The 59,957-nt window shown below is 33.6% G+C and overlaps 5 protein-coding genes and 1 pseudogene across 7 annotated transcripts; 3 read left to right on the top strand and 3 right to left on the bottom strand.

Moving 5' to 3' along the window:
• Positions 1 to 24,410: 24,410 nt before the first annotated feature.
• LOC127849776 (uncharacterized) lies at positions 24,411 to 26,330 on the bottom strand (annotated as a pseudogene).
• A 1,256-nt stretch (positions 26,331 to 27,586) lies between these two features.
• On the top strand, positions 27,587 to 32,435 carry LOC127849048 (putative nuclease HARBI1). 2 transcript variants are annotated; one of them, XM_052381782.1, is made up of 6 exons: positions 27,587 to 28,205; positions 28,454 to 28,555; positions 29,422 to 29,654; positions 30,151 to 30,238; positions 30,891 to 30,991; positions 31,767 to 32,435. In XM_052381782.1, the coding sequence occupies exons 1-6, from the start codon at positions 28,158 to 28,160 to the stop codon at positions 31,987 to 31,989; spliced, it is 795 nt and encodes a 264-aa protein (XP_052237742.1). In that variant the 5' UTR covers positions 27,587 to 28,157; the 3' UTR covers positions 31,990 to 32,435. The 2 variants fall into 2 exon arrangements, with proteins under 2 accessions (XP_052237742.1, XP_052237734.1); XM_052381774.1 differs by having other exon boundaries at positions 27,592 to 28,205; positions 30,085 to 30,238.
• Positions 32,436 to 32,585: 150 nt separating this feature from the next.
• LOC127849088 (uncharacterized) lies at positions 32,586 to 43,478 on the bottom strand. 2 transcript variants are annotated; one of them, XM_052381820.1, is made up of 6 exons: positions 43,138 to 43,478; positions 42,415 to 42,574; positions 41,654 to 41,720; positions 41,237 to 41,363; positions 40,299 to 40,342; positions 32,586 to 32,791 (listed from the first exon to the last, which is right to left on the bottom strand). In XM_052381820.1, exons 1-6 carry the CDS (start codon positions 43,314 to 43,316, stop codon positions 32,664 to 32,666), a joined length of 705 nt encoding a protein of 234 aa, XP_052237780.1. In that variant the 5' UTR covers positions 43,317 to 43,478; the 3' UTR covers positions 32,586 to 32,663. The 2 variants fall into 2 exon arrangements, with proteins under 2 accessions (XP_052237780.1, XP_052237774.1); XM_052381814.1 differs by lacking the exon at positions 32,586 to 32,791 and adding an exon at positions 39,868 to 40,077 and having other exon boundaries at positions 43,138 to 43,477.
• On the top strand, positions 34,876 to 41,227 carry LOC127849066 (putative nuclease HARBI1). Its single transcript, XM_052381793.1, has 6 exons — positions 34,876 to 35,491; positions 35,740 to 35,841; positions 36,708 to 36,940; positions 37,371 to 37,524; positions 38,177 to 38,277; positions 39,053 to 41,227. The coding sequence occupies exons 1-6, from the start codon at positions 35,444 to 35,446 to the stop codon at positions 39,273 to 39,275; spliced, it is 861 nt and encodes a 286-aa protein (XP_052237753.1). The 5' UTR covers positions 34,876 to 35,443; the 3' UTR covers positions 39,276 to 41,227.
• A 171-nt stretch (positions 43,479 to 43,649) lies between the features above and the next one.
• On the top strand, positions 43,650 to 46,748 carry LOC127849105 (uncharacterized). Its single transcript, XM_052381830.1, has 4 exons — positions 43,650 to 43,958; positions 44,526 to 44,685; positions 45,380 to 45,446; positions 45,737 to 46,748. The coding sequence occupies exons 1-4, from the start codon at positions 43,780 to 43,782 to the stop codon at positions 45,940 to 45,942; spliced, it is 612 nt and encodes a 203-aa protein (XP_052237790.1). The 5' UTR covers positions 43,650 to 43,779; the 3' UTR covers positions 45,943 to 46,748.
• A 249-nt stretch (positions 46,749 to 46,997) lies between these two features.
• On the bottom strand, positions 46,998 to 50,354 carry LOC127849116 (putative nuclease HARBI1). The gene is made up of 4 exons (XM_052381841.1): positions 50,148 to 50,354; positions 49,564 to 49,717; positions 48,811 to 48,911; positions 46,998 to 48,043 (listed from the first exon to the last, which is right to left on the bottom strand). The coding sequence occupies exons 1-4, from the start codon at positions 50,237 to 50,239 to the stop codon at positions 47,821 to 47,823; spliced, it is 570 nt and encodes a 189-aa protein (XP_052237801.1). The 5' UTR covers positions 50,240 to 50,354; the 3' UTR covers positions 46,998 to 47,820.
• Between the last annotated feature and the right edge of the window lie 9,603 nt (positions 50,355 to 59,957).

Raw genomic sequence — 59,957 nt, 5'->3', positions numbered from 1 at the left:
TTTTAAAGTTGCCACGTTTAAAAGACACTTGGATCGGCGACTTCTTATCGGATGACGTCGTGAAATACGTCCAAGCAGCGAAAGGCGTAGGTGGCATTTTGCTTGGACAGATATTTACTTTATGCGTGTAGCAATTATAATATTTTCAATTAAATGAGGGTGAAATACCAAAAACATTTCTTTAAGTATAATACCTGATTGAATATTGAGTAATTAATTAATGTTTGGACCATACGATACGCAAATACTCATTAGAGGTTGAGTAAATTATTTTCTAAAAGCTTTTTTGATTGGACAACGTGATTATAACCATACGATCTGTTTTGTTTTTCACACCAAGTCGGCTCTTTCTTTACTCAATTAATCTTTGATCATTTTAAATGTAATTCGAGTTATTTGATCAATACGGGTCGGTGTTTTAATTTCCATACGGTCTTATTTGTTTTTACACAAAGTTGGCTTTTCCTTTACTCATTTAATCTTTGATGATTTTAAATGTAATTCGAGTCATTGGATCAAGTGCAGGTCGATGTTTTGATTGCCGACGCGATTTGCACCTATCATAATTTTGACACAAAGTGTCTGGCTTTGTTAGCGGGATTTATGACCGGTATACTGTCATCACCATAGCGACGCATTAACGCGCCTACCGGAATAAACATTATGACACGAGGAACAACTTTTTTGACAATGTTTGAAGCAAATTTTACGAATACAAAGTCTTTGAAATTACTCGATTTTTTATTTTTTCTTCCGAATATTCGATTCGGAAAACAGTATCCGAATATTCGGTCCGGGACCGAATATTCGGATATTCGTTGACATCCCTAGATTTATCTGGGAAATAGAATGAAAACATGTCATTAACATAATTTACATTTGCATTTTGACTAAAAACTTATACAGTTAAAATAATGCTGCATATACTAACAATTAAAACTTTAAACAAAGCAGATCGCAATCTATTTTTTAGAATGTATGTTAATGTAAATGTATATGTATCAGTTATATTTAATCACAATTATTATTGAACCTTAGAACACTTTTCAGCTAGTCTCGTATTGGCTTAACATAAATGTTATACAAATATATACATTTATCACAAGTACACACTTTGTTTCCCATATCGTATACGCAAAACCATCGGATAAATGAAAAGGAAACCTTATGTCTAATACGTAGCGTCATGAAGACTTTTATGGCGTAATTTACTTTAATTAACGACATAGCCATCTACCTAGAACCACGTAAAAGCGACCATTAATTTATTTTACATTCGGTGCGATTACTTGTAGGGCTTTTGGCACACAGACTTTTTCAAACAAGTTAATAATGCAAGGACATTTCTACATTTGCCTTAATTAAGTGTATTAAAACAAACGTAACTCGTTTAAATGAGGGAAGCACGTAAAAAGCTAGAAATACAAAGTGTCAAATAAACTATTTGCATCTTGCTCTAAACTATGGAACGATATATTTTTCATTTGTATGGTGTATGTTGTTTGTTTAGAATCAATTGAATGCTATTAAAAATACAAACTAAAATAGAGATAAAAATAAAAAAATTCAAAACATTGCAAATGTTATTTTAAACTGATGTTTAACTTGTGAAACAAGTTAAAAGTATGACACTTATTATGATATTTAATCAATATATTTTTTGTTTAAGAAACATTAATTTGCCATTGGATGGTAATGCCGTTTGTAACTTCTACGACGATTTAAATTAAATAATGTTAGGAGCTACACTCGCGAATATTCAGTTCAAGTTACCGTCGAACAGTTTTTGTATTATCTGAATATCGTCTATTAATACGTATTGACATGTCTGCACTTTAAGTTAAAACCCATCAAATGTTTTTAATGCTGACTGTTTTCATGTATACGCAATATCCGCTTTTCTCAGTGACTTACTGATGCATGTCTTTACATCAACCTTAAACGACAAAACGGTGTATCAGGATATGATTTTATATATTATCCATTAATTAAAAAACACATGACCAAGAACACACACTATAAAAAAAAAGATTTTTTTAAGTATTTTAAGGCATTTATCGACATAATATGGAACTCCGAAATGAATGTTTTCTTGTTTTCTTAACGGTATGCATGGTTTACAATTTACACGAGAAATAAGCGCAATGAATAATAATACAAAATAAATAATCATGCAAGTTAATAACTAAATATCCACATTATGATGATTTGATTGTACTTTGTGGATACAAACAGTAGCATGTGAATAAAACATTTTAATGTGTTTACTCAAACTATCATGTGTATAAATGTGTTTACAAATATAAGCATGTGAATAGAAACATTATCTTTTGTATACGCACATTATGGTGTGTATACAAATTATATCATTTGTATAAAAATCATCTGTAAATTATCAGACAAACAGACAGACATTTATTCAAGACTTGTATATAGTACATCGTCTAAACACATACATTTACAAATTATATGTCAATGGGCTAAGACATTCTCATTTCCGCATTTCCGAGAAAAAATAACAACAACAAATCAACAGGAATGAAAAAGGTGTTAAGTAAACATAAATGACGATGCCATCTCTGTAGCGGAGATGAGCTAGTAATGAATATATATTTGAATTTGCAAAATATATTTATACAGACGCGGTTAACAATTTAAATAAATACAACTACTATTTGCTCTATGCGTATTTAAACACAGTTAATTGTTTTAATGTAAATACAATTACATTTGTTGCAATCAATCAATTCAATCAAGTGTTCCATATATATTCACACATAAATAGATCAACAAACATTAATTCGTATTGGATATATCACGAGCATTTAAAATTTCAGACCGCATGGTGAGTGATTCTTTTATAAAAAGTGAAAGCTTAATAAGTTGTGCTCTGTTACTTGATTTAAGTAATTCTAAATATTTATATACTGATGCCCTTATATAGTATTTACGTTTTATATAAAAAAATATTTATCATTTATACGTGAATAAAAACATTATGATAAATATTAAAAATATACTTACATTAAGGTGGGTCGAATGAAAAAATAATCCTTTCAGTCTCTCGCCAGACATCGTTGCAAACTATATTTTTAAAAATCCGAAAAAAATACATTTATCCCGACCGAGTGCTTGTAATTTTAAAGCTAATTATTGAACAAGGTCTTTTGTTATTCTTTTAAATAAATTGATAGTTTCTCAATCGCTATTTATTTACCAGTGTATACATTCTATATGTAACGCCCGGCATAAAGAGCTCTTAGACATAACAACGAATTATTTGTTCCATCTGTCTTTTAGATCGCAAGCCAGCGACTGACAAACAAAGTGTAGTGCCTCTCGCTTCAGAGAAAAATTTACTGTTATGCATATCGACATTGTTTTCTAATAATTCCAATTTGCCAATATAACAAACTCCGCAGGCGAAATGAAATGCCTCATTACAGCTTTCAACCAATCAAATCAATTCTTATTCAACCCATAAATGGCGTTCGGAAAAGCGATTGCCTCTGTCAACGAAATTCGGTACTGGGACATCCATCGTTATTCTCTAGATTAAGTATTTACAAAATAATATGGAGAACAAATCGCATATATATATTTCCCAGTGACGTATGCATTGTTATGAACTATTGAATTGTATATTGTAAATTGACATTTGCTAGAGATGCTATCGTTATCCCAACTGTTAATAGTCGGTTGTCAGTATATGTATGCGCTCAGATTGGAGATAAGAATATGATAAAGACTGGGTTTATGTAAAGGAAAACAAAAGTTCAATGAGCATGTATGCTAGTGTTTCATATGTATATTTGTTTAAGCTGTACTAGTGCTAGCAGATTTATTTTAACTTGATATCCATGATAAGCATAAGCCTCAGTTGGTCTTGCTTGAATATATTCTTTCGTTTTATGGAAGTGTATATTCATTCAGGGATTGCACAATTATGACCGCATTTGTTGGATTTCTGGTGCATATTCGATAAAATCGAGATCTTCCAATATTTATGTTCAAGTGCAAACTTTTTCATTGACTTTAATGATACACGTTACCATAGAAACTTTTTTGCAGTTGTTTAACATTTTAAGAAACAAACAAAATTATTTTTCTGCTTTATTAAACATTACAGATTGAACAAAAACAACACACATCAAAATGTCATTTCCTTATTGATGAAAATGGACATAATGTTTATTTTAAAGATGATGCTTTTAGTAAAAAAATGCATTGCGTTCAAAAACACTGGGTGAAAATGAAAAACATGTATCTATATACTTTCGACGCTACGTACGAACAAAGCAGTGGTATTCTATTTTTTACAAATGCTCAACATATTTGTAACGGATACTACAAGCTAAATCCTGTACAGAAACCATAGATCATTAACTACCAATTCACTTTATGTACTTGTTTCAGAATGTTTTCTTGTATTTTGGTTGGTAAGATGTGAATTATTGCTGAAGATTTGTATTTACAAACACTTCAAATTAAATACTGTTCATACGAACTACACAACGAATAATGTGTGTACACTTCCTGTAAATTTAAAGCTTATAGTTTTCACGATATTTCGTAAAACTTTGCACCAAACTTTGATTGCACATTCTTTTATACAACATTTGCGAGACATGTTTAATAAGACACATTACATTTATATAAGTCGTGAGTTTAGGCTTAACAAAATTTTATTTATTTGTAATTCAATTAAAAAAATGTTAGCACGACCTAGATATATAAGAAAGCTGATGATGAGTTTACCTATTTATTTCACAACTACATGAGAGATAACTAAAATAGTTGATTGTACTGCATTTTATCCGAGCTTTTTTGCAACTCTCTAAAAATCTATTTATAAATTAAGAATATGCATAGCACTTACATTGATAACGTAAGTGTTTACGAGTGTTGGTACAATATGTCTAGCATTGACAACTATGTCTAAATAATGACGACTGCTTTTTGTACGGTTATTTTATTGTGCCAAATAAACTGATTTCTGGGTTCAAAGTCTAGCATCAATGCCTGACATTCATACCATATTTGACGTGCTACTACCTTAGTATGTAAGACAAGTTTCAAACTAGTCTTGTGCTACACACAAACTTTGTTATCAATTAATACCTGTTGTTACCCATCAAGTTAAACTAAAATCTTTTTTTTGATTTGTTTCGAATAAATTATATATTACCTTTTTTGAAATAATGCCGCAATAAAATATATCCAGTCGAGTAAAAAGATGTATTGCTATGTCTAATAATTTACAAATTTGACACCGTTTTCATTGAAAACCATTGCCTGTAATGACTTTTATAAACAAGCTTCAGTTATGCTTCAAATTATAGCCGATAATAAGGGAAAGATATTTGTAGATACTTGCTTTTTACATACATAGAATAAATGGGGTAGATGCACGCGGGTGTTTACGAACTTGATAAAAAATGATCCTGAACACATGAGTGAAGTTTCAATTCCAAACTGTAATAGAAACCAAAGTACAAAAGAGGTCATTACTGTAATAAATTGCAGGTCGTTATTATGGAAATCAATCACTGATCTTAAGCAATAATCCAAAACACATGCATGACGTTTCAATTGAATACGTGAAGTAAAACATCATATGTGTATGTTGTACGTTTACCATTCATATAGCATTACGTGGACGTCAATTCTAACAATGAACTATAACTCAAATTGTTCGCTAAATGATCGCGAACTAAACACAAAATATTGTTGATTACATGGCTTATAATTTGCGCCTGTCAAGTATTGACATAAATATACATACACTAACGCATGTCATGTAATATAGTCTCCGTTGTAATTTTCATGTTGCGAATACCACTTTTCGACTAATGCAGTATATATATGTCTGACAAATTTGTAGAGTCTGATTTCTGATGGCACACATAAACAGGCGAGGGATGATTTTTATGTGTCTAGTTATGCTATAATAACGTATGGTCCTCGAGCCCCCTAAATCTGGGCAAACCCCACATATTTTGCAATAAACGTTCCAACACGGTGATACACGTTTAGTTCATAAATGGTTTGCAGGTGTGTTTGATATTGTGCTGCGTTTTGGTGAAGTTTAAAACTGTAATTTAATTTACATTTGAAAGCTTTTGAGGCTGAATGAACAACTCAGCTCGTAATTATTAATATGACAATATTTCCCATCCAATTGGAATATATTAAAAAGTCATACATAAACAGCAACAATTTTCCGCTGTATGAATTGTAAACATAAATGAACTATGGTTTTGGTTAAACCCAACATACTATGTTTTACATAGACGATCTCGGGGTGATTACCCAGTTTTTGATTTATAAGAAAGGTATTTTGTCTTTGCCAGTCTAATTGTTTGGAAATTGGTTATTTGCATTAAACTGTCTTTCAATTTATGGTGTTTCAATATTGGCAAATTATATTATTTACATCAGTGTTAAAAAAGTGAACTGTTTATATAACATACCTTGTAAGCATTAGTTGAGCAAATCAGGCGAACATAGCTATTTGTATCTTATGTCAAAGCCACATGCGTTAACATGCTTATTCAATTGACAAATTCAAAACATTACACACTCAGAAATTGTTATAGCAGCAAAACACCACAACTTTGTTGTGTTAAGTACACCTATTTGTGTCTGAGGGTTTGCCAACTGGTTAATTTACATAATGCTATATAAAGGTGTCTTTCCTACTGGTGCAACTTAAATTTCAGTTTTTTATAAATATATGTATACAATTCTTATTTTTGCAACAAAATTTCGTGAAAGATATATTAATGTAAGAGGAATACTGTAATTCTCAAGAGGACGTTGTTCTAGCTAATTATGATCACGTATTCATGAGCTGTATTTTTTCGATCATAATGCATGGGGAGAATAGATTGGAAATATTGGTTTCGAACATTGATCGGAATATTGCTTGAAAACATTTATTGAAAATGTTGTTTGCGAGTAGTGATTGAGAAAACTGACTTGGAACATTTATAGAGAACATTGACAGTATTCTTGCAGAACATATCAAATGTAAAATGAATTAGAGTTTCCATTATTTAAATAGACCATTACTTTTTTACAAGTACATACATCTGACAAGTCGAATGTTAAAAATGTTGCACATTATGGTAATTGTTTTATCTATATCACTGATAAATTTGTCAACAAAGATACAGTCTACATTTCGTCACGTATGCCACACATAAAGGACAAGCTGTTATAATACAGTGCCTCTCTTGCATGCATAGATGATTACCACTTTGTTATATTTGTAAGCAATTATTGTTGTACATAAGGTGATCCGATGAAACATTTGACAGAACTCTTTAACTCATACACACCAATGAGCAAATAAATTCATCATTTTTGATACTGTTGAGAAACAAATAAGATCGTGGTTAAATTAACAAAACTCGACAATAACAAATTTGATTTTACTTATGAAATTTCTCGGACTGCCATCTTACGGGTAAGTCAATAATATTTGTATTTTTATTTATTAAAACAAGTGAATAAACAATGATTGTCTTCCCCAATATGTGACAACCAATTAATGAAAAGTTTTGACGTTGCTATAGTTTGTTTATCATGTAAACTGGTTATAACACTTGTAACTAGGTATACACAAGGAACTATTTGGTGATTATGTGTTGTGATAAAAAATGTGTCAGAATTTTAACACACACGCATACGAATCCTCAAAGTAATTTATCATTACTGACACTTTCGAGAAATGTATCTGCTGCGATTTCCATAACATTTTACTGTGATCTTTTAAATAAGAACCGTGTGGGTTATCGAATTCCATTAACGTAGACATAATATTTCAGTGGATAGCTAACGATAATAATTAGCCGGGGATGAGTGCTGTTTTGACTCAATAATACTGTTCTACATTATAAACTATCGCATCGTACCCTATTTTAAAGATAATATGTTATGATTTTCTATTTGCGGTATTTAATAACTTTTCTTTGCATATTTGTGTAAGTCTATGTATGTCACTTTGGAAATGAGTCACTTTTCCTTACTTAAAGACCTCATGCTTTCGGTCCCAAATTTAGGACCTCGCTATATTGGACTCTTGTCTTAAATTAATGACCTTATAATTTAAATAACTTGTCATAAAATGAGGACCTATTGCTATTAAGTGTTGTCTTCTCATGGTGAAATTGAAATTTCGCCTTGTTCATACGCCAGTACACTGCGGTTAATACTATTTCAATAACATGACATGTCAAAGTAGCAAAGTGTTTCAAGGAATGTCATAAAGTTTGGAGTTCCATTAAAAAAGTTTGTATTACCCAGTGCGTTTATACTTACCATTCCTTAGCGGACACACTAGTGTATGTGCGTTGGTTAAAAACACGAGTGTTTTGTATAATGCATTTGTTTAGTGTATAATGGATTTGGCAAAACGAAAGGAGATCTTTCAAAAGAATGGAATTGTTATTAATGTCAATTTATCAAATTCTAACACATCCTTTGTATAAAACGTGTATGTGCCAATGGTGTCAGGTATGAGAAAATCGATTTCTGAGTGTTGCCTCAACCATTTTATCTTTAAACAGTCCTTATAAAATATTAAAGAATTTATCGACATTATACTTAATACTTTTAACATGTTTTAGAAATCACAAAACACTGCGAAATACCTGATTAACATTTGGAATGGTTTGAGAAGTCGCCAACACCAAGGAAGTGCGTATTGTTAATTCAATGCGCCTTTTCACACAGGCTACAATGCGTTTAGTGCATACGACAAATGAAATATTGATTGAAGAGATTATGCAAAGAATTATGTCCCGTAAATGATTTATGCTTTTATAATCGAATGGCGAGACACAAAACGATTAAATTCCAATGAACGAACTAAAACATTGATCTAAAACGATAATGTAATATATGTATATTCAATATGCAACAGCGAATGGATTTGATATTGAAATATTTGTTCACGTGTTGTTAAAGTTTAACTGAGCATAGCATGTTAATTGTGGTCTTCTGTAATTATTGGCTTGTGAATTATTATGTTTTATATAAGTAAGCGACGTAATTTTGTTTCTTACTTATACAACAGAAACAATGAAATTATTCAATTTATCGATCGTTGAATAGTCTTATCGATTTTAAACGATAATCATTCATAAAATAAAACAATATAAATATATACTCTATCTCCGAATCGTTGTAATATCTATTAGAAACGTCTAAATAGCTACTTCTAATCATGGGATATTCTGTAAATACAAATCATTTCATTTTCTTCAACATTCAAATTGTAAAGACAGACTATATAAATATTGAGTTTGTTATAAAACATGTAAATGTTAAAGATATTCTAACTTAACATATTTTACTACTCAAAATTCGGTATTGATTAAACTTCAGCTCCTAATGGTTATTCGGAACTAAGTTTACTCGATTTCTGCTTCTTCAAATCAGGTACTCTTACGCTTGTTCACAATATATAGGAGTTTTAAATGCCATTTAAATTATAGTGACCATAAATCTTTTGAACGGGAATATTCATAAGTTCATATAACAATAAACAGTTGCTTGGATCTAGCAGTTTGTTGATTTCCTATTCGTTTTGAAATCGAATCCAAAGAATGCTTATGAACATTATCAAACGATGTTCAACCCTGCTGCGATTATTCTGTTTTAGTCGAGATCGTCCGTAACATTTTTTTTCACTATCACATGGACGCAAATATCCTTGCGCTTTCCGTGGATGTTTACAACAATTGTTCAAACAACGTCTATTTCAGCGTTAACCTCAGCAAAACGTGTCTCTTCTGAACTGTTGATTTGCTTTAAATGAAGGTCCACTGTTTTAAAAGGATTTTTTTATTTGTAGCTTTTATTTATTATAATAACAACAATAATAAATGCATAATAAAAACCGTAGACGTTCAGAGTGTTGAGGGAATAAGAACTCCATAATATGTTTTTAAACAATTCATAATTCAATAATAGAGATTAATCAATTTATTTCTTTTTTATTATAAAGTTTGTGGATAATTTGTACTACCTTTAAAATTTGTATAAAGCTTGGTTTAAATCTCCGAAGTTCATTATATTGAACATTAGTTTTAGTAGTGTTCGTGGTATAGTGAATTTAACAATTGAGTCTCGCTCTGTGAAAGAGGGTTTAATGCATGTGCGCAAAGTGTCGTCACAGATAAGCCTGTGCAGTCCATATACAGAAATCAGGGAAGAAACTTTCGGCCGTAACTTGATTTTTGCTAGCATAATACTTTCTTCAAACAAAATATAAAAGCGAAATGTGCCGTTCTGCTGACTGCACTGGCTTATCTGTGACGACACCTTACGCACATTCATTTAATCCCGTTTTCACAGAGTGCGAATCGTATAAACCGTTTGATACGAGCCAAACTACACATCCTCATGTCACATCCTCAGTGGTTTAAACAAATGTGTCTGTAAGTGCATCCACTATTCTTAGCAAATCGAATGATACGCAACCTTGCACCAGCACAACAAATGCAATATTTTCTGCAAAGTAAATTATGCGACATAAAATATTTATAAATACTGTAACCATGTTTCGTTATAGTGTGTGATTTCTGAATGCTTAGCTCTTAATGAGAGCTCAGCCTGTATTTGAATAATTAAATATCGAACTTTCCAACTTTTGCGTCATGTTGACAGCTAAAGTATCGCTTCCCCGAATATACAAATTAAAACGAGCATTTGACTTTTTTAAACTTTGGCCTGGAAAATTGTATATTTTTCTAATAATCGGACATTTTGTTTTCGTGAAGCGAAACGGAAGACATATATAAACAAAATGATCGCAGCTTAATAAATGGAGAACCTCTATATTGCACAAATATATGGTGATTGTTTGCTATTAAATCAACATATTTGAAAATTGGTAATATATGTGTTGTTAAAACGCGTATATATATACATTGGAAGTGTGGTTGCTATGGCCTTAAAAGAAACGGTGTGTTCTTTATACACATTGGTTGCAATTCATGGACTTCTAAATCTGAATTTTAACAGCTCAAATACCATACTTTAACAACAACTTTTATAATAATCCTTTTATTAGAAATCCGTGTAACTGAACACCGTCATCGCACTCAGCCTGAAAAGCTTGATGATTTATTTCAAGATGAAAGCACAGGACAGCATTTCTGCCGTTCAAAATGTCTTCATTGGTGAAATAATAGTTAAATGGTAGCAAAATTTGACTTCACAAAAAGCCATTATAAATCATTACATATAATTTCCCCCATAAACATTAACATTTATAAATACGTAGATGTGTATGTTGACTCAAGCGTGAACCACTGTCAATTTATGTATTCTGACACTAACAATATTATAGTAATGGGTATTTAATGGATCCCCATTTTGACTTAAGGAATCAACTTTATACCGTACCGACCATATTGTGTCTGTTAAAAATGGAAATAAACTAATAAGTGTAAAACAATATCCTTTAACATGTTTGAATTATTGAATAATTAAAATTTAAAACGAAAGGAACAAGCTGCCTTAAAAGTCATTTCGGTTTATTCATGATTCCCAGTAATGCATCTTTAATCTCATCTATAACCCATTGGGTCGGAGATAAGCCTTGTTTTGTAAGATATATATCACAAGCGCCTTTACTTACTTTTAAATTGTGGATTTATATTCAGTTATTTCTGCAAATAACATTTATTTCCAATATTACTTATTAATAATATTCGATGTTTTTTTTGCCTTGCATAGACCGTTTTGAGGCGTTGACCAAAGTTTGATGCACATTTGTATTTTTCATCAATTTAATATTATTGTCTTTTATCAGTTATTTGCCTAAAGTTCACTTTCCGTTGAGAGTGGATGTTTTTCTATAATAAGTTTATCTACTGATGGTGGAGCTGTATTTGCTCTTTGATTATTCATGGTTGGGTTTTGACGTTAAACAAACTGTTGAGTTTTGCGTTACAACAACGGCAAATTTGACGTTGCGAAACGTGTTGGTTTAGACGTTGTACCAATGGTCGGGTTGGTGCCAAAGGAAGGTTATGGACGTAACACCTATGATTTAATTTGGTCGTTGTACGAATTGTTGAATTTGGGTATTACATCAATGGTTAGGTTTGAACGTAGCATCAATTGTTGGTTGGGGCGTTACACTAAAGGTTGGGTTCGGACGTTGTACCAATGGTTTGATAAGAACGTTACTTCAATAGTTGGGTTTCGACGTATACCAATTGTTGGGTTTGGAAGTTGCATAAATGGTTAGGTTTGGACGTTGAATCAATGGTATTGTTTGGAAGTTGAATCAATGGTTGGGTTTGGACGTTGGATCGATTTTTGGGTGTGGAGATGTTATGATTTCTGAAACATGAACAAATTTAGTTGACCATTGCATCAAATGTTGAATTTGCGGTTTAAACCAAGTTTCTGTTTAAACGTTGTACAAACACTAGGGTTTGGAGTTTACACCAATTGTTGATTTAAATTTGCATCATATATCGTTATTTAATTTTCTTCTAGGATTTATTGTCAAATGGTGAATGTGTTCGTATCTGTTTGTTTTCAAAGTAAAATCAGCGATTTTATGTGAGCGCCATTCTGTGCTCAAAACGATTACTGGTATGTACTTATTGGAAACTAACCAAAGCATGTAGTTGAAGAAGATGGTATATATAAACCAGGAATGTTGTTTTAAGATTTAATAGCTAACAAGAAAAAATTCGACAATTTGAAGAATAATTTCTGCTTGAACCCAATTTCGTGCTGAAATTCATATGCGAAATTGTGTATACTTGAAAATAACATGCACTGTGTGGCTTTTATGTAAATAAATAATTCATATAGTTTGGTATGTTAGTGTCATAATTTGAATTTCATTAATTGTAACAAATATTAATTATTAATCGGAGAGATTATGTGCATTTTTGATTATTGTTATTTTTGTAAAATAAAATGTAATAACGTGAAAGGCTTAACGGAACGCATAGGGGATGTCATGAAATAAAGCTGTATTCGCCTGATCAAGGCAGTCATCATCTTTTTAGTATTGCAACATACTTGTGTCGCATATTTACCATTTTAACAATGACCTATATATAAAAAATCTCCGTAATATAAGGAAAGCATCCATTTTTTCAAAATATATAAATAAAAACGTATAATATAATGTATACTTTTATTATCATGTTCATATAGTGATTACGTGCACCGCCATTACAAGTTTTGTTATTTGTTTTTGTTAACAAATAATAATACGTTCTAATTAATCTCGCGAAATATTGTAAAAATGCTTTTAAAATGAGACCTGAGTGTTTGAATGCAAACGTAGAGTAATATAATGGCCTTTGCGCATTTTAAACACATTGTTTATATACTATCTTGGACAATTTCGCATTGCTATGCTTGTGATTATTGCTTATATATTGTAAGTGTTGTATATATAACGATGAACTGAACATGTTCAAGTTATATGAATAACCGTTTCAAGATATATGAATACACATTTTGTTCTGTTCTGTAATATCAGTATTGATTCAGACCATTTTTCGCAAAACATAACAAGTAATTGCAGTTTACTCTGAACTGTCACCTGTAGGAAAATGCTAGCATATTTGCACACAACGCCATGCACACTCACACAGTACATACACTCACACCCAACATGTACCCACATGCAACGTTAACTCCCACTCAACATACCCTCGTTAATTGTACTTACACGCATTATCTACTCACACGCAACGTGTACTCACTTGCAATATTAACTCAAACGAATGTACTTACAAACTAAATTTATAGATGTAAATGGTTTACCCGCAAGAAAATTGTCTTCGTTTTAAATACTCATACGTAACACATATTCACGCGCATAATGTACCCGCACACAACATCAACTAACATTCAACTAGTACGCAACATGCACTCATCCGCATCTACTAGTTCTATCAAGCAACATGTACTCACACATAACCTTTACTCGCGCATAACATCCACTCACAAGCAACATATATACCTGTCCGCAACGTGTGCTGGCAAGACAATTCTGTTCGTATGTATTATACACTCTTTCATTCATGAGTAGAATTTACTCACTCGCAAAATAAACTCGCAAGAAACTCAAAGGAATTTACTCAGAGGCAGCATGTAACGAATAATGTAATCACACGCACTTTTGAACGTGTATAGTGTATTTTAATAGACGAAATATATACTTACACGCAACATGAACCCTGACGTAATATTTAACCATACAAAACATATACATGTACTGTAAGGCAACATGACCTCGCAATGAACACGCACTCGCACCCCACATGTATCCTCAGCTAACATATATTCAATAGAAATGTGTACTTAACCCCAGCACTTTCTTACACACAACATTTAGTTGCATTAAAGATCACTTCATATGGCCATACGTAAAATGTTATCAACATATACTCTCACGCATGATGTATTTAACAAAAATGAACTCTCTCAAAATATGAACACACAGAATGTACTAATAAACAACATGTATTCCCACGCTTTAAGTACTCCCATGCAATATGAACTCACACACAAGAAGCGCTCTCTTGAAAATTACACTCCTACGAAACATGTATTAAAACGAAACAAATAATATTCAACAATCCATAAGAAACACATGCATGTTAACTTTTGTACGAGAATTGTTTGTGTTTGGAATATTATAGAAGCTCAGTGAACACATCGATATATCACGCAATCTCAGAAGAAACTACTGTGTCTATATATAGTGGTCGCAGATAAAAAGAACAATTCAATAATAATCAACGTGTGCATTCGTCCCTTATCTTCGTCATTCAGCTTGCGATTTGAGATGATCCCCAATAACACTGTGCAGAAATAACAAATGTATTTACAAAATCGCGCATTCAGAAAGGAACTTAATTGCATATGCCAGAATTTTACAGAGGGATGGCTTACAAAGAACAACTCTATGTATTTTGATATATTTAACACTTATTTCATTTGGAAACGCATAAGCTTAGCAGAATAATGTTTCATTTTGCTCATAATACTAAAAATAGTAATAATAATAATAAGAATAAGTATAAGAATAATAATTATAATAATAATAATATTAACAAAATAATAATATAATAATAATACTAATTATAATAATAATAATAATAATAATAATAATAATAATAATAATAATAATAATGATAATAATAATAATAATAATAATAATAAAAGTAATAATGATAATAATAATAACAATGAAGATGATTTTATTCAAGCAGTTTTAAAATGTATAAAAAGAAATTAGATACTCCTGGAAACATTATTTAGTGAATAGAAAATGAGAAAATATAGTACAACGTTATGGTTAGCAACACGTATAAGTGAAAATCAGTGTTTTATCGTCACGTTATTTATGAAACGTGTTCTGGTAAAGTATGCTATTTATAAACATGCTTTTCTAACGAATATGACATAAAGGAACACAGATTCATTTCTAAACTATATTTTGCCAAAGAGACAAATGTGCATTACGCGCAGCACTTTTAAAATTAAGTACACAATTTAGCAGCCTCTATTTCTCTTCTGTTTATGGCGATATTTTTCCCAATAAATATAAAGTGGTTTTGTAAAGATGCATTTGGTATTATTTATTATGTGCAATGCACATTCAATTTTTGTTAAAATGTGTGTTTTATCAGATCTGACAGATCAAAATGACAAATGAATTTATGTGGAAAATCAACCTTACTTGTGGATAAGATCGCTGCAATTCAATATTTGCAATTGCGGTCAAGCTTTATCGGACTTTCTAATAAAAATCTAAAATCAATAACGCACTTAACACGAACAACTCCATTGGCACAAAATTATCAGCTTAAAGCATATTTTGTATCGCGAAGCCATTAAATGAAAAAATTCAGTCCATGGCTGTTGAAAAGATCTTGTGTATATCAATATGTAGTTCAGCCAGTATGAATTTTTATAATTTGATTCGGCCTACTAAGAGTTCTTGGTCATGATAACCTTAATTTTGTTTTCGTTCAATAACGAACTAATACCATCTTGTTAAATCTCTTATCCGAACTTTGATCAATCACCCGTGGTTAAATAAATACGTCCCACGATGTTTTTCTCCGTAAACTGCAATGTTGCAAAACATACGTTAGTAGCTCAAGGTTCGCATAAAGTGATGCCAATGAATGCAGATATATAATACGTGACTCTAAATTAATTAATGCGTTATGTTGGCGATATCTTGAAAAGAGTAATACAAATGCGTCAGATCAATTTATGGACAATATTGACAATATATATTAAATCTTACAAAGTGTGATGTTTTTTGAACATGTACATTTTCAGCGTTTATTTCAGCGCAAATACCTTATAAGTCAGCATGGCAACATTTAGATGCATACATTATTCGAATAAGGGAGAAAACACGTTCGTTTATCATCTGTTTTGCTTTCCAAATTTATGACGTTAACCATGACTTTAAATATGTTGTATGGTTGTTTAACATGTTTCTAGGAAGTAGAACTGAAACTGGCAATAACATTATCAAAATTATATACTTAAGAGACAATATATGATTTGTCCATAGATTGTGACAGTTGTGACTGAGTTAGTCCCTGTTTGTTGGAAAACAAACAGTTTAAAAGACGTGACCTACGGATAAACTTTCTTTTCAATATGCCATAATTTTATTTTAGGCATATTACTAGTGCCTATCGATAAAAGGACGATATCATTCAATGGCAAAATTACTTATTCAAGTGTTGGTAATATATCATTAAGACTCTCAAACTATTTATTTAAATAATAAGAACAATTTATGAATTCTCAAACATAAACAGTCCATCAATATGTCAGTTGTTGTTTCCTAACAACAAACTGTGTTTAAAACTTTTGTTTTTATTTGTAAATAGACAACATATCGTAAAGATGCGTTCTAAGCATCTCAAGATGACGTTATCTTAAATGCCTTAATATATACCAATTTATCAATTTCCATTTTCAGTGTTCAAGACGTAAATCAGGTCTAATTGAACGTTCTTGAGCGCATTAATATTCCTCTGCCGAATAAATATTGCAAATGACATTTTTCCCCCAAATACTTGAATCATTCAAGAACATCTCAAACGCATTTTCATGAAATAATCCATCCGTCTTTTTTAAGTGCAATATTAAGTAAGACAAAAATAATTTAATTTAGGAACGTCATTAATGGCTGAAATAAAAAAGACAGTTAATTGAATTAAGAACCCCCTGTACGTCAGGCGTGTTTTAATTTATCATTGATATTACTTGTACATATTGAAAAATATACAAGCTACACATGTATATTATATATTTTGAAGTCATGACTTGCTGAATATATTTTACACCTGCAACATTCACCGTGAAACATTGCTATTTGGTTAATGAACATTGTTCAAGTAAAATAAAAGCATTGCACGTTAAACGAGTAGAGTATTCTACTGCTTGACCGAGTTTTCAATGAATTTTAAAATCATTCGGGTATATGAGGCAGGGCGATGGGATATCCCTGCGAAATGTTTAAGAATACTTCTTGAAGTATTCGCATTGTCTTCATGAACCATTCATAAAGGTATTTCATGAAGACTTCATGAAAAACAGTTCATAAAACACAGTTCATGAACTATTCATGAAGTGGAAAATGCATTAAATCGTCATCATATTATGCATACTTAATGCACATGAATAGTTCATGAAGAGTTCAAGTAGTTTACAAACATAATATTCATGAAGTATTCATGAAGTATAAACATTTAAGATTTATTCATGAAACTTTACATATCTCATATTCATGAAGAATTCATGAATTTCTTGCTCAGTTGTTCATGAAACTTTACTTCATGGAGAGTTCATGCATTTTTTGTTCAATATTTTAATGTCTCATTTTTAGTCAATAAGTATTTACTTCATGAACAGTTCATGAATATAATTATTCTTGAAACTTCGTGAAAATTTACTTCTTGAAGTTTTCATGAAGTGAAACCTATAAATTAGCTTTGTCAACAGACAAAAAGTCTGATTGCTAAAAAAACTCAACCATCGAATACACATGATCAGGAGAACTACATGTAACAGTCTTGCTGGCCACATTTTCACGAGAACTATCAGTCTTGCTGGATACGTTTTCAGTAGAACTAAAAGTCTTGCTGGCCACATTTTCACGAGAACTAGTAGTCTTCTGGCCATTTTTTTACGAGAACTAGTAGTCTTTCTGGCCACATTTTCATGAGAACTAGTAGTCTTGCTGGACACATTTTCATCAATCATGTCAGCAGGGTATTCACTGATGCTGCTTGTTTCCTCCTCTTGAGAATCTCAAACACCAGTAGATCTGCAAACGATTTACACCAAAACAGAAATTGGGAAATCAAGGGTCAATTCGCCCCAAATTGGGAAAATATTATTAGCAAAAAATATTGACTCTTAGTATATTGTTTTAAAATAGAATGAAAACCAATCATTTTATTGGTTATTTCAACCTATTAGTCCTTTTTGTACACTAAAAATCTCATTATTTATAAACTTTTAAAATTAAAACTATCAATTTGGAATTTTTGTCCTGGATTTGGGAAAAAAAAGATATGTTTTGCCATTAGGAATATGACCGAATGACAGCTATAAAAACAGCTGAAAAAAGCCCTGGTCCCTTCCTTTGTATGAAATAATAAACTCAAAAAGGTCTAGAATCTATTATAGCCATGTTAGGGGCACGTGGTTTATGAATCATGGACTCTTGCCATGAAGGCATTCTTCAAACATGTTAATTGCTTATTGTGCATTCCACTAAAATATTAAATATTGCAGTTATGGTAAGCTTTTCGCTTAAATATCCATAATTTAAATCAAAATAAGTTTGTTTGCCTGTTGTTTTTGTTTGTTTATTTAATCACATGATCATATATGACTTAACTCATAATAATTACAAGAAGTGGTGTAATGGCAGAAAATAGTTAGCAAATGTACCAATATGTGTGGTCTCATATGGCTGTGTGGGCTGGTTTGAACTGAGGAGAGGTTGGAGCAACTGGTCCAGGGTAGTGTTATTTCAGGGTTATTGGTGTCATCCGAGCAGAGTATCCCTACAAATTAACAGTTTTAAACTTCCCATAGTCATTTGTTAACAAAAAGAAGTGACTTAAGTCAAAAACGTTTACATTAATTTACTTCAAAATACTTTTATTTACTACAAGTTGCATCTTGAGTAATACATTTATAATTATGGATTGCTTCTTTCAAACAGTTTCATTATAATTAAGTAAAGAGACACGTACTTACTTGAAAGTTCACCCTTGAATAGGTCATATAGAATTCTGATCAGCGCCCAACGATCAACTGCAATCTATTAAACACAATATAAATGACAAATATTCCAATTGGATCTGAAAAAGGAAAATGATGTGGGAAACTTGGTATGGGTCCATGTCTTACCAGCAATAACTAGCACCAGAAATTTTTTAAATGTATTAAACCGACATGTTTTCTGTGTACATGTACAGTCAATCAGCATAATGTTACTCAAACTTCTTCAAATAATTTGTACTTTTACTTAGCTTCAGTGAAATAATTATAACGTTGGCACTCTATAAAGCATTGTCCAAACATCCGATCATTATTTAAAGAATAGTAGTATACAATAAATATGGCTCGTTGTCATGCTCTGACGTTGCTAACATGAAGAAAACCCGTGGCACAAGACCAAAATGCGGTAAAATACTACAAAAGAAGAAAGACATTTGTTTACTATATTGCCTCAAAATCAGTCAAAAATCATTAAATTCAGAATGCAACTTTCTTCGACTGCATTAATTAATATCAACAAAGCTTAAATACTTGTGAGAAGTATGAGTTAGATCTAAACATAGCTTTATACTATAGAAAAGTTGCTTTATAGAAAAACGAGTACGAAATTATTGAGTACGAATCAATTCGAGAAACCAACAAATGTAATGTTACTAATAGTAGCTTATCAAACATTTAAGCAAATGAAACCTTACAAATTACAAAGCAAGAAAATACATCAAACTTGCACCGTGGGGTTATAAAGACTGATAATCTGGTATATTGAGTTTTTTTTTTAGTGGACCGCGCCTTTTAGTTACGGTTTAACAACCGATGAAGGTTACATAACCCTTAACGGAAGTGGAATTTGGGGGGTTACATGCAGTCAGTTTGCTACTAAGCTACTATGATGCAGGTCCTGGTGCATAGAATTTTAAAAATGCATTTGAAATGATAAGTTTTGGTATCAGTTTAAAGGTACATGTGTAAGTCACAGGGCAAAAGGCCTGATTTGTGCATTTCTGTGTATGTTGGTGGTTGCCAGCCTCAATAGTAGGGCATAGGTGTTTGCCTTCAAATGGCAATTCCGGTAGCTGTCAAAACCGGTGCATATGTTCTAAGGTAATTATTTTGAGTTACGGCGTATAGAATTTTTTCAAATGCAGTTTTTTTGTAAGCTTATGAAACAACCTTTCCAGTCATTTATACTGATATATTGGCTTATCGCTCGGTCATGGTGAAATTTGAGATCAAAGATTGCGAATTTTATATATAACAAAGAAGGAAATTAATTGGGCATGTTAACCTTTAAGAACTGCCGACCAAGTTAGTCGTCTGCCATAACTTTGACAATTGACCATCAAAAACTCTCTGTTTTGCAAAACATAACTGCCATATGTCATTTTGACCCAATAGGGCTGTTGCACTTGGGGGTCCTAAGGGGGTAAATGCTGGAAAATTACACCGAAACCGGAGACATATTCTAAGACTACGTAAACACCCGGTATTGTTTTTCAGTGACATTTTGACATTAATTTGCATCAGTCTCAACAATGAACCTAATGCATGTTTTCATTTCATCTGTATTTATTACTATTGTTTACTTTTTGAGCCTTTTACTGTTAAAAATGCTCGCCAAATTTGGACCGACACTGCCATCTGCCTTCGCCTTCAATCCCGTCAGGCAGATCTACTCAGAATAACACTACTTTGCCTTATTTTTCCTGTTTGGATATCTTGCTGAGTTCAAGTTAAATCAAGAATTCAGCTGAAAACACAAAAATGATAATAATATTATGCTTTCTATCCTCGAAAGATGTTGTTGTGATAAACCCTGCGTGAAAAACAGCAGGGAATCTGTATTTAAGTGACCTCAATATTATGCGTAATCCTAAGTGTCCATTTTTATGTGGTATCGAAATGGGTCTATAGCTCTGCCTGAACTGTTGCCCAATTGGTTTACAAGTCCGGCTGAAGTGACAGGCTATCAAAAACTGCACAGTATGACTGATTCGGAGACGGCCCTCAACACTCGCACAGTCGTGTTGAGAGGATCGGTGTCTTTGCAGGTTAGTACGCCGTTATTTTCAATGAAATCTATTGTAAAATGATTTCTTTGATATCCTGGCACACTTTTGTCACCAAAATTAGGAAAATTGGGATTTTTACAATAAATACAGCTCTGAAACCACATTTTGTGGCGATAAATTTTCCAGTGTGCCCGACAATGTGATGCCGGCGTGGTGACTTATCCATTTGCAGCAAATAAAGCAACAAAGACTATTGAAAGCTTACTCTAATGGCAGATATTAGTTGGTTATCTTCCCCTGCCAAATTCCAGGTAGCGCCACTTAACCCGGTCCATCAGCTTTCACTATACATTCTAAGATAAGCATTATCATAGACTAGACGCGATAAACATGGAATCAAAGTTTGGATCATTAACACTGCCCGAATTAAGGGCAGAATTAAAAATACGGGGTGCACGAACAGTTGGACGTAAAAATGAACTTGTTGAAAGGTACGTAAATTTTCCGTTACGCTGATATTCTTAGAAAAAACACACACATTTGAAAACCGAAAGTAGAATAACGCCGGGGCATATTCGTGTACGTTAAATGTCTTTAAAATGCACATAATGTATCCTGCATGTATTTCGAAACGATATTTCGTTTATAATTAAAACAATCTAATAGAATCTATGCTGTCTGTTCTATATCAAAATGTTTTCTGTTTAATTAGTGACAGAAAATACTTGCGTTCCCTTTGTTTCATGTACATCGGCGATTGTACATAATGTAATGGGTGGGGTTATTTTACCGATGCTTTGCTCGCGCATCTTTTATTTTAATGACTTTCAAAAGCTAAATGTGTTTTTTTCAGGCTTATATCATACGAGAGAAATCAGAACTTTGGTAAAATAAAGACTTTGGAACCGGAATATCACATGAAGTTACCAGATGCCACTACATACTCTGATGTAAACTCGGATTCTAAATTTCCCAAAACAGATCTCGGAAAGGTGCAATCGTATCTGGCCCCGCTTGATAAGAATCTGGATGAACATGTGCAGAGGTTTTATAATGAACAGTTTTTAAGGTACTTCCGGATGTCACGCAGAGAAACATGGGTTTTCATTAAATCAAGCTGTCACGCAGAAATGAAGAAAGGTGTGTCCTACACAGTTGATATTGAGCTCGGCTTAGATGGGTCTATTACAGAGGCACAGTGTGAATGTGCTGCAGGAATGGGACCACAAGCTCACTGCAAACATGTTAACACGGTGCTATATGGTGCAGTTATGTTTTGCAAGAAAATGACAGTAAAGACGGAAGAATCGTGCACTCAAAAATTGCAGAGTTTTCACAAATGCAAAAAATTCATTGAAAGCCCCATAAAAGCAAATGCCTTAGATATGCCTGGAGCTGCCGAGTTGACAAACATTGACTTTGATCCCCGACCAGAAGAATTTAGAAATGCTGCCAACTATCAAGATCATTTTAGAAATGTTTGCTTAAACTTTCCAGGTATTTCGGAAATGCCAATATTTCAAACATTTGAACCTGCAAATACTAAGGCTGTGGCATTGGATCACGACTACTTGAAACTTACCCCAGAAGAAAATTTTCTTGAAAGAATTTTGGTAACGAAAATAAGCTCAGCCGTAGTCGTTGATATTGAGAAAAAAAACATTAGGTCAAAGTACTAATAAATTGTGGATAGAGGAGCGATCCAAGCGAATTCCATCGTCAATGTTCGGAAAAATTTGTAAATCCACACAAAGGGCCGACAAACATGAGCTCGCAAGGTCACTGCTTGAAACCAGGGAAATTAAAGCGGCTCCATTGGAACATGAGAGGAAACATGAATCGGTCGCTGTAACGAAATTCATGGAAGACACCGGCAAGACTGTACATAGCTGTGGGTTAGTCGTCGCAGAACAGTACCCATTCCTAGCAGCGTCACCAGATGGAGTTATTGATAAAACTCATCTTGTTGAAGTTAAATGCCCTTATACAGCAAGAGACAAACCCATATCTCCTGTCACGGTTCCTTATTTAAACTGTGATGACAGTGGAAATTACTCCCTTGATATGAATCATAATTACTACTACCAAATTCAAGGACAACTTCTTTGTACTGGAGCACAAACATGCACTCTTATTATATGTACTGCAGAGAATTTAAAAGTTGAGGACATAAAGTACTTTGATATCCAAAGAAATGAACCTTTTATTTCACAAATAGTCAGTCAGTTGAAAGCTTTCTTCAACACCTATTTCAAGCCTGTTCTTGTTGAAAAGCATTTTAACAAGTCTTATTAACCCATTTATGCCTAGTGGACTCTCCCATCTTTCTAAATTGAATCAGTTTATTTTCAAAATTATGGATGTTAAGTATACTAGTATTTATTTCTATATTTAGAATATTTCTTACAGAAATTCCTTCAAGCAAACAGCGCAGACCCAGATGAGACGCCGCATCATGCGGCGTCTCATTTGGGTCTACGCTGTTTGCCAAGGCCTTCTTTCTAGACGCTAGGCATAAATGGATTAAGTATTCAGACTGAAAGCACCAAGTCTGATTTATTCATTGTATTTTATTTACATTTGTATCAAAATAAAGTGTTCATGCAACAGTTCTAGTCAAGCAAAGATACTTATTATAACTTATTGTACAGCTTTGATACACAAAGCGACACACAATATTTTGAGCGATAAACGAAGCGACACGCGATATTTAACACGATATATCGCCTTTTGGGCTAACTACACAAGGGCGATATTTCGTGGTACATTCTCGCGTGTCGCTTCGTGTATCGCGCAAAATATCATGTGTCGCTTCGTTTGTCGCACAAAATATCGTGTATCGCTTCATGTCATGATGTGTCCTGTGTCACCCTTGATGAAAGCAGGGAGAGATTAAAGATAGCACTAGACCTATTATTTTAATTAAAAGAATTGAAACAAATATCATTGTTTGTTTCTGTTATAGAATTCAGCCCTCTGGCCTAACAAGAAATGCTGTATGTAATATATACACATGGAGAAACACCTCAAAACCCAACATGAACACAATGTGTCAGTCACACTGTTGACTAAGATTTAAGCATGTTTTGGGATTATACATGTTTTGAAATTACACAACATAAAGCATATAAATGTTATATGAGATGATAACTTTGTTTCTGTGCCTGATAATGGACATGTTAATATTCTGTACGTTTTCCCTAGTCCAATAATACGTTCAATATGAACCCTTTTGCTTGAAATTTTCCTGTCTTTTAACACAATCTTCCCAGACATTCTGTTTTGTTTTCGAAAAAAAGTCGGAATGTTCACCTGCACATTTGCTGTCGCAAACAGATCTTGGACATTAAAGCCTTTATCGGCCATCACACTGTCTCCCGGGTCACAGGCACTTACAATTTTACACCGTTCCACGATTTGTCTGTCACTGGTGGAACCTCCATACGCTTGGGATACATAGTTGACCAATCCCCCTGGTGTTGATCAAACAAGAATTTTGATTGTGTTTCTATTCTTGTACGTTGAATATGTCGACTGTTGTGCTGTCGGTGCTTTTGGCTTTTTTATTGGGCATTCAGTTTCATCTATTATTATCCTTGTCTTGGGAAATTTTATTTTAAAGTCAGTCGGCATAAAATACCGCACAAGCTCGCCACTTGGCCAAATGTTTACTTCCCTCCACTGTATCGACATGAATATAATCCAAGTATAAACAATATTGGATACACTTGACTGGGACACAGAGAAGAAGGTTGATAGTTCAAAATCTGTTGAATATCTTCTTAACTTCATTAAAGTCATGAAAAGCTGATTTTGAATCGATATTCCTGACACTTGAAAATAAATGTAACGTAAATAGTACGCAGCTGGTCCAAGTGAGTTCAACACAAACATAAATTTGCTGTACGATTCCAACCCCGTATAAAAATGAATAAGTATATTGTTCGAAGCAAATTTTTTAACTGAAAACATGGGCGTCTCACTGGTTTGGGTCATAGCGTTTGTAAGCGATATCTCCTCTTCAAAGTAAGGAGTTGCTGTGAATAACTCCTGCTCAATCGCTTCTTCCACACAATCAACTGGTTCGCTGAAAGTCCTCTCTAAGTTTTTTTTTTTACAGGCAGTGTCATACTCTAATTGCCTACAATCTCTCCATTTCATGCGCTCCACTCTGCTTTTAGCCGTCTCGGTTTCCATCTGTGTCCAAGGGAAAATACTTGGTACTGCTGTCAAAAGTAGCCTTCCATATCTAGGTTGTAGACCTGGAATTAGACAAAAATATAAAGTCATGAATTTATATAAATATATAGTTGATATTCATTTATGAAAAACACTACCGCTAAGTCTTGCTTGCTAATAATGACATAAATTGACATATAATGAGTTGCGTCAAATGAAAAGGGTACTTCAATAAGGAAATAGAAAGTAGCCGGTTGGGGGAAAAATGCTTGAAGAAACTTTTTTATCACGACCTTGTAAGCCTACCCATGGTCATATCATATGCACATAAAGTAGCCAAATCATAGCTATCAGCATTAATGAAAAATAAATTATTTGTATACTGAAGTCTGCATATATTCAATGCAGTTACAGCAATTTAGATTTCCTACTAATCTTGTCCCAAAAAAAATCAATGAACAATTACCCCACCTACTCACTGAATTACTGATTTTGATTTCCTACTTTCGTTTTCAATTCAAGGAATTTCGTTATGTACAATGAATAAATATGCGCTTTTGTTCATCTATCAATAACATTGGCATACCAGTAATAGTCTCCTTCACGTAATCACTTGGTTTGAAGTGTTTCTTGCAAACGACTGAAGACTTTGTTGGCGTCCACAATTTCGGTGTATTTTCATCAAGTCGCCGAACGGCCTGAACCCATGTAGCTTTCCTAATTGGATCACTTGGGTATTCGTGACCTCCCCGTTCATGACAGCCAGGTACAGAACAACAAGTCGAAGGCATTTTAACGAGTTTTGATCGATTTTAGAACAAGGAAGTAAATGTTTGCTTTTCAGCGGCACCGATAAAAATCGAATGTAATCCGAATGTAGGACCGGGACGGCTGGCGCCACCTACTCAGTAGCGAAGACTCGCTATGATAAACCATTGTATCTCACTTACATAAGTTGGCACCCTAATGGGTAAATGTGCACAAAAAACCTTTTTGTTTTCTCAGATTACACGGAATTGAGCACCCGGGCCAGACTGACACTTTCCGGAGCCTGTCCGAGACGGAACTCGAGCCGAGGAATCATAGGTCCAGGTGTGACAGAAGAATTAAAGCTCATGTCTGACATCTTTTTGAGTCAGGAAGTAAAGTGTGTTGTTTTTCCATGCAAGCAAGCCCTTTTGTTGTGTCAAATGACATCAGAAATGCTGCTTCTACGTGGATTTAACCTAAAATGTGACCCAAAAAATAAAAAAAAGTATCTTCGAATCTTGGTCAAACCTGCTATGATTGACATATATTGCCATTGATGATTTTTTTCACTTATTAAGTCATATGTTACATCTGCTTTGCCTATTAGAATCGAAAGTGATGCCTTGCATGGAGTCTAATGCTGCATGTATGATGTAACCAAGGTCGGCTTTTCTACCTTAATTCTTGACGCGAAACGCTGTTACGCGTGACGCTTTCAAAGTAAATTTTAATGAATAAATCTGCGTGTCATTGTACTGGACTTTGTGATTTTGTTTAAAACAAATTATACCTATGAAAAAAGTGCCTTTAATTCAAATTTGAAGGGGTTGGGTTCCCTTATATGTTACATAACCCTTAACGGAAGTGGAATTTGGGGGGTTACATGCAGTCAGTTTGCTACTAAGCACATATAATGCAGGTCCTGGGGACCGTTTTACTAACAGAGTTACGCTAGCGTATGTCTACGATTTTCGTAATTCCTTGCGTACGTTTGAAATTTTTGCGCAAATGCGTTTTACTAAAAAATGCGTACGTAAGTTTTACGTAAGTTTTAACGCAACTTTACGAACAAAAAAAGCATGCGTAAGCATTCAGTATTTTCGTAAATATGGCCGCGTTATTTCCGAGAAGGAACGCTCGAAGGAGAAATCCAAGGATTTTTAGAGATCGACCAAACTATCTAAATGTTCTGACAGAGCAAGAAATACAGCGAAAGTATAGACTGTCAAAAACACAAATCTACACAGTCCATGAATTAATTAAGGACGACATATCGCCGCAATGTAACAGAAGTCACCCATTGTCGACAATGACGAAGGTAATATAGATTAACATATTTTGATTTTGTTGTATCATTTGAAATGACAACTTGTTAGAGTGACAGTTTGCCGCATTCAGAAAAGTACGTGTCAATAGCGCTTGCGTCCTTGACATTGTCAACTTTTTATGAAAATTAAATAATGCGTTTGCCCTTTTTGGAACTGATAACGCTATTAAAATACACAAGTATTCTTTTATTTTGTAACATCTATGATTCATTTTCGAGTGTTACTGAGTTTGTAGAACGCAATATTAACTGGATACATTTTCGAGTGTTACTGAGTTTGTAGAACGCAATATTAACTGGATATGGGGAACTACATATGTATTACTGTGAAAAGGATTTTCATCCGAAATCTGTATCCGAATAGTGAATCTCATCCCCCTTTGTTTGGAAAACATTCTTTGACAAGTTACCTATGGAATATGCCAGAGTTTGGTATATAACCTTGTTGAAAAGATATTGATCTCTTTGATCAATTTTACAAAATGCAGTAAGGTTATTTTATCAGATAATGGCATGTTAATAATGTAGCTTGTTGTGGCATCCAACGAAGACGATTTCACAATGAAATGGAATTACTGCAGTATGGTTTGATTCTGTGTACAGCAATTGAATTGGTATTGTTCAGATATGTTTTTAAATATATTAAGTATAAAACCCTACTATATCCGTATAATCATACATTAATTGTATTGTCCAGCAATGTGATTTTGTCTTAGAGATAATTTAATTTGTTCATTTGAAGCATAAAAAAAATCTGACACTCATTGTCATTTCAAACCATAGTTTATTAAACTCATCCAGGAAATTCCTTAGTAACTCTTATTTTTTTCAAAGTATATCACTATCTGTTACAATTTTTCAGTTGCTGATAACACTTCAATTTCTAGCCAAATCTGAGTTCTACAGTGAAGGGGGCATGACTCACGGTGTCTCAAGAAGTTCAGTTTGTAAGAGTATTTGGCAGGTACAATAGTTGAACATATTTAAAATCAAAATTGCTTTTTCGACATGGAAAATATATATGTTTTGCAGTAACACATAGTTTAAAAATATGTTCTGCGTACTCAACAGCTCCCTTAACACTTCACACATTTTTGTGTCGCCTTTTATTATTAAGTAGATGCGACATAAATGGATCACTTCTCCATCGTCTTGTCTGTCCGTCCGTCTGTCATAAATTGTTTCCGGCGCATAACTAATAAAGTATTGAAGATATCAAATTACAACTTTTTACAGTGATACAGCTCAATGAGAGGAAGAGTAGTGACAAGGAACCATAACTCTGGGTGGTCCCATTTTTTAGTTATCACCCATCGTTTGAAAATATACTCATTAGGTGAAACATCCGACTCGCGGAGTTCTTGTTTTTAAATTTTATCTATTCCTCAGCTGTTTCATCTTGTTTTCCATGTTGCTATATATATTTTCACATAGTTTTATCGTAAACATGTGCTATATAACTTATAGTCTCATCAAGTCATTCATCAACATAGCTCATAACATGTTAAGTGTCAGACCAAATGAAATATTTATAAGTTATGTACATTTTATAGAGAATATTATTAGAGTTTCGGAAAGAGATTCAGTGAGGCTGATAAACATGTTTGTCTGAGATGTTAACAGAATGTATGATCAAATTTTAATTTGTACGACATTGTGGCTTAAAGGCCCTACAGATGCTTTGCATAAGTCAATCCGTTCACTGCTTTTAAACAATTAATATTTAAAAGGAACAATTTTTATTATGTAGCTAAATTAAGTGTAATGTCAATTGGTAAATAAATTACTGAACATTCCATCAAAGAGTTATCACTTTATGTTTTGTTAAAGGTGCTAAAAGCTTTAGACCGCCGCTTGAATACTGTGGTATTCCCTACATCAGAGAGAGAACTGGTCCAAGTGAAACAAAAAATTTTTGGTATAGCCGGAATTCCAAATGTGATTGGAGCAGTGGATTGCACACACATCGCCATGTTAGCCCCAAGGGAGAGAGAAGACATATATGTGTGTCGGAAAGGATACCATTCCATTAATGTACAAGCTGTTGTAGATGCAAACATGAGGTTACTCTTTTTCTCTTTGTATAAGTTTGTGAAAGAACTGACAAAAAAGCATATCTAATGATTATCTCCAAAGGTGGAGGGATGTTGCTTTGGTGTTGTCTGTCTGTTCTACTGTTTATCTGTCTGTATCACTTTTCTGACAGGAGATGTTTCTCAGTAACTATTTTGTGGAATAACATGAAACTTAAAATAAATGTTTCACTTTTGTAAATTATTTGAATTATAATGCATATAATATCATGTCAAGAGACGAAACAAATTTTAAATCTTAAGTGAGATTATAAAGCAACGCAACAATTTATTTTTGTTAATCCTTTACTCTGCTAATCTCTGCTCATTCGAACACAACACTACAGTGTACATACCCTTTATGATTCATGTTTTCTGATTTTATGCGTTTGAAAAGAAAAGCTGAAAACTTTTTTTGTAGATTCACTAACATTGTGGCAAAGTGGCCGGGATCCACACATGACAGTGTAATCTTTGACAACTGTAGCTTGAAGGACTGGCTGGTGGATGGAAGCAAAGGATGGCTACTAGGAGACTCCGGCTATGGACTGAAACCATATCTTCTTACTCCAAAGGTAATTTTTCATCATCATTGACAAACCATTAATGTACATAAACATGTATGTTAAAGAGCCAGAGGATATTTGTTGCATTCTGTGCATTATCGATTTTAATTCACGAGTGATCATAGAAAATAATATTTTCACGAGTGAATTAAAATCGATATTTAACCGAATCCAATAAATTTTCCTTTTATTTAATGCTTTTGATTACAGTTTATATACATTGTTTAAGAGTTAAACTAAAGAATTTTGCTGGGATAATGACGTCATTTCGTCAAAAAAGTAAACAGTGAAAATTATCGATAATTTTCAGTTAATTTTCACTGTTTGAAACAGTGAAACAATCAGTTTTAATTCACTGATATTTCTCTATAAACCACCGGAAAGCATAAAATAAAGTACTTATGGTAATTGTTTAGTTAGATAATCTTGTATAAAGATTGTTAATAATCATGATATAAAATGTATTTATGAGAGTGAGCAATAATACAATGTACTTTTGTGTACAAACATTCCTTTTGTTGAAAAAAACAATTTCTCTTATTTCCTATTCAACGGTGATTCATATCGTATTTACCAGTCCAGTAATGTTCAATGTTTTTCAATAACCTTTTTAGCTCGACTATATCTATATATACATTGTTTTTTTTTAATATGCTGGTAGCTGAATCCAATGAGCAGAGCTGAGATCGCGTTCAACTTGGCCCACAGTCGTTCGAGGATGGTAGTAGAGAGGGCGTTTGGACTGTTGAAGTCACGTTTTAGGTTATTAATGTTATAACAAATAGATTTGATTTTTAGCTCCACTGGCCAAAGGCCAGCGGGGCTTATGTCATGGTCCTTTGTCCGTTGTGCGTGTGTCCGTGCGTTTAGTTTTCCTTTAAACATCTTCTCCTAAACTACTGGTCCAATTCTGATGAAATTTCTCAGGAATGTTCCTGGGGTGAACCTCTTTCAAATTTGTTCAAATTATGCCCCTGGGGTCAAATTTGACCCTGCCCTGGGGGGTCACAAAATTGAACATATGCTTAAATAAGGCCTATTTTGTGAAAACTTCAAAAATTTTCTTGTTCATAACCATCCGGCCTAGGGCTATCAAATTTGGTATGTAGTGACATCTAATAGTCCTCTACCAAATTTGTTCAAATTTATTCCTGGGATCAAATTTGACCCTGCCCCAGGGGTCACAAAATTGAACATATGTGTTCGTGTGTTTGTGTGTTGTTGTGTATGCATGTGCGAAAAATTGCAATAGTTTCGCGTTTGCTCAATAACTTTGTTATACATGTACAGATTTTAATAATACTTGTTATGGGTATTAACCATATTATGATGTGTCGTGTGAAAGACTCAATATGCTAATACCTTTCTTGGACAGAAACATAACTTGTTTTGCAACTCTTTCTGATGAAACTGTAAGAGAAAGTACATTGTACTTTACTGTACTTTTTATCTCCAATGAAAGCAGGCCAATAATGACATAATGGTATATCCACGTGTTTTCTTCCAGTTAATATATAGTATGGTATATTTGTTGTAGGTGTCTTCACAAAACTGGAGGCTATCTACAATTTTCGCCTCAGAAGATAGCTCTGGTTGTGACTGTATGTGCCAAGCTGCACAATCTGTGTCTGAGTGATGGTTTCCTTGACATTGATGACATTGACGTAGAAGATGATGATGACAATGTACAACTGCCACTGGAAAACCCTGACCTGAATGCGTTGCGTGCACGGGCCTTACTGATTGAGAGATTTCACTAAAAAGGGATTCTATATTAATTTAATATAGAATACCTTTTTCAGGGAAATCGCTCAATCAGTAATGAATTGATTCTCAATAGCATACTGAACTGTTTAATGTATTGTTTTGTTCATTTCACTACTAGAGTATTGTTTTATTACTATGTGATACTAGGTGATATTTAGTGTTAAAATATAAGAAGTAGTTCTAACAATGACACAATATTTTTTGATAGTTGTTAAAAATTGCAGAGAATTGTAATAACCTTATTAATTTCACACCATATTTAGTACATTTCATTTATAGCAATTTGCTGCTAAAATTGTCATTTGATTTATAATATGAATGTTAATAAATGTTTAAAGCCACACACCTTGAAATGAAGTACATGTTAATAAATACATATTGATGCAATTTCAAAATGTGCAAAATTGTCATAAAATCTCTAGCCTTGTTAGCAAGTTATTTATTGTTTTTTTTAATTTAAAAACCAAAAGTAGGATTTCTATACATATACATACATTTCGACAAACGCAATTATTTTTAAGTTTTAAAGCGCAAAAGAGACAGATGTCTACCTTGTAACCACCAGATATATTCTTATTGGCATAGATCAAATATGTTTCTCATTTATCCTTAAACTTACTATGCCATGTATTTCATTTCAAGGTGTGTGGCTTTAAACAATGATTATTTATTGTTCATTAAGCGGAAATGAAAACAGTTTTGCAAGAAGTTCTCTGGTTCTTCTTTGCTCTAATAAAATTGCATCGAGTGTCTCATTTTGCTGTCTCAAAAGTTGCAAGACATCTTCATGGTCATCTGAAAAAAAAGGCTTATTTTTAGTAATAGAAAGAAATTCAGGCAAAATGGACTTTAACAAAGGTAGGAATAGGTAACGACTCGCCCCATTAACAACTCGCCTCATAACGACTCGCCCATTGTTAATTGGGCTAGTCGTTACAATACCAATAGAAAAACAACATGACTGCGAAATTTATTTGCTAATAATGACATAAATTGACATATAATGAGTTGCGTCAAATGAAAAGGGTACTTCAATAAGGAAATAGAAAGTAGCCGGTTGGGGGAAAAATGCTTGAAGAAACTTTTTTATCACGACCTTGTAAGCCTACCCATGGTCATATCATATGCACATAAAGTAGCCAAATCATAGCTATCAGCATTAATGAAAAATAAATTATTTGTATACTGAAGTCTGCATATATTCAATGCAGTTACAGCAATTTAGATTTCCTACTAATCTTGTCCCAAAAAAAATCAATGAACAATTACCCCACCTACTCACTGAATTACTGATTTTGATTTCCTACTTTCGTTTTCAATTCAAGGAATTTCGTTATGTACAATGAATAAATATGCGCTTTTGTTCATCTATCAATAACATTGGCATACCAGTAATAGTCTCCTTCACGTAATCACTTGGTTTGAAGTGTTTCTTGCAAACGACTGAAGACTTTGTTGGCGTCCACAATTTCGGTGTATTTTCATCAAGTCGCCGAACGGCCTGAACCCATGTAGCTTTCCTAATTGGATCACTTGGGTATTCGTGACCTCCCCGTTCATGACAGCCAGGTACAGAACAACAAGTCGAAGGCATTTTAACGAGTTTTGATCGATTTTAGAACAAGGAAGTAAATGTTTGCTTTTCAGCGGCACCGATAAAAATCGAATGTAATCCGAATGTAGGACCGGGACGGCTGGCGCCACCTACTCAGTAGCGAAGACTCGCTATGATAAACCATTGTATCTCACTTACATAAGTTGGCACCCTAATGGGTAAATGTGCACAAAAAACCTTTTTGTTTTCTCAGATTACACGGAATTGAGCACCCGGGCCAGACTGACACTTTCCGGAGCCTGTCCGAGACGGAACTCGAGCCGAGGAATCATAGGTCCAGGTGTGACAGAAGAATTAAAGCTCATGTCTGACATCTTTTTGAGTCAGGAAGTAAAGTGTGTTGTTTTTCCATGCAAGCAAGCCCTTTTGTTGTGTCAAATGACATCAGAAATGCTGCTTCTACGTGGATTTAACCTAAAATGTGACCCAAAAAATAAAAAAAAAGTATCTTCGAATCTTGGTCAAACCTGCTATGATTGACATATATTGCCATTGATGATTTTTTTCACTTATTAAGTCATATGTTACATCTGCTTTGCCTATTAGAATCGAAAGTGATGCCTTGCATGGAGTCTAATGCTGCATGTATGATGTAACCAAGGTCGGCTTTTCTACCTTAATTCTTGACGCGAAACGCTGTTACGCGTGACGCTTTCAAAGTAAATTTTAATGAATAAATCTGCGTGTCATTGTACTGGACTTTGTGATTTTGTTTAAAACAAATTATACCTATGAAAAAAGTGCCTTTAATTCAAATTTGAAGGGGTTGGGTTCCCTTATATGTTACATAACCCTTAACGGAAGTGGAATTTGGGGGGTTACATGCAGTCAGTTTGCTACTAAGCACATATAATGCAGGTCCTGGGGACCGTTTTACTAACAGAGTTACGCTAGCGTATGTCTACGATTTTCGTAATTCCTTGCGTACGTTTGAAATTTTTGCGCAAATGCGTTTTACTAAAAAATGCGTACGTAAGTTTTACGTAAGTTTTAACGCAACTTTACGAACAAAAAAAGCATGCGTAAGCATTCAGTATTTTCGTAAATATGGCCGCGTTATTTCCGAGAAGGAACGCTCGAAGGAGAAATCCAAGGATTTTTAGAGATCGACCAAACTATCTAAATGTTCTGACAGAGCAAGAAATACAGCGAAAGTATAGACTGTCAAAAACACAAATCTACACAGTCCATGAATTAATTAAGGACGACATATCGCCGCAATGTAACAGAAGTCACCCATTGTCGACAATGACGAAGGTAATATAGATTAACATATTTTGATTTTGTTGTATCATTTGAAATGACAACTTGTTAGAGTGACAGTTTGCCGCATTCAGAAAAGTACGTGTCAATAGCGCTTGCGTCCTTGACATTGTCAACTTTTTATGAAAATTAAATAATGCGTTTGCCCTTTTTGGAACTGATAACGCTATTAAAATACACAAGTATTCTTTTATTTTGTAACATCTATGATTCATTTTCGAGTGTTACTGAGTTTGTAGAACGCAATATTAACTGGATACATTTTCGAGTGTTACTGAGTTTGTAGAACGCAATATTAACTGGATATGGGGAACTACATATGTATTACTGTGAAAAGGATTTTCATCCGAAATCTGTATCCGAATAGTGAATCTCATCCCCCTTTGTTTGGAAAACATTCTTTGACAAGTTACCTATGGAATATGCCAGAGTTTGGTATATAACCTTGTTGAAAAGATATTGATCTCTTTGATCAATTTTACAAAATGCAGTAAGGTTATTTTATCAGATAATGGCATGTTAATAATGTAGCTTGTTGTGGCATCCAACGAAGACGATTTCACAATGAAATGGAATTACTGCAGTATGGTTTGATTCTGTGTACAGCAATTGAATTGGTATTGTTCAGATATGTTTTTAAATATATTAAGTATAAAACCCTACTATATCCGTATAATCATACATTAATTGTATTGTCCAGCAATGTGATTTTGTCTTAGAGATAATTTAATTTGTTCATTTGAAGCATAAAAAAAATCTGACACTCATTGTCATTTCAAACCATAGTTTATTAAACTCATCCAGGAAATTCCTTAGTAACTCTTATTTTTTTCAAAGTATATCACTATCTGTTACAATTTTTCAGTTGCTGATAACACTTCAATTTCTAGCCAAATCTGAGTTCTACAGTGAAGGGGGCATGACTCACGGTGTCTCAAGAAGTTCAGTTTGTAAGAGTATTTGGCAGGTACAATAGTTGAACATATTTAAAATCAAAATTGCTTTTTCGACATGGAAAATATATATGTTTTGCAGTAACACATAGTTTAAAAATATGTTCTGCGTACTCAACAGCTCCCTTAACACTTCACACATTTTTGTGTCGCCTTTTATTATTAAGTAGATGCGACATAAATGGATCACTTCTCCATCGTCTTGTCTGTCCGTCCGTCTGTCATAAATTGTTTCCGGCGCATAACTAATAAAGTATTGAAGATATCAAATTACAACTTTTTACAGTGATACAGCTCAATGAGAGGAAGAGTAGTGACAAGGAACCATAACTCTGGGTGGTCCCATTTTTTAGTTATCACCCATCGTTTGAAAATATACTCATTAGGTGAAACATCCGACTCGCGGAGTTCTTGTTTTTAAATTTTATCTATTCCTCAGCTGTTTCATCTTGTTTTCCATGTTGCTATATATATTTTCACATAGTTTTATCGTAAACATGTGCTATATAACTTATAGTCTCATCAAGTCATTCATCAACATAGCTCATAACATGTTAAGTGTCAGACCAAATGAAATATTTATAAGTTATGTACATTTTATAGAGAATATTATTAGAGTTTCGGAAAGAGATTCAGTGAGGCTGATAAACATGTTTGTCTGAGATGTTAACAGAATGTATGATCAAATTTTAATTTGTACGACATTGTGGCTTAAAGGCCCTACAGATGCTTTGCATAAGTCAATCCGTTCACTGCTTTTAAACAATTAATATTTAAAAGGAACAATTTTTATTATGTAGCTAAATTAAGTGTAATGTCAATTGGTAAATAAATTACTGAACATTCCATCAAAGAGTTATCACTTTATGTTTTGTTAAAGGTGCTAAAAGCTTTAGACCGCCGCTTGAATACTGTGGTATTCCCTACATCAGAGAGAGAACTGGTCCAAGTGAAACAAAAAATTTTTGGTATAGCCGGAATTCCAAATGTGATTGGAGCAGTGGATTGCACACACATCGCCATGTTAGCCCCAAGGGAGAGAGAAGACATATATGTGTGTCGGAAAGGATACCATTCCATTAATGTACAAGCTGTTGTAGATGCAAACATGAGGTTACTCTTTTTCTCTTTGTATAAGTTTGTGAAAGAACTGACAAAAAAGCATATCTAATGATTATCTCCAAAGGTGGAGGGATGTTGCTTTGGTGTTGTCTGTCTGTTCTACTGTTTATCTGTCTGTATCACTTTTCTGACAGGAGATGTTTCTCAGTAACTATTTTGTGGAATAACATGAAACTTAAAATAAATGTTTCACTTTTGTAAATTATTTGAATTATAATGCATATAATATCATGTCAAGAGACGAAACAAATTTTAAATCTTAAGTGAGATTATAAAGCAACGCAACAATTTATTTTTGTTAATCCTTTACTCTGCTAATCTCTGCTCATTCGAACACAACACTACAGTGTACATACCCTTTATGATTCATGTTTTCTGATTTTATGCGTTTGAAAAGAAAAGCTGAAAACTTTTTTTGTAGATTCACTAACATTGTGGCAAAGTGGCCGGGATCCACACATGACAGTGTAATCTTTGACAACTGTAGCTTGAAGGACTGGCTGGTGGATGGAAGCAAAGGATGGCTACTAGGAGACTCCGGCTATGGACTGAAACCATATCTTCTTACTCCAAAGGTAATTTTTCATCATCATTGACAAACCATTAATGTACATAAACATGTATGTTAAAGAGCCAGAGGATATTTGTTGCATTCTGTGCATTATCGATTTTAATTCACGAGTGATCATAGAAAATAATATTTTCACGAGTGAATTAAAATCGATATTTAACCGAATCCAATAAATTTTCCTTTTATTTAATGCTTTTGATTACAGTTTATATACATTGTTTAAGAGTTAAACTAAAGAATTTTGCTGGGATAATGACGTCATTTCGTCAAAAAAGTAAACAGTGAAAATTATCGATAATTTTCAGTTAATTTTCACTGTTTGAAACAGTGAAACAATCAGTTTTAATTCACTGATATTTCTCTATAAACCACCGGAAAGCATAAAATAAAGTACTTATGGTAATTGTTTAGTTAGATAATCTTGTATAAAGATTGTTAATAATCATGATATAAAATGTATTTATGAGAGTGAGCAATAATACAATGTACTTTTGTGTACAAACATTCCTTTTGTTGAAAAAAACAATTTCTCTTATTTCCTATTCAACGGTGATTCATATCGTATTTACCAGTCCAGTAATGTTCAATGTTTTTCAATAACCTTTTTAGCTCGACTATATCTATATATACATTGTTTTTTTTTAATATGCTGGTAGCTGAATCCAATGAGCAGAGCTGAGATCGCGTTCAACTTGGCCCACAGTCGTTCGAGGATGGTAGTAGAGAGGGCGTTTGGACTGTTGAAGTCACGTTTTAGGTTATTAATGTTATAACAAATAGATTTGATTTTTAGCTCCACTGGCCAAAGGCCAGCGGGGCTTATGTCATGGTCCTTTGTCCGTTGTGCGTGTGTCCGTGCGTTTAGTTTTCCTTTAAACATCTTCTCCTAAACTACTGGTCCAATTCTGATGAAATTTCTCAGGAATGTTCCTGGGGTGAACCTCTTTCAAATTTGTTCAAATTATGCCCCTGGGGTCAAATTTGACCCTGCCCTGGGGGGTCACAAAATTGAACATATGCTTAAATAAGGCCTATTTTGTGAAAACTTCAAAAATTTTCTTGTTCATAACCATCCGGCCTAGGGCTATCAAATTTGGTATGTAGTGACATCTAATAGTCCTCTACCAAATTTGTTCAAATTTATTCCTGGGATCAAATTTGACCCTGCCCCAGGGGTCACAAAATTGAACATATGTGTTCGTGTGTTTGTGTGTTGTTGTGTATGCATGTGCGAAAAATTGCAATAGTTTCGCGTTTGCTCAATAACTTTGTTATACATGTACAGATTTTAATAATACTTGTTATGGGTATTAACCATATTATGATGTGTCGTGTGAAAGACTCAATATGCTAATACCTTTCTTGGACAGAAACATAACTTGTTTTGCAACTCTTTCTGATGAAACTGTAAGAGAAAGTACATTGTACTTTACTGTACTTTTTATCTCCAATGAAAGCAGGCCAATAATGACATAATGGTATATCCACGTGTTTTCTTCCAGTTAATATATAGTATGGTATATTTGTTGTAGGTGTCTTCACAAAACTGGAGGCTATCTACAATTTTCGCCTCAGAAGATAGCTCTGGTTGTGACTGTATGTGCCAAGCTGCACAATCTGTGTCTGAGTGATGGTTTCCTTGACATTGATGACATTGACGTAGAAGATGATGATGACAATGTACAACTGCCACTGGAAAACCCTGACCTGAATGCGTTGCGTGCACGGGCCTTACTAATTGAGAGATTTCACTAAAAAGGGATTCTATATTAATTTAATATAGAATACCTTTTTCAGGGAAATCGCTCAATCAGTAATGAATTGATTCTCAATAGCATACTGAACTGTTTAATGTATTGTTTTGTTCATTTCACTACTAGAGTATTGTTTTATTACTATGTGATACTAGGTGATATTTAGTGTTAAAATATAAGAAGTAGTTCTAACAATGACACAATATTTTTTGATAGTTGTTAAAAATTGCAGAGAATTGTAATAACCTTATTAATTTCACACCATATTTAGTACATTTCATTTATAGCAATTTGCTGCTAAAATTGTCATTTGATTTATAATATGAATGTTAATAAATGTTTAAAGCCACACACCTTGAAATGAAGTACATGTTAATAAATACATATTGATGCAATTTCAAAATGTGCAAAATTGTCATAAAATCTCTAGCCTTGTTAGCAAGTTATTTATTGTTTTTTTTAATTTAAAAACCAAAAGTAGGATTTCTATACATATACATACATTTCGACAAACGCAATTATTTTTAAGTTTTAAAGCGCAAAAGAGACAGATGTCTACCTTGTAACCACCAGATATATTCTTATTGGCATAGATCAAATATGTTTCTCATTTATCCTTAAACTTACTATGCCATGTATTTCATTTCAAGGTGTGTGGCTTTAAACAATGATTATTTATTGTTCATTAAGCGGAAATGAAAACAGTTTTGCAAGAAGTTCTCTGGTTCTTCTTTGCTCTAATAAAATTGCATCGAGTGTCTCATTTTGCTGTCTCAAAAGTTGCAAGACATCTTCATGGTCATCTGAAAAAAAAGGCTTATTTTTAGTAATAGAAAGAAATTCAGGCAAAATGGACTTTAACAAAGGTAGGAATAGGTAACGACTCGCCCCATTAACAACTCGCCTCATAACGACTCGCCCATTGTTAATTGGGCTAGTCGTTACAATACCAATAGAAAAACAACATGACTGCGAAATTTAAATAAATTAACATAATTCAACAGTTTATTTCTTGAAATATTACCATCTTCACTTGTCTTCCGCCTTTTGTTTTTCGTGCTTGGACTCCTGTAATAATTCAAATTAACATACATTGAAATAATTTGTTAGACGATTGTTATAATAATTGGAATAAAACAAGGGCTGTTTGTAAAACACACATGCCCCCAAAATGGACTGTCAATTGTAGTTGTTTCAGGTCACTGTGACCTTGAACTTTGACCTAGAGTCCTGAAAATCAATAGGGGTCATCTGTCGGTCATGACCAACGTCACCATGAACTTTCCTGATCCTAACCCTTAGCATTCGTGAGTTATCATCCGGAAACCATTTTACTGTTTCAAGTCACTGTGACCTTGACCTTTGACCTAGAGTACTGAAAATCAATAGGGGTCATCTGTCAGTCATGACCAATGTCCCTATGAACTTTCCTGATCCCAGGCTTAAGCGTTCTTCAGTTATCATCCGGAAACCATTTACTGCTTTAAGTCACTGTGACCTTGAACTTTGACCTAGTGACCTGAAAATCAATATGGGTCATCTGCCAATCATGATCAATGTACCTATGAAGTTTCATGATCCTAGGCGTAAGCGTTCTTGAGTTATCATCCGGAAACCACTTGGTGGACGGACGGTCCGACGGAACATGTGCAAAACAATATACCCCCCTCGTCTTCGAAGTAGGGCATAAAACACACCTTATGTTGATTGGCAATAATTACATTTTTATTACAGGGATTGTGTGGATATTAATAATATGTATTATACTGTTGAAATGTTTTCCAAATTAATTGGTTATCTTGTTTCAGTTTAACATTACTGAATGTATCGTATTTATACTAATAGCATATTTTAGTAGTGTTTTGTCACATTATTTATATGTTTTAGATGCTTTGCTGAATACACACTGTTGTTAACAAATAGATGAAATAAAAAGAATTTGTTATAACGCACTGCACATACATTTTTGTTTTTTGGTTTGGAGTTGCGACTCCTCCTACCACCTGGGGTTCTAAAGCTACAGTGGGCTCCACACACATCGTACTGCATGATTGACCATGTTGCTCTGCAATCATCGGCTGTTGTGTTCCTGTCATTATTGAAAACAGACAAAATGTTTCTTCAACTCAAGTGCCTTTCACAACAATGAAGATTAGAAGCACAAATGCATTTAGCGTTAGCAGCGGGGATAGCAGTAATTTTTACTGTTTTTGCGAAAACAGTACTGTTTTCGTTATCTAGTCATACCGGCAGCGGGGTGTCATTAACTGTCACAACGGCGACTGTTTATAGTGGAACGGTATGGTAAATAATATAGCTAATGACAGTAAGTAAAGATAACTTTTTTATTTGATCATTGCAATAAGGTATGTTACTCACGTTGCACAGCAAACGTGTCCACACCACCGAACCCCACAATCGACTCTTCGCCAATAACCTCTATCATCTATATGAAATTAGATCTAACTGTACGGTAATCAACAATATAATTTGCATCAAACTTAGGCCTAAAGAAGTTGTATGTTTCCGCTAACCCGACAGACACGAACTTTTTTACCGACCCTTAACTTGTTTTGCCATTTGAAGTCAAGTTTACAGACAAAAAATCAGTTTTTGGTTACATTTGTTAAACTGGAATATTTTATCGATATAATAATTGTGCCATCTTAGAATTATATTAAATGATGTTTGCATTGATGTTTTGAACACTTTTGTCAATGGACTTACCTTGTTAGTGGAACACAACGTGTAAAAGTCAAACAAAAGTTCAATGAAAGTTACGAAAACCTACTTTTTTTATTTTTGGTGATGTTAGCGGAAGTAAAACACAACTTTTTTACGCGTTCAAAAGAGTACAAAACACTTTAATTCTAAATTATATGAAAAGACACTTATGAACCCTATTAATTAATCAAGCAAGTATTTTTTAGATTTCTACGGTAGGAGTATTATTGATTTGACTTTAATGATACACTGCATTACATAATTAATTTCATCACAGCTATCAGTCAGATACAGTAATTTACATTTGATATCATTGGTTATGAATAAAAAAACAATATTCTAAGGTCACTCATCAAATGGAGATATGCTTTGATATAGCTTTCTCTTGGTATAGTCGTGAATACAAATGCATTTACTTTCTCCTCCCACTTCTCCAGTGTGATTGCTGGCCCCCCTCCAGTTTGTTTCATTGATAGGCGCCGTTGTCTTTCTTTCTTTCTCAGTTTTGTTTTCGTGTCGGAAATCTTTTTCCGGATCTCTTCCACTGTTCTTTCTTCTGCTCCCAGTGCGTTTATTCTGCATGAGATTATGTTTACATACGTCTAGCATGTTTAGTGACATTTTAATAAGCTATATCCTTATTTAACAAGAAGCCGTCGGAGACGGATTATGATCCCCAAAGTTTTTTTGTCACAATATTGCACTATATATTCAGATAAAAGGAAACGTCTAGTAGTTGGGGGGACAAGAATTGCACTATATGTACAGTTAATGGAAAATTTCAAACGGCCATAACTCTGTGAAAAATCATCCGACCAGAACCGGCTGATAATATGCACATCTCCTCTTGGTAGTGAAGCTTCCCATAAAGTTTAATTGAATTCCGGTCATTAATTGCTGAGAAATAGCCCGGACAAAAATTGTGCACGGACGGACGGACACACGCACGGACAAACGAAGCGGCGACTATATGCTCCCCCCCAAAAAAAAAGATGGGGGGGAGCATAATAAATTATTATGGTGTTTTTGAGCGTTTAAACTACAGTAAGCACATGTCACGTTGTGTTTTTTTCTAATCTAAAATTGTGTTCATTGTTAAGTTTCAAAGAAAATATAATAGTGCGCTAGATGATACTCACTGTTCTGCAATTTTTTCCCACGCAAGATCCTTATCTTTTCCAGACAACGTCGATGAAAAATTGCCGTTTATCAACGCATGCTGCTCGATGTAAGCAGCTGCTAACACCTCCGTTTCCATTTTTGTCCAATTCAATTTCCTTTTTTCTCTTTTCTTCTCATTAAGCGTTACCGCATCCATTGTGACAAGTTACAACTTAAACAAGTGCAGACGACACTAGGTGACAACACACTTACGAAAGCAGATGGGTTACATAAAACAACAAAGTAAAAATAGTATAGTTTAACCGTCAGAGTTGTTGTTGTTTGTTTACATGTCACCTCCAAGTTGGAGAGTTACGATCATTTTTTTCACTTACGTACGATGTCAATCTTACGCAATGTTAGTAAAACGCACTTACGAAATGCGTACGTTATTCGTAACTTGTCAACTTACGCCAATACTTACGCAAAACTTAAGTATTGTTAGTAAAACGGTACCCAGGGTACCTCTCCAACTTGGAGGTGACATGTAAACAAACAACAACAACTCTGACGGTTAAACTATACTATTTTTACTTTGTTGTTTTATGTAACCCATCTGCTTTCGTAAGTGTGTTGTCACCTAGTGTCGTCTGCACTTGTTTAAGTTGTAACTTGTCACAATGGATGCGGTAACGCTTAATGAGAAGAAAAGAGAAAAAAGGAAATTGAATTGGACAAAAATAGAAACGGAGGTGTTAGCAGCTGCTTACATCGAGCAGCATGCGTTGATAAACGGCAATTTTTCATCGACGTTGTCTGGAAAAGATAAGGATCTTGCGTGGGAAAAAATTGCAGAACAGTGAGTATCATCTAGCGCACTATTATATTTTCTTTGAAACTTAACAATGAACACAATTTTAGATTAGAAAAAAACACAACGTGACATGTGCTTACTGTAGTTTAAACGCTCAAAAACACCATAATAATTTATTATGCTCCCCCCCCCCATTTTTTTTTTTTGGGGGGGGAGCATATAGTCGCCGCTTCGTTTGTCCGTGCGTGTGTCCGTCCGTCCGTGCACAATTTTTGTCCGGGCTATTTCTCAGCAATTAATGACCGGAATTCAATTAAACTTTATGGGAAGCTTCACTACCAAGAGGAGATGTGCATATTATCAGCCGGTTCTGGTCGGATGATTTTTCACAGAGTTATGGCCGTTTGAAATTTTCCATTAACTGTACATATAGTGCAATTCTTGTCCCCCAACTACTAGACGTTTCCTTTTATCTGAATATATAGTGCAATATTGTGACAAAAAAACTTTGGGGATCATAATCTGTCTCCGACGGCTTCTTGTTAAATAAGGATATAGCTTATTAAAATGTCACTAAACATGCTAGACGTATGTAAACATAATCTCATGCAGAATAAACGCACTGGGAGCAGAAGAAAGAACAGTGGAAGAGATCCGGAAAAAGATTTCCGACACGAAAACAAAACTGAGAAAGAAAGAAAGACAACGGCGCCTATCAATGAAACAAACTGGAGGGGGGCCAGCAATCACACTGGAGAAGTGGGAGGAGAAAGTAAATGCATTTGTATTCACGACTATACCAAGAGAAAGCTATATCAAAGCATATCTCCATTTGATGAGTGACCTTAGAATATTGTTTTTTTATTCATAACCAATGATATCAAATGTAAATTACTGTATCTGACTGATAGCTGTGATGAAATTAATTATGTAATGCAGTGTATCATTAAAGTCAAATCAATAATACTCCTACCGTAGAAATCTAAAAAATACTTGCTTGATTAATTAATAGGGTTCATAAGTGTCTTTTCATATAATTTAGAATTAAAGTGTTTTGTACTCTTTTGAACGCGTAAAAAAGTTGTGTTTTACTTCCGCTAACATCACCAAAAATAAAAAAAGTAGGTTTTCGTAACTTTCATTGAACTTTTGTTTGACTTTTACACGTTGTGTTCCACTAACAAGGTAAGTCCATTGACAAAAGTGTTCAAAACATCAATGCAAACATCATTTAATATAATTCTAAGATGGCACAATTATTATATCGATAAAATATTCCAGTTTAACAAATGTAACCAAAAACTGATTTTTTGTCTGTAAACTTGACTTCAAATGGCAAAACAAGTTAAGGGTCGGTAAAAAAGTTCGTGTCTGTCGGGTTAGCGGAAACATACAACTTCTTTAGGCCTAAGTTTGATGCAAATTATATTGTTGATTACCGTACAGTTAGATCTAATTTCTTATAGATGATAGAGGTTATTGGCGAAGAGTCGATTGTGGGGTTCGGTGGTGTGGACACGTTTGCTGTGCAACGTGAGTAACATACCTTATTGCAATGATCAAATAAAAAAGTTATCTTTACTTACTGTCATAAGCTATATTATTTACCATACCGTTCCACTATAAACAGTCGCCGTTGTGACAGTTAATGACACCCCGCTGCCGGTATGACTAGATAACGAAAACAGTACTGTTTTCGCAAAAACAGTAAAAATTACTGCTATCCCCGCTGCTAACGCTAAATGCACTTGTGCTTCTAATCTTCATTGTTTTGAAAGGCACTTGAGTTGAAGAAACATTTTGTCTGTTTTCAATAATGACAGGAACACAACAGCCGATGATTGCAGAGCAACATGGTCAATCATGCAGTACGATGTGTGTGGAGCCCACTGTAGCTTTAGAACCCCAGGTGGTAGGAGGAGTCGCAACTCCAAACCAAAAAACAAAAATGTATGTGCAGTGCGTTATAACAAATTCTTTTTATTTCATCTATTTGTTAACAACAGTGTGTATTCAGCAAAGCATCTAAAACATATAAATAATGTGACAAAACACTACTAAAATATGCTATTAGTATAAATACGATACATTCAGTAATGTTAAACTGAAACAAGATAACCAATTAATTTGGAAAACATTTCAACAGTATAATACATATTATTAATATCCACACAATCCCTGTAATAAAAATGTAATTATTGCCAATCAACATAAGGTGTGTTTTATGCCCTACTTCGAAGACGAGGGGGTATATTGTTTTGCACATGTTCCGTCGGACCGTCCGTCCACCAAGTGGTTTCCGGATGATAACTCAAGAACGCTTACGCCTAGGATCATGAAACTTCATAGGTACATTGATCATGATTGGCAGATGACCCATATTGATTTTCAGGTCACTAGGTCAAAGTTCAAGGTCACAGTGACTTAAAGCAGTAAATGGTTTCCGGATGATAACTGAAGAACGCTTAAGCCTGGGATCAGGAAAGTTCATAGGGACATTGGTCATGACTGACAGATGACCCCTATTGATTTTCAGTACTCTAGGTCAAAGGTCAAGGTCACAGTGACTTGAAACAGTAAAATGGTTTCCGGATGATAACTCACGAATGCTAAGGGTTAGGATCAGGAAAGTTCATGGTGACGTTGGTCATGACCGACAGATGACCCCTATTGATTTTCAGGACTCTAGGTCAAAGTTCAAGGTCACAGTGACCTGAAACAACTACAATTGACAGTCCATTTTGGGGGCATGTGTGTTTTACAAACAGCCCTTGTTTTATTCCAATTATTATAACAATCGTCTAACAAATTATTTCAATGTATGTTAATTTGAATTATTACAGTCCAAGCACGAAAAACAAAAGGCGGAAGACAAGTGAAGATGGTAATATTTCAAGAAATAAACTGTTGAATTATGTTAATTTATTTAAATTTCGCAGTCATGTTGTTTTTCTATTGGTATTGTAACGACTAGCCCAATTAACAATGGGCGAGTCGTTATGAGGCGAGTTGTTAATGGGGCGAGTCGTTACCTATTCCTACCTTTGTTAAAGTCCATTTTGCCTGAATTTCTTTCTTTTACTAAAAATAAGCCTTTTTTTTCAGATGACCATGAAGATGTCTTGCAACTTTTGAGACAGCAAAATGAGACACTCGATGCAATTTTATTAGAGCAAAGAAGAACCAGAGAACTTCTTGCAAAACTGTTTTCATTTCCGCTTAATGAACAATAAATAATCATTGTTTAAAGCCACACACCTTGAAATGAAATACATGGCATAGTAAGTTTAAGGATAAATGAGAAACATATTTGATCTATGCCAATAAGAATATATCTGGTGGTTACAAGGTAGACATCTGTCTCTTTTGCGCTTTAAAACTTAAAAATAATTGCGTTTGTCGAAATGTATGTATATGTATAGAAATCCTACTTTTGGTTTTTAAATTAAAAAAAACAATAAATAACTTGCTAACAAGGCTAGAGATTTTATGACAATTTTGCACATTTTGAAATTGCATCAATATGTATTTATTAACATGTACTTCATTTCAAGGTGTGTGGCTTTAAACATTTATTAACATTCATATTATAAATCAAATGACAATTTTAGCAGCAAATTGCTATAAATGAAATGTACTAAATATGGTGTGAAATTAATAAGGTTATTACAATTCTCTGCAATTTTTAACAACTATCAAAAAATATTGTGTCATTGTTAGAACTACTTCTTATATTTTAACACTAAATATCACCTAGTATCACATAGTAATAAAACAATACTCTAGTAGTGAAATGAACAAAACAATACATTAAACAGTTCAGTATGCTATTGAGAATCAATTCATTACTGATTGAGCGATTTCCCTGAAAAAGGTATTCTATATTAAATTAATATAGAATCCCTTTTTAGTGAAATCTCTCAATCAGTAAGGCCCGTGCACGCAACGCATTCAGGTCAGGGTTTTCCAGTGGCAGTTGTACATTGTCATCATCATCTTCTACGTCAATGTCATCAATGTCAAGGAAACCATCACTCAGACACAGATTGTGCAGCTTGGCACATACAGTCACAACCAGAGCTATCTTCTGAGGCGAAAATTGTAGATAGCCTCCAGTTTTGTGAAGACACCTACAACAAATATACCATACTATATATTAACTGGAAGAAAACACGTGGATATACCATTATGTCATTATTGGCCTGCTTTCATTGGAGATATAAAGTACAGTAAAGTACAATGTACTTTCTCTTACAGTTTCATCAGAAAGAGTTGCAAAACAAGTTATGTTTCTGTCCAAGAAAGGTATTAGCATATTGAGTCTTTCACACGACACATCATAATATGGTTAATACCCATAACAAGTATTATTAAAATCTGTACATGTATAACAAAGTTATTGAGCAAACGCGAAACTATTGCAATTTTTCGCACATGCAACACACAAACACACGAACACATATGTTCAATTTTGTGACCCCTGGGGCAGGGTCAAATTTGACCCCAGGGATAAAATTTGAACAAATTTGGTAGAGGACTATTAGATGTCACTACATACCAAATTTGATAGCCCTAGGCCGGATGGTTATGAACAAGAAAATTTTTGAAGTTTTCACAAAATAGGCCTTATTTAAGCATATGTTCAATTTTGTGACCCCCCAGGGCAGGGTCAAATTTGACCCCAGGGGCATAATTTGAACAAATTTGAAAGAGGTTCACCCCAGGAACATTCCTGAGAAATTTCATCAGAATTGGACCAGTAGTTTAGGAGAAGATGTTTAAAGGAAAAGTAAACGCACGGACACACGCACAACGGACAAAGGACCATGACATAAGCCCCGCTGGCCTTTGGCCAGTGGAGCTAAAAATCAAATCTATTTGTTATAACATTAATAACCTAAAACGTGACTTCAACAGTCCAAACGCCCTCTCTACTACCATCCTCGAACGACTGTGGGCCAAGTTGAACGCGATCTCAGCTCTGCTCATTGGATTCAGCTACCAGCATATTAAAAAAAAACAATGTATATATAGATATAGTCGAGCTAAAAAGGTTATTGAAAAACATTGAACATTACTGGACTGGTAAATACGATATGAATCACCGTTGAATAGGAAATAAGAGAAATTGTTTTTTTCAACAAAAGGAATGTTTGTACACAAAAGTACATTGTATTATTGCTCACTCTCATAAATACATTTTATATCATGATTATTAACAATCTTTATACAAGATTATCTAACTAAACAATTACCATAAGTACTTTATTTTATGCTTTCCGGTGGTTTATAGAGAAATATCAGTGAATTAAAACTGATTGTTTCACTGTTTCAAACAGTGAAAATTAACTGAAAATTATCGATAATTTTCACTGTTTACTTTTTTGACGAAATGACGTCATTATCCCAGCAAAATTCTTTAGTTTAACTCTTTAACAATGTATATAAACTGTAATCAAAAGCATTAAATAAAAGGAAAATTTATTGGATTCGGTTAAATATCGATTTTAATTCACTCGTGAAAATATTATTTTCTATGATCACTCGTGAATTAAAATCGATAATGCACAGAATGCAACAAATATCCTCTGGCTCTTTAACATACATGTTTATGTACATTAATGGTTTGTCAATGATGATGAAAAATTACCTTTGGAGTAAGAAGATATGGTTTCAGTCCATAGCCGGAGTCTCCTAGTAGCCATCCTTTGCTTCCATCCACCAGCCAGTCCTTCAAGCTACAGTTGTCAAAGATTACACTGTCATGTGTGGATCCCGGCCACTTTGCCACAATGTTAGTGAATCTACAAAAAAAGTTTTCAGCTTTTCTTTTCAAACGCATAAAATCAGAAAACATGAATCATAAAGGGTATGTACACTGTAGTGTTGTGTTCGAATGAGCAGAGATTAGCAGAGTAAAGGATTAACAAAAATAAATTGTTGCGTTGCTTTATAATCTCACTTAAGATTTCAAATTTGTTTCGTCTCTTGACATGATATTATATGCATTATAATTCAAATAATTTACAAAAGTGAAACATTTATTTTAAGTTTCATGTTATTCCACAAAATAGTTACTGAGAAACATCTCCTGTCAGAAAAGTGATACAGACAGATAAACAGAAGAACAGACAGACAACACCAAAGCAACATCCCTCCACCTTTGGAGATAATCATTAGATATGCTTTTTTGTCAGTTCTTTCACAAACTTATACAAAGAGAAAAAGAGTAACCTCATGTTTGCATCTACAACAGCTTGTACATTAATGGAATGGTATCCTTTCCGACACACATATATGTCTTCTCTCTCCCTTGGGGCTAACATGGCGATGTGTGTGCAATCCACTGCTCCAATCACATTTGGAATTCCGGCTATACCAAAAATTTTTGTTTCACTTGGACCAGTTCTCTCTCTGATGTAGGGAATACCACAGTATTCAAGCGGCGGTCTAAAGCTTTTAGCACCTTTAACAAAACATAAAGTGATAACTCTTTGATGGAATGTTCAGTAATTTATTTACCAATTGACATTACACTTAATTTAGCTACATAATAAAAATTGTTCCTTGTAAATATTAATTGTTTAAAAGCAGTGAACGGATTGACTTATGCAAAGCATCTGTAGGGCCTTTAAGCCACAATGTCGTACAAATTAAAATTTGATCATACATTCTGTTAACATCTCAGACAAACATGTTTATCAGCCTCACTGAATCTCTTTCCGAAACTCTAATAATATTCTCTATAAAATGTACATAACTTATAAATATTTCATTTGGTCTGACACTTAACATGTTATGAGCTATGTTGATGAATGACTTGATGAGACCATAAGTTATATAGCACATGTTTACGATAAAACTATGTGAAAATATATATAGCAACATGGAAAACAAGATGAAACAGCTGAGGAATAGATAAAATTTAAAAACAAGAACTCCGCGAGTCGGATGTTTCACCTAATGAGTATATTTTCAAACGATGGGTGATAACTAAAAAATGGGACCACCCAGAGTTATGGTTCCTTGTCACTACTCTTCCTCTCATTGAGCTGTATCACTGTAAAAAGTTGTAATTTGATATCTTCAATACTTTATTAGTTATGCGCCGGAAACAATTTATGACAGACGGACGGACAGACAAGACGATGGAGAAGTGATCCATTTATGTCGCATCTACTTAATAATAAAAGGCGACACAAAAATGTGTGAAGTGTTAAGGGAGCTGTTGAGTACGCAGAACATATTTTTAAACTATGTGTTACTGCAAAACATATATATTTTCCATGTCGAAAAAGCAATTTTGATTTTAAATATGTTCAACTATTGTACCTGCCAAATACTCTTACAAACTGAACTTCTTGAGACACCGTGAGTCATGCCCCCTTCACTGTAGAACTCAGATTTGGCTAGAAATTGAAGTGTTATCAGCAACTGAAAAATTGTAACAGATAGTGATATACTTTGAAAAAAATAAGAGTTACTAAGGAATTTCCTGGATGAGTTTAATAAACTATGGTTTGAAATGACAATGAGTGTCAGATTTTTTTTATGCTTCAAATGAACAAATTAAATTATCTCTAAGACAAAATCACATTGCTGGACAAATACAATTAATGTATGATTATACGGATATAGTAGGGTTTTATACTTAATATATTTAAAAACATATCTGAACAATACCAATTCAATTGCTGTACACAGAATCAAACCATACTGCAGTAATTCCATTTCATTGTGAAATAATCTTCGTTGGATGCCACAACAAGCTACATTATTAACATGCCATTATCTGATAAAATAACCTTACTGCATTTTGTAAAATTGATCAAAGAGATCAATATCTTTTCAACAAGGTTATATACCAAACTCTGGCATATTCCATAGGTAACTTGTCAAAGAATGTTTTCCAAACAAAGGGGGATGAGATTCACTATTCGGATACAGATTTCGGATGAAAATCCTTTTCACAGTAATACATATGTAGTTCCCCATATCCAGTTAATATTGCGTTCTACAAACTCAGTAACACTCGAAAATGTATCCAGTTAATATTGCGTTCTACAAACTCAGTAACACTCGAAAATGAATCATAGATGTTACAAAATAAAAGAATACTTGTGTATTTTAATAGCGTTATCAGTTCCAAAAAGGGCAAACGCATTATTTAATTTTCATAAAAAGTTGACAATGTCAAGGACGCAAGCGCTATTGACACGTACTTTTCTGAATGCGGCAAACTGTCACTCTAACAAGTTGTCATTTCAAATGATACAACAAAATCAAAATATGTTAATCTATATTACCTTCGTCATTGACGACAATGGGTGACTTCTGTTACATTGCGGCGATATGTCGTCCTTAATTAATTCATGGACTGTGTAGATTTGTGTTTTTGACAGTCTATACTTTCGCTGTATTTCTTGCTCTGTCAGAACATTTAGATAGTTTGGTCGATCTCTAAAAATCCTTGGATTTCTCCTTCGAGCGTTCCTTCTCGGAAATAACGCGGCCATATTTACGAAAATACTGAATGCTTACGCATGCTTTTTTTGTTCGTAAAGTTGCGTTAAAACTTACGTAAAACTTACGTACGCATTTTTAAGTAAAACGCATTTGCGCAAAAATTTCAAACGTACGCAAGGAATTACGAAAATCGTAGACATACGCTAGCGTAACTCTGTTAGTAAAACGGTCCCCTGGTGCATAAGATTTTAAAAATGCATTTGAAATGATAAGTTTTGGTATCAGTTTAAAGGTACATGTGTAAGTCATAGGGCAAAAGGCCTGATTTGTGCATTTCTGTGTATGTTGAGGATTGCCAGCCTCAATAGTAGGGCATGGTGTTTGCCTTCAAATGGCAATTCCGGTAGCTGTAAAAACTGGTGCATATGTTCTAAGGTAATTATTTTGAGTTACGGCGTATAGAATGTTTTCAAATGCATTTTTTTGTAAGCTTGTGAAACCACCTTTCCAGTCATTTATAGTGATATATTGGCTTATCGGTCGGTCATGGTGAAATGTGAGATCAAAGATTGCGATTATATAAAACAAAAAAGGAAATTAATTGGGCATGCGTAACCTGAAGCACTATTACTAAGATTACACACCACTAATTTGATTATACACCAATATATAAGAGAGTCCGAGGGGCTCTGGACAACACACTCGTTATGATATTTTTACTTTTACTTTTCTCGGAGAAAGAATGGCCCTTGGCTGTTCCACCGAAAAATTGCGATTATCCAATTAATTATTTTCTAAATACGAAAGTGTATTGTTTGTTAACAGATGAAATCAAGCAGAAAGTTGAAACGTCGAAATTGGCACCCTCTTTGGAGCATTTGTTTGAAAGAAAATCGACCAATCAAAATCACGTTTCGGAACAGCGTAAAATACCGTCAATGACGGAAATTTACGAGTGTCTTTTCATAAAGCAATTCTGCAATAATACGGACTCACCCGAGCGGGACGATTGAACAAGCCAATTATTAAAGAACAATTACGATTGATATTTAATATTCTTTCTTTTCTATTTTTCAAATTTTAATCTGTGTTTACGAAAAGAATACTGGATTACGAAAATAATAACAATCGAATAAACGTAGAATATTATGTAATGAGTGGGGTACATGAAATGCGTTTGTCAATGAACGATGCAGATTGCGTTCTAGAAACGGAAGCAATATTGTGTGTTCATCATTCTATACATAGATGGTGACGTCACTACGTTATTGTCACCTCTATACTAAAACGCATCAAATTCCCCTGGTTTGGGGAATTAGGCTTCCGCAAAAGTAGTTTTGCGTAGGAATGAAAATGTTAATAATGAAAGAAAAATCGTTTTTATTGTGTGTTTAAAACGGAATGTTGTTTAAAGAAATGTTGTTTAATTATGTTTAAATGTGATTTTGAATCTCTATTAAGACTGATAGCGATTATCAGAAGCCCGATTACCTGACCTACTTTTGCTTTCACGTTTCACTCGTAAAAGAAGTGCTACCCACAATTCCTTATGCGTTAGTACACAGGTCAGTAAGACCGGTGTGTACACAATGGTTTGTTCATTTAAGTTAAGCTCACTTGCTAAGAAAAACAGTTTTACAAGGCTTTCATTCGAAACTGAAAAAGACAAACATGGTTTGATTTATATGTTAGTGGATCTGGGTATAATCAGATTCATGTGCATATGTTGACTTTATTATGTTTGTCACCCGTCACCCTACAAAGTTTACTGTAATGGCATGAAGATTAACGGGAGAGGGAAAAAGGTACATCTTACAAATAAATCAGGCTATGATAGAAACCAACAATGTTGACAGTGTCTATAGTAGTACTATGTGGGATTGGCAGAATAAATTATAATTCCCAACTTAAAAAAGTTTGTGACCTTTGTAAAATCCTCCGATTAAGGACCTATTTTATTCCGAGTAATGGCGCAATTTTTTCCTTAATTCTGACTAAAATACCTGATCTGCTCAATGACTTGAAACATTCATAAGATAATTGATGAATAATTCATGGATGGTTTAAGAATCTTAAATTCAAAAAAATAATCATAAAACATTCATACAATATTGTATGAATAGTTCATTGGTGGTTTAAGAATACTAAATTCCAAAAATATTCTTCATTTATTCTTTAAACATTTTATGAATAATTCATGGGTGGTTTAAGGATTTTTAATTTAAAAAATATTCATAAAACATTCATGAAATAATTTATGAATATTTCATGGGTGGTTTAAGAATATTAAATTCGTGAATTTATTTTAAATAAATATTCTAAATTTATTCTTAAAACATTTTATGAATAATTCATGAATTTTGGGAATCCTTGATATATTCTTTAGATCTTCATGAATTGGAACAAACCTCACTTCATGAAGAAAACTTCATGAAGTGACGTTAAGAGATCCTTATGAATTAATGAAGAAGAGTCCATGAACAATTCTTAAAAGTATGAAAAATTCATGATTTCATGAAAATATTTTCGCAGGGGTAGTATTGACAGCGGTGTCAACTAGGGGCCTCGTTGACAATATAGTTATTTTAAATTGAACAACATTGCGTGAACGTTGCATTTGGCAAAAGGTGCATGAAGACTAAGTTTGAAATATAATTGTAAGCCTTTAAAACTGTTACTTAAAATATAACAACTGTGACCGCTCAAAAAATTGAATTTTAGTGTAGTAATTGGGCTGAATATATGTAGGTACGTAGCTCACTCTGCATGTCTAGAGTGCGTTGCTATTTCGAGTTATCAAGTCAATATCAATATCTTTGTTATTAATATAGAGAATCATGTTCTGGTCGGGTACTTTTTGCGGTGAAAGAGTGAACATATGCTTTCATGAAAAAAATTATCTTCTATTAATGATAACAATTACCACTATTTATTATTTCGTTGGGAAATCACAAAACACTGATAATGGATTATCTCTATTAAAAATTAATTGTGTATTTGCATTTTTAATGGCAACGAAACTTGTTTAATCAACCATGCAAAGTTTAACACAAGCACAAAATTAAATAAATAGCCATATTTTAACTATATAAATTGTATGTTCTTAAGATTGTTTTAATTCTAATTTTATAAATGTCTGAACAAGTCTCTTCAATTGCGTTGGAGAGTATTTACTTTGTTTGGGGAAATTAACTTTCTTACATTTCTTTAAAACATTAATAATATATAAAAGCGCCATAGTAATTTTTTTTCATAAACATTTTTATATTGAATCATACTATGTGGTGACAACGTTTAACTTCATAGATAATGAGGAACCATGTGCACCAGCTTCTTTATGTTGTGTTCTATACAACAACTATACATCAATGTTGTTTTTGACCATATTGCAACATCGAAAATTACCTCTCTTGAATAATACCATATGCATTTATTATGTAGCAAACAGACTGATATATCAAGTGCTTTTAACGGAAAAATATAAACTTAACATGGTGAGTGTCTATTAAGTTCCATATACAGAACAAACACTTTACACACAAATTAGTAAAATTTCAATCAATCCGTCGATTTATTGTATTCACTTTGAATTGAAAATTAATATTCTATCAATCATATTATTATCTTGTTACTTGAAATTCCTGCACGGCTCAAGACTTTTGACGATTGTTTTTATTATAGTGGGTATAATATGTGCTATGCCGTTAATTTCAATTTTCGCGTGAAGTGGTGTCAATATTTTATTCAGGCTACGCTTTGTATTTTCTGATATAAATCTTTTTTCCTGTATGTGCGTAGCCTCCAGCCCCCGTTCGTCCATTTCTGATGTCAATAATGTGTGTGGGATTTACTTTTCCGGACGTTGCTTTGCTTCGCCTCTTCTATTTATGTCGCCTATCGTGTTTTTAGTGTGCTTTGCTTTGTGAGTTAATGGATTTGAAAATGCTGTTCTAATCTTGTTTATTTTATTTGTTTAATACTGTGTTCTGTTTTGGTGCTATAGTTTGCGTATACTGATCCCAATCGTGTTTTTTGAATGTGCTCAGCTTTGTTGTAAATTGGTTTGCATATACTTATGCCAATCTTGTTTCTTTCACGTTCTTTGCTCTTTGGGTCTTTAGTTTACATGTGCTTATGTCAATCTTGTTTATTGAGTTTGATTTGCTTGGTGGTGTATTGTGTATATGTTGGTGCATTTATTTGCATATGCTAATGAAAAATTTTCTTGATTGTGCTTTTTGTGAATTGTTTTGCGTATTCTGGAGTCATAAATGTTTCTTGCGCGTGCGTAGCCTTTTTGGTATATTTGTTTGCATCTTCTGATACCAATAGTGTTTTATGGATCTCATGTGTTTACTGCTAATATATAAATTTGCTTTTGTTGAAATACTTAATAATATGTTCACAACCACACACCCTGCTGAAATAATGGACTCGGCGTGAATAATTGTACTGTTTCAACATATTATTATAATATAATAACTGTACTATTTCAACATATTATATTAAATTTGAAATGTTTTTGAACGGATTCACATTTAACCAGGACCGTTTATTTTCGTGTTTCCTAATAAATTGATGCTATGACCATCATCCGAGGAGAATTGAATCTCTGAGGACTTTGATTAAATAAATATCCGTGACTGAATTTACAGCGGGATCTCAGGACAAAGTTAACTAAATATCGGGCTTTTTTATTGCCAAATTTTACCTTTCAGATAAAGTGCTATTGACCGCTGCGGTAGAAAATATATTTTGCTAACGAAATAACGTTTTCTCCTGGTGGTAGGTTATTTAAAATAAGCATGCTTAGTGAAAAAAGACAGTCCAGACAAACTCATTTTCGGCAAACTTTAACCTTTGAATTATACGTTTTAATATGATGTGTATGGAGACAGATGTCACTTGCCACATTTCATGATGATTTACATGTCTACCTAGTTATTATCCATCAATAAATGACACAGATTGGGCAGTGGAAGGAATTTCAAGCTTTTTGTTGTCAAGTTTTAACTTCGAACAGACTTTTGGCGACATGGATGCTGCACGCGAAATGTCGTCTAATGATGGTGGACATAAGAAGCTCCACATTCCAGAATCCACATGACCAAAATATGGCTGATCGACAAAACATTGCACAGACGGACTAACGGACAAACTTAAACTTAGTCATTGCGACAGAAATAAACCACCTTCTTCAAATGGTGGAATAATACACCAACATCGATTCATTTATAACTGACAGTGTCGGCCGCGGTTAAACTCAAAATATATTCAGCGTGTCAGTTCAATAGTCATTTCAGAATATATATATATATATATATATATATATATATATATATATATATATATATATATATATATATATATATATATGAAATAAACATTGCACAACAAATAAGTCGTCAAAACATAACGTTTACTTTAGAAACGAATTATTAATGGAGTCGCTTTCAGCTACAAATGTCGAGGAAGTTTATTTGATGATTACCAAGAATTTAAGTTAAAATCTATTTATTTAAGCTCGATTGTATCGAAAGCCTAAGGCTTATTTGAAACGCTGTCGAGTCCGTTTCCTAGAACTAGAACCAGTCTCGCGGTGGGGATCGAAAACGTGACTTCCTGGTCGCTTAACGGACACCATATCAACTACGCCACGGCGAAAATAATATTCTGAATCAATCGATACTTACACAAGCTTAGCTGAATGTGTATGTAAACAATTCAGTTACAGTCTGAGTTTCCGATGTAAATGGAAAATCATATAGGCATCCCGAAGTGACAGCCTTTCAGAAAAAAAACTCTCATATGCTGGCAAAAAAGCTGACAAATCTTAAATCCTTTGAAAACTAAATATCAGTGCAACCGGTTAAATAAATGAATCATGTTTGTTTAAACTGAGTGATCAGTGGATGCATCCGCAATGCGGGAACAGGCAATTGCGTTAAATGAAGTTTGTGAAAATGAATGCGACTTTCTCAAAGGGATTGTTTTTATTCTTAACACTGATTTGCAAACCTAGTTATGATCCTTTATCACGAAGTGTTTGTCAGATTTCTAGTCAACATGGTGCTTTGTGTATGTTTGAAACCTGTGAAAACACGATGTGTTTTTCAACATTCTTTTAATTTACGACAATGACAGAGGTGGGGGACATTGCTCACATCACATTAAATAAGGTCCGTCAATCATCGCGTTTTCATAAAATTGGAAAGTATCAAAATCAGCCGCATTGAAATTGAATTCATATTGATCAGCTTACAAATGTATCTGCATCATAATACGGTTCGGGATCTTTATGTCGAATCATGCTTTGGAGAACTAATACGTTGTCATCTCCATGACGTTGTCTTGTCAAATATATATCTCATGGGACCAATACATGTCGATATCACGTCGATTGGTGTTTGAGCAAGAAATTGCTTCTTTGTTATATATTTTTAAATTGTTCACATTTCGGAACATTGACTGACACTTTCTGATTTCAAATTTGTTCTAATAGTGTGATCTGACTATTAGTATTGTTTTAGCTGTCCTGCATACCATTTCGTAGTGTGAATGAAACTTTCATTTATATGGGTTATTTTTAATGTTTAGAGTTTCAACTGTTTTTCAAATAGAAATCGCCAAACATTGCAGTGCTTTTCCTTTTCTGATTGCAATGTTTTATTGCATGTACGCGTGTTCCACAGTTTGGTGCATTGGTTTGATTTTCCCCTATATATTTGTTGCTTGCGTTTTGATTCGTCTTTTCTGAGGTTGTTCTTGTTTGTAGAATGTGATTAACTTTTCATAAAATTGGTTTGAGTTTAAATTCTTAAATATTTTCAAGTCGATATTTCACGTAAATTCTGACTTTAATATTACCAAATATAGTAAGTTTTATTGTATGCATGCAAGTGGTAACACAGTAAATACCATCAACCCATACGTTTGCATTTAATTTTAGCCAAATATAAATGCTGAATTTCTGATATTGAAAATACTGTCGATTTCGAAAGTTGAGATAATAACTTGCCATTTAGTATACAAAACATACCACAGTTATTTATTTGTTCGCTACTTTGTTTTACAAATTGCACCACACGTTTTTGACAAATATAAACAAATAGAACACCTGTTTGATATGGTGTCCGCCTAGCAATCAGGAGTTCCTATGTTCAATGCCCTCACATGAAGTGTGTGCAGCATTTTCTTAAAACAAAAAACTACTTCTTTACAGGAAATGTAATTGAGAATGTTTCATAGTCAATAGTATCGTTTCGATGAAATCGAGCTAAAATGAAAATAGAAACGTAAAATGCCGAAAACTCTTTGTCGGCCGATATTTCTTTTGAGAATATGTTGATCTAGCGTAATTTTGTGAATTTGTCAATTAGCTTTCTTAAACCAGCAGAGTTGTGATGAGCAACAGGCGATTTGTGGCTGTCTTTATATCTAATTGGCAGTATTTTGTTGCACTTATGCGGTTGTATTGGGACACTCGTTCTAATAACATTTTGATTTATTTCCTCTCATCTTAACTCCGAATCGTGATGTATTATCTCATGAACAACTTCAGATCGGGTCCTACTCGAT

This window comes from Dreissena polymorpha, chromosome 1, assembly GCF_020536995.1.
Source record: "Dreissena polymorpha isolate Duluth1 chromosome 1, UMN_Dpol_1.0, whole genome shotgun sequence".
Taxonomy (NCBI): domain Eukaryota; kingdom Metazoa; phylum Mollusca; class Bivalvia; order Myida; family Dreissenidae; genus Dreissena; species Dreissena polymorpha.
The sequence above is the reverse complement of the archived record's forward strand: the minus strand, read 5'-3'. Positions and strand labels throughout refer to the sequence as shown.

Bases quoted from the DNA above. Each gene is read 5' to 3' on its own strand.
- LOC127849048 (XM_052381774.1), top strand. From the start codon at position 28,158: ATGGAATTACTGCAGTATGGTTTGATTCTGTGTACAGCAATTGAATTG. The intron at 28,556-29,421 runs GTACAATAGTTG...GTTTTGTTAAAG, and splicing joins TTTGTAAGAGTATTTGGCAG to GTGCTAAAAGCTTTAGACCG. The intron at 30,992-31,766 runs GTTATTAATGTT...TATTTGTTGTAG, and splicing joins CTGTTGAAGTCACGTTTTAG to GTGTCTTCACAAAACTGGAG.
- LOC127849116 (XM_052381841.1), bottom strand. From the start codon at position 50,239: ATGTTAGCCCCAAGGGAGAGAGAAGACATATATGTGTGTCGGAAAGGA. The intron at 49,718-50,147 runs GTTACTCTTTTT...CTTTTTTTGTAG, and splicing joins GTTGTAGATGCAAACATGAG to ATTCACTAACATTGTGGCAA. The intron at 48,044-48,810 runs GTTATTAATGTT...TATTTGTTGTAG, and splicing joins CTGTTGAAGTCACGTTTTAG to GTGTCTTCACAAAACTGGAG.
- LOC127849088 (XM_052381820.1), bottom strand. From the start codon at position 43,316: ATGGATGCGGTAACGCTTAATGAGAAGAAAAGAGAAAAAAGGAAATTG. The intron at 42,575-43,137 runs GTGAGTATCATC...AATCTCATGCAG, and splicing joins TGGGAAAAAATTGCAGAACA to AATAAACGCACTGGGAGCAG. The intron at 41,721-42,414 runs GTAAATGCATTT...AATTTCATATAG, and splicing joins TGGAGAAGTGGGAGGAGAAA to ATGATAGAGGTTATTGGCGA.
- LOC127849105 (XM_052381830.1), top strand. From the start codon at position 43,780: ATGGATGCGGTAACGCTTAATGAGAAGAAAAGAGAAAAAAGGAAATTG. The intron at 44,686-45,379 runs GTAAATGCATTT...AATTTCTTATAG, and splicing joins TGGAGAAGTGGGAGGAGAAA to ATGATAGAGGTTATTGGCGA. The intron at 45,447-45,736 runs GTGAGTAACATA...CAATAATGACAG, and splicing joins GGACACGTTTGCTGTGCAAC to GAACACAACAGCCGATGATT.
- LOC127849066 (XM_052381793.1), top strand. From the start codon at position 35,444: ATGGAATTACTGCAGTATGGTTTGATTCTGTGTACAGCAATTGAATTG. The intron at 35,492-35,739 runs GTATTGTTCAGA...ACAATTTTTCAG, and splicing joins TGTGTACAGCAATTGAATTG to TTGCTGATAACACTTCAATT. The intron at 36,941-37,370 runs GTTACTCTTTTT...CTTTTTTTGTAG, and splicing joins GTTGTAGATGCAAACATGAG to ATTCACTAACATTGTGGCAA.